This window comes from Aegilops tauschii, chromosome 5, assembly GCF_002575655.3.
Source record: "Aegilops tauschii subsp. strangulata cultivar AL8/78 chromosome 5, Aet v6.0, whole genome shotgun sequence".
NCBI lineage: Eukaryota > Viridiplantae > Streptophyta > Magnoliopsida > Poales > Poaceae > Aegilops > Aegilops tauschii.
The window spans coordinates 218531903-218603991 of record NC_053039.3 but is presented as its reverse complement, the minus strand read 5'-3'; the positions used below and the strand labels follow the sequence as shown (position 1 = coordinate 218603991).

The 72089-nt window shown below is 47.8% G+C and overlaps 2 protein-coding genes, 1 long non-coding RNA gene and 1 pseudogene across 4 annotated transcripts; 3 read left to right on the top strand and 1 right to left on the bottom strand.

Moving 5' to 3' along the window:
• The first annotated feature begins 14683 nt into the window (after positions 1 to 14683).
• LOC109737356 (V-type proton ATPase 16 kDa proteolipid subunit) lies at positions 14684 to 17012 on the top strand. The gene is made up of 3 exons (XM_020296502.4): positions 14684 to 15001; positions 15239 to 15524; positions 16598 to 17012. The coding sequence occupies exons 1-3, from the start codon at positions 14923 to 14925 to the stop codon at positions 16728 to 16730; spliced, it is 498 nt and encodes a 165-aa protein (XP_020152091.1). The 5' UTR covers positions 14684 to 14922; the 3' UTR covers positions 16731 to 17012.
• A 2757-nt stretch (positions 17013 to 19769) lies between these two features.
• LOC141023355 (uncharacterized) lies at positions 19770 to 33925 on the top strand. The gene is made up of 3 exons (XR_012184504.1): positions 19770 to 19995; positions 33433 to 33554; positions 33652 to 33925. It is a non-coding gene; the product is annotated as an uncharacterized lncRNA (long non-coding RNA).
• LOC109737355 (uncharacterized) lies at positions 22534 to 24586 on the bottom strand. Of its 2 annotated transcripts, none has more exons than XM_020296499.4 (2): positions 24305 to 24586; positions 22534 to 24208 (listed from the first exon to the last, which is right to left on the bottom strand). In XM_020296499.4, exons 1-2 carry the CDS (start codon positions 24341 to 24343, stop codon positions 22802 to 22804), a joined length of 1446 nt encoding a protein of 481 aa, XP_020152088.1. In that variant the 5' UTR covers positions 24344 to 24586; the 3' UTR covers positions 22534 to 22801. The 2 variants fall into 2 exon arrangements, with proteins under 2 accessions (XP_020152088.1, XP_020152090.1); XM_020296501.4 differs by having other exon boundaries at positions 24311 to 24532.
• On the top strand, positions 25311 to 27629 carry LOC109737357 (uncharacterized; annotated as a pseudogene).
• Positions 33926 to 72089: the final 38164 nt, after the last annotated feature.

Genomic DNA, 72089 nt, shown 5'->3' with positions numbered 1-72089 from the left:
GCATCTTTCTTTTCCATAAGATATTTAATAGCAGCATGATCAGTGTGAATATTTACTTTAGAATCAACAATATAAGGTCTGAACTTATCACAAGCAAATACAACTGCTAAGAATTCTTTTTCAGTAGTAGCATAATTTCTCTGGGCATTGTCTAGAGTTTTACTAGCATATTGGATAACATTTAATTTCTTATCAACTCTTTGCCCTAGAACAGCACCTACAGCATAATCACTAGCATCGCACATAATTTCAAAGGGTAAATTCCAATCAGGTGGCTGAACAATAGGTGCAGAAATTAATGCTTTCTTAAGTATTTCAAATGCTTCTACACAATCATCATCAAAGACAAATGGTATATCTTTTTGTAATAGATTAGTCAGAGGCCGAGAAATTTTTGAGAAGTCTTTAATGAACCTCCTATAAAAACCGGCATGACCAAGGAAACTTCTTATACCTTTGATGTCCTTGGGACATGGCATCTTTTCAATAGCATCAACCTTGGCTTTATCAACTTCAATACCTCTTTCAGAAATTTTATGCCCCAAGACAATACCTTCATTAACCATAAAGTGGCACTTCTCCCAATTCAAGACAAGATTAGTTTCTTCACATCTCTGCAAAACTCGATCAAGGTTGCTTAAGCAATCATCAAAAGAGGATCCATAAACGGAGAAATCGTCCATGAAAACCTCACAAATCTTTTCACAAAAGTCAGAGAATATAGCCATCATGCATCTTTGAAAGGTAGCAGGTGCATTACATAAACCAAAAGGCATACGTCTATAAGCAAAAGTACCGAAAGGGCGAGTAAAAGTGGTCTTTGATTGATCATCGGCTGACACAGGTATTTGAGAGAAACCAGAATAACCATCTAGAAAGCAAAAATGTGTATGATTGGATAATCTTTCTAGCATTTAATCGATAAAAGGTAAGGGGTAATGATCTTTTTTAGTAGCCTTATTTAATTTGCGGAAATCAATTACCATCCTATAACCTGTAATAATTCTTTGTGGGATCAATTCATCTTTATCATTTGGAACGACGGTGATACCTCCCTTTTTAGGGACACAATGGACAGGACTTACCCATTGACTATCAGCAACTGGATAAATAATACCTGCCTCAAGGAGCTTTAGTATTTCCTTTCTTACCCCTTCTTTCATCTTAGGGTTCAGCCGTCGTTGGTGATCACGAACTGGTTTGGCATCTTTCTCCAAATTTATTTTGTGTTGGCATAGAGTGGGACTAATGCCCTTAAGATCATCAAGAGTATACCCAATAGCAGCACGGTGCTTCTTCGGAGTTTTCAATAATCTCTCTTCTTCATGCTCTGAAAGGTTAGCACTAATAATAACAGGATATATCTTTTTCTCATCAAGGTAAGCATATTTAAGAGTATCAGGTAACAGTTTAAGCTCAAATACGGGATCACCCTTGGGTGGAGGAGGATCCCCTAGGATTTCAACAGGCAAGTTGTGTTTCAGGGTGGGTTCCTGTTTAAAGAATACTTCATCTATTTCCCTTCTTTCATTCATAAACATATCATTTTCATGGTCTAGCAAATATTGTTCTAAAGGATCACTAGGAGGCACAACAACAGAAGCAAGACCAATAATTTCATCTTTACTAGGCAATTCCTCTTCACGGTGTTGTCTACGAAATTTAGAAAAGTTGAACTCATGAGACATATCACCTAGACCAATAGTAACAACATCCTTTTCGCAGTCTATCTTAGCATTAACTGTGTTCAAGAAGGGTCTACCAAAAATAATGGGACAAAAGCTATCTTGTGGGGAAGCAAGAACAAGAAAATCAGCAGGATATTTAGTTTTCCCACACAAGACTTCAACATCTCTAACAATTCCAATGGGTGATATGGTATCTCTATTGGCAAGCTTAATGGTAACATCAATATCTTCTATCTCAGCAGGTGCAATATCATGCATAATTTCTTTGTATAAGTCATGAGGTATAGCACTAGCACTAGCACCCATATCACATAAGCCATGATAACAATGATCTCCTATTTTAACAGAAATAACAGGCATGCCTACCACATGTATATGTCTATCTTTAGCACAAGGTTTGGCAATTCTAGCAGTTTCATTACAGAAATGAATAACATGCCCATCAATATTATCAGACAAGAGATCTTTAACAATAGCAATATTAGGTTCAACTTTAACTTGCTCAGGAGGTGTATAGGTTCTAATATTGCTTTTACGAACCACAGTTGAAGCTTTAGCATGATCTTTTATCCTAACAGGAAAAGGTGGTTTCTCAACATAAGCAGTAGGAACAATAGGATCATTATAAGTGATAGTCTTTTCTTCAACTTTAATAGGTGCAGCTACTTTTACTTCTATGGGAGGATGCTATTTAAACCACTTCTCCTTAGGGAGATCAACATGAGTAGCAAAAGATTCACAGAAAGAAGCTACTATCTCAGAGTCAAGTCCATATTTAGTGCTAAATTTACGGAAAACATCGGTATGCATAAAAGATTTAACACAATCAAACTTATGTGTCATACCTAACTCCTTACCTTCGTCGAGATCCCAATCTTCAGAGTTGCGTTTAATTCTTTCCAATAAATCCCATTTGAATTCAATAGTCTTCATCATAAAAGAGCCAGCACAAGAAGTATCGAGCATGGTGCGATTGTTATCAGAAAGCCGAACATAATTTTTTTGAATAATTATCTCTCTTGGGAGCTCATGATTGGGGCATGAATATAACATTGATTTAATCCTCCCCCAATCTTGAGCGATGCTTTCTCCTTCGCGAGGCCAAAAATTATATATATAATTGCGATCACGATGAACAAGATGCATAGGATAAAACTTCTGATGAAATTCCAATTTCAATCGTTTGTAGTTCCATGATCCCATACCATCACATAGCCTATACCATGTCAATGCATCTCCCTTCAAAGATAAAGGGAAGACCTTCTTCTTAATAACATCATCGGGCACACCTGCAAGCTTAAATAATCCACAAACTTCATCCACATAGATTAGATGCTCATCAGGATGCATTGTTCCGTCTCCTGCAAAAGGATTAGCTAGCAGTTTTTCTATCATACCCGAAGGAATCTCAAAGTAGACATTTTCATCTTCAGTAGGTTCAGTAGGTTGAGGAGCAACTCTTTGCTCTACTGGTCGGGGTGAAGATACCCCGAACAAGCCCCTCAGAGGATTACTTTCCATAGTAACAAGTGACAGTAAATTTCAGCACACTATATAAATTTTTCCTTACCAAATTCCACCTACCAAAGGCGCTTCACTCCCCGGCAACGGCGCCAGAAAAGAGTCTTGATGACCCACAAGTATAGCGGATCTATCGTAGTCCTTTTGATAAGTAAGAGTGTCAAACCCAACGAGGAGCAGAAGGAAATGATAAGCGGTTTTCAGCAAGGTATTCTCAGCAAGCACTGAAATTGTAGGTAACAGATAGTTTTGTGCTAAGATAATTTGTAACGAGCAACAAGTAACAAAAGTAAATAAAGTGCAGCAAGGTGGCCCAATCCTTTTTGTAGCAAAGGACAAGCCTGGACAAACTCTTATATAGAGAAAAGCGCTCCTGAGGATACATGGGAATTATCGTCAAGCTAGTTTTCATCACGTTCATATGATTCGCGTTCGGTACTTTGATAATTTGATATGTGGGTGGACCGGTGCTTGGGTGCTGTCCTTACTTGGACAAGCATCCCACTTATGATTAACCCCTATTGCAAGCATCCGCAACTACAAAAGAAGTATTAAGGTAAACCTAACCATAGCATGAAACAAGTGGATCCAAATCAGCCCCTTATGAAGCAACGCATAAACTAGGGTTTAAGCTTCTGTCACTCTAGCAACCCATCATCTATTTATTACTTCCCAATGCCTTCCTCTAGGCCCAAATAATGGTGAAGTGTCATGTAGTCGACGTTCACATAACACCACTAGAGGAGAGACAACATACATCTCATCAAAATATCGAATGAATACCAAATTCACATGACTACTAATAGCAAGACTTCTCCCATGTCCTCAGGAACAAACGTAACTACTCACAAAGCATATTCATGTTCATAATCAGAGGAGTATTAATATGCATATAGGATCTGAACATATGATCTTCCACCAAATAAACCAACTAGCATCAACTACAAGGAGTAATCAACACTACTAGCAACCTACAGGTACCAATCCCAGACTTAAAGACAAGAATTGGATACAAGAGATGAACTAGGGTTTGAGAGGAGATGGTGCTGGTGAAGATGTTGATGGAGATTGGACCCCTCCCGATGAGAGGATCGTTGGTGATGACGATGGCGATGATTTCCCCCTCCCGGAGGGAAGTGTCCCTGGTAGAACAGCTCTACCGGAGCCCTAGATTGGTTCCGCCAAGGTTCCGCCTCATGGCGGCGGAGTCTCGTCCCGAAAGCTTGCTTATGATTTTTCTTCGGATGAAAGACTTCATATAGCAGAAGATGGGCACCGAAGGGCCAACAGGGGGCCCACGAGGTAGGGGGCGCGCCCAGGGGGTAGGGCGCGCCCCCCACCCTCGTGGCCAGGGTGTGGGCCCCCTCTGGTATTTCTTCCACTCAGTATTTTTTATTATTTCCAAAAATAACTTTCGTGGAGTTTCGGGACTTTTGGAGTTGTGCAGAATAGGTCTCTAATATTTGCTCCTTTTCCAGCCCAGAATTCCAGCTGCCGGCATTCTCCCTCCTTATGTAAACCTAGTAAAATAAGAGAGAATAGGCATAAGTATTGTGACATAATGTGTAATAATAGCCCATAAAGCAATAAATATCAATATAAAAGCATGATGCAAAATGGACGTATCAACAGGCCTTTAACAGGCCCAAAGTCACGTTGGGCTGAACAGTTGCCACCTTTATCACGGGCCGTTAGAGGGCTGGATGTCGCATCGGACCATATATGGCCCATGGGCAGCACGAGCCATTCCTAGGCTGAAAGACACACCAGGCTGAAATGGGCCCATGTCTACATCGGGCCTCTAACAAACCGAAATGTCACTGGGCCGTAATTGGGCCCAAATATTCGGCAAACAATTAATGGGCCAGATTTGGCTTCGGGCCGTAAATGGGTCATGTTTAAACAAGCCGTTATTGGGCTGGCCCGCTAGTACCTGAGTAAATACTACTGGCCTTTGACTGGGCCGGCCTTTTTAACCTATATGGGCCTCTGTTGGGCCCTGCCACATGTCGACGTATCATAGGCATGTCTCCTCCATTGGACAGACAACATCTGGCCCACCAAGGAGCCGACACGTGTTTCCTCTAGCCAATGATGATTTTACATGTGGAAAATACCCATTGGTCCGGGCTGTTAACGGGTTATCGGATCCAAACCGGAATCCGATAGCTTAACGGCGACCCGTTACGGTGGATGCCACGTGTCGGTTACCCTTGACGAAAGCACTTCCATGACGCGCCATTTATCGTCATGGAAGTGGACTCATCCGTGATGATAATTTTGGTATTGTCATGGAACACTTCTACGACAGCACAGGTATGACTATCTTGATTCTGTCATAAAATCGTCATGGATGTACATGTATGAAAAAAAGCGTGACCTACTGTGACAAACACGTATCATCACGGAAGTGTATTTTTTTGTAGTGCGTATAGAGGCAATTTCAATCCTAGGTCATTTCCTAGTAATTCCTCTAATAATTATGGTAATTCCTACAAAAATTCTTATGGAAATTATAATAAGATACCCTCTGGAATAATATTAAAGATTTTATAAACTCCCAAAAGATTTTCAAGGCTATGGTAGAAGAAAAATTGTTTAAAATTGATGATTTGGCTAGAAACGTCGATATAATTTCTCATGAGATCGATTCTTTTAAGATTAGATCTATGCCACCCAAGCTTGATAGTAATGAGTCTCTTAAAGCTATTCAGATTTCTATTAATGAGAGTAGGGAGAGAACCGCTAGGATGCGTGCTAAGAGAGAATTGCTAGAAAAAGTATGTTCTTCTAGTTTTTGCGATAATCTTGATGAAGATCCTAAAGTGATTGGTGTGACTCCTATTGAATCTTTGTTTGCTAATATAAAAATTGATAAATAAGGGACTGGAGATGAGTCAACTTTAGCTAGAAGGCATCCCAATAATTTGGAGGGTGAAGATCTTAATGAAAAAATTGATAAAAGTGGGATTGGCGAGGTAAAAACTTTAACTAGTGATGAGCCCACTCTTTTGGATTTCAAGGACTTTAATTATGATAATTGTTGTTCGATTGATTGTATTTCCTTGTTGCAATCTATGCTTAATCACCTCATGCTTATAATCAAAACAAGGCTTTTACTAAACATACTATTGATGCTATGATGGAATCTTTTAAAGAAAAACTTGAGTTGGAAGTTTCAATTCCTAGAAAGCTTTATGATGAATGGGAACCTACTATTAAGATTAAGATTAAAGATTATGAGTGCAATGCTTTGTGTGATTTGGGTGCTAGCGTTTCCACTATTCCAAAAACTTTATGTGATGTGCTAGGTTTCCACAAACTTGATGATTGTTCTTTAAATTTGCACTTAGCAGATTCCACTATTAAGAAACCCATGGGAAGAATTACTGATGTTCTTGTTGTTGCAAATAGGAATTGTGTGCCCATAGATTTTATTGTGCTTGATATAGATTGCAATCCTACATGCCCTATTATTCTTGGTAGACCTTTCCTTAGAACGATTGGTGCAACTATTGATATGAAAGAAGGAAACATTAGATTTCATTTCCCGTTAAGGAAGGGCATGGAACACTTTCCAAGAAAGAAAATTAAGTTGTCATATGAATCTATTAAGAGGGCTACATATGGATTGAATACCAAAGATGACAATACTTAGATCTATGCAATATGCCTAGCTAGGGGCGTAAAACAATAGCGCTTGTTGGGTGGTAACCCAATTTTATTTTATTTTTTATGTTTCGCTTCTGTTTTTCAATAAATATGCAATTATACTTCTATTATGATTCTGTTTTAGTGTTTTAGTTAGCGTTTGTGCCAAGTAAGACCTTTGGGATGATTTGGGTGATAGTTGATTTGATTATGTGAGAAAACAGAAACTTTTGCGCCCAGTAATAGAATTGATGTGATCTGTTGGAACCTGATAAATTCTTGATTTTTTTACACTTTATTGATATACAAATTGCATACGTTTTCCTAATTTTTTCAGAATTTTTGAATTTATATAAGTTTGGCTAAAGTCTAGATTACTTCAGACTGTTCTGTTTTTGACATATTCCGTTTCATTGCGTTGTTTGCTTATTTTTGATGAATCTATGGGTAGTATCGGGGGGTATGAACCATGGAGAAGTTAGAATACAGTACATATAACACAAATATAAAATTGGAATGAGTTTACAACAATACCTAAAAGTGGTTATTTGCTTCGTTTCACTAACAGATCTCATGAGTTTTTTGTTGAGTTTTGTGTTGTGAAGTTTTCAAGTTTGGGGTAAAGTTTCAATGGACTACGGAATAAGGAGTTGCAAGAGCCTAAGCTTGGGAATGCCCAAGGCACCCCAAGGTAATATTCAAGGACAACCAAGAATCTAAGCTTGGGGATGCCCCGGATGGCATCTCCTCTTTTGTCTTCAATCCATCAGTAAATTACTTGAGGTTTTTTTTTATTCACCACATGATATGTGTTTTGCTTGGAGCGTCTTGTATTATACGAGTCTTTGCTTTTTAGTTTGCCACAATCATCCTTGCCATACACACCTTTTGAGAGGGACACACATTAATCGTGAATTTATTAGAATACTCTATGTGCTTCACTTATATCTTTTGAGCTAGGTAGTTGCCCTAGTGCTTCACTTATATCTTCTGAGCTAGGTAGTTGCTCTAGTGCTTCACTTATATCTTTTTAGAGCACGGCGGTGGTTTTATTTTAAAGAAATTGATGAACTCTCATGCTTCACTTATATTATTTTGAGAGTCTCAGAAATAGTATGGAAATTTGCTTAGGTTATGAATTTAGTCCTAATATGATGGGTATTCAAGAGGGATATAATAAAAACTTTCATGAAGATCATTGAATATATGAGAAGTTTGATTCCTTGCAATTGTTTCGAGATATAAATATGGTGGTATTAGAGTCATGCTAGTGAGCAATTGTGGACTAGTAAGAATATTTCTGTTAAAGTTTGTGATTACCGAAGCATGCACGTATGGTCTCTTATTACGCGATGAAATTAGAGCATGATTTATTTTCAATTGTCTTCCTTATGAGTGGCGGCCGGGGACGAGCGATTCTTTTCCTACCAATCTATCCCCCTAGGAGCATGCGTATTAGTACTTTGTTTTGAGGGCTAATAAACTTTTGCAATAAGTATGTGAGTTCTTTATGACTAATGTTGAGTCCATGGATTATACGCACTCTCACCCTTCCACCATTGCTAGCATCTTCGGTATCATGCATTGCCCTTTCTCACCTTGAGAGTTGGTGCAAACTTCGCCGGTGCATCCAAACCCCGTGATATGATATGCTCTTTCACACATAAGCCACCTTATATCTTCCTCAAAACAGCCACCATACCTACCTATTATGGCATTTCCATAGCCATTCCGAGATATATTGCCATGCAACTTTCCACCGTTCCGTTTATTATGACATGCTCATCATTGTCATATTGCTTTGCATGATCATGTAGTTGACATCGTATTTGTGGCAAAGCCACCGTTCATAATTCTTTCATACATGTCACTCTTGATTCATTGCACATCCCGGTACACCGCCGGAGGCATTCAAAACAGCCACCATATACCTACCTATTATGGACATATTGCCATGCAACTTCCACTGTTCCTCTTTATTATGACACACACCATCATTTTCATATTGCCTTGCATAATCATGTGCATGAGGCATTCATATAGAGTCATATTCTTATTCTAGTATCAAGGTGTAATTCTTGAGATGTAAGTAAATAAAAGTGTGATGGTCATCATTATTAGAACATTGTCCTATGTGAGGAAAGGATGATGGAGACTATGATTCCCCCACAAGTCGGGATGAGACTCCAGACTTAAATAAATAAAAAAGGGGCCAAAGAGCCCAAATTTTTTTTAAAAAAAAACAAAAAACGAGAGAAAAAGAGAGACGCGACAATGTTACTATCCTTTTCCACACTTGTGCTTCAAAGTAGCACCATGTTCTTCATGATAGAGAGTCTCCTATTTTTTCACTTTCATATATTACTAGTGGGAATTTTTCATTATAGAACTTGGCTTGTATATTCCAATGATGGGCTTCCTCAAATTGCCCTAGGTCTTCGTGAGCAAGCAAGTTGGATGCACACCCACTTAGTTTTCTTTTTGAGCTTTCATACACTTATAGCTCTAGTGCATCCGTTGCATGGCAATCCCTACTCCTTGTATTGACATAAATTGATGGGCATCTCCATAGCCCGTTGATTAGCCTCGTCAATGTGAGACTTTCTCTTTTTTTGTCTTCTCCACACAACCTACGCCATCATATTCTATTCCACCTATAGTGCTATATCCATGGCTCATGCTCATGTATTGCGTGAGAGTTAAAAAATCTTAAGAACGTCAAAAGTATGAAACAATTGCTTGGCTTGCCATCGGGGTTGCGCATGATAAATACTTTGTGTGATGAAGATAGAGCATGACAAGATTGTATGATTTTGTAGGGAAAACATTCTCTAGCCATGATATTTTGAGAAGACATGATTGCTTTATTTAGTACTCCCTCCGTCCAGAAATAATTGTCATCAAAATGAATAAAAGGGGATGTATCTAGATGTATATTAGTTCTAGATACATCCCTTTTTATCCATTTTGATGACAAGTATTTTCGGACGGAGGGAGTATGCTTGAAGTATTATTGTTTTTATGTCAATATTAAACTTTTGTTTTGAATCTTATGGATCTGAATATTCATGCCGCATAAAGAAAGATTAAATTGATAAACATGTTAGGTAGCATTCCACATAAAAAAAATTGTTTTTACCGTTTACGTACTCAAGGACGATCAAGAATTAAGTTTGGGGATGCTTGATACGTCTCCAACGTATCTATAATTTTTTATTATTCCATGCTATTATATTACCCATCTTGGATGTTTTATATGCATTATAATGCTATTTTATATCAATTTTTGGGACTAACCTATTAACCTAGTGCCTAGTGCCACTTGCTGTTTTTCCTTGTTTTTATCTTTTACAGAAAATCAATACCAAACAGAGTCCAAATGGAATGAAACTTTTTGACGATTTTTCTAGGACCAGAAGACACCTAGGAAGCTTCGGGAGGAGGCCAGAAGAGCCACGAGAGGGCCACAAGCATGGAGGCCGCACCCTAGGGGCGCCCCCCAAGCTTGTGGGTCCCTCGTAGGTCTTCTAACCCTAATCTTTGGTCCATAAATACCCAAATATTCCCCGTATACTAGAGGGCATACCAAAAATACTTTTCCGCCGCCGTATGCTTCTGTCCTCGTGAGATCCCATCTTGGGGCCTTTTCCGGTACTCTGCCGGAGGGGGATTCGTTCACGGAGGGCTTCTACATCAACCTTGCTGCCCTTCCGATGATGTGTGAGTAGTTTACCATCGACCTATGGGTCCATAGCTAGTATCTATATGGCTTCTTCTCTCTCTCTCTGATCTTCAATACAATGTTCTCCTCGATGTTCTTGGAGATCTATTCGATGTAATCTTCTTTTGCGTGCGTTTGTTGAGATGCGATGAATTGTGGATTTATGATCAGATTATCTATGAATATTATTTGAGTCTTCTCTTAACTCTTTTATGCATGATTAAGATAGCTTTGTATTTCTCTCCGATCTATTGATTTGGTTTGGCCAACTAGATTGATTTTTCTTGCAATGGGAGAGGTGCTTTGTTTTGGGTTCAATCTCGCGGTGTCCTCACCCAGTTACAGAAGGGGCAGCTAGGCACATATTTGTATTGTTGCCATTAAGGATAAAAAGATGGGGTTTATACCATATTGATTGGATCTATCCCTCTTCATCATGTCATCTCGCTCAAGGCGTTACTCCGTTCTTGTTAACTTAATACACTAGATGCATGCTGGATAGCGGTGGATGTGTGGAGTAATAGTAGTAGATGCAGAATCGTTTCGGTCTACTTGTCATGAACGTGATGCCTACATTCATGATCATTGCCTTAGATATAACTTTGCGCTTCTCTATCAATTGCTCAACAGTAATTTGTTTACCCACCGTATGCGTCTTTCAAGAGAGAAGCCTCTAGTGAAAACTATGGCCCCCGGGTTTATTTTTATCATATTATTTTCAGATCTACAAAACCAAAAACCAAAAAAAATACCTTGCTGCAATTTATTTACCTTTACTTTGTTTTGCACTTTTATTTATCTTTATACCTATCTCTATCAGATCTCATCCTTGCTAGTAACCGTGAAGGGATTGACAAACCCTTTATCGCGTTCGGTGCAAGTATTTGTTTGTTTGTGTAGGTGCTATCATTGTAGACTTGTGTGTTCCTCCTACTGGATTGATACATTGGTTCTTAACTGGGGGAAATACTTATCTCTACTTTGCTGCATCACCCTTCCTTCTTCAAGGGAAAAACCAACGCAAGTTCAAGAAGTAGCAGATAGCACCACCTATCGGAACCATGCCAAAAATCTCCATGTCTCCATTGTGTTTGCCTTCTCCAAACCCTTCCCTTTACCTTAATATGCAATGTTTTACATTTCGATGCTATACTCTTAGAATTGCATGTGTAGGTTGATTGCTTGACTTGTGCTAATTGCTAAAATCTGCCCACAACTAAAATTGGGAAAATGATAGATTTTTATTTGGTCAAGTAGTCTAATCACCCCCTCTAGACATACTTTTGATCCTATAGAAACCGACAAGGCAACAGCTCCTGCCAAGTCAAAGAATAGCAAAAAAAGGCAAGCCATCCAGCGGGGCCTTCGGGAAGCGCGCCTCCTCGGAGTGCCGTGCACCCGTTGAGGATTTGCCGGAAAGCTCTGTTGGCAAGAGATCCAAGGCTATTCCACACGCGACAAAGAAGGTGCCAACAAGGGAGGAAGGCACTGGTGGTACTTTCACCATCAGTGCCACCTTAGACAGCAAATAGGAAAGCGCACTCATTGCCTTCCCGCGGGCGAATGTAGATGTGTTTGCATGGCAACCATCTGACATCCCCGGCGTTCCCAGGGAGGTAATTGAGCACCACTTTGCTATCTACCCTCACGCTCGGCCCGTCAAGCAGAAGGTCAGAAAGCAAGCCTTGGAACGACAACAATTTATAGCAGAAGAGATCAAGAAACTCGAGGCAGCTGGCCTAGTCAGAGGAGTGATACATCCAACCTGGTTGGCGAATCCGGTTGTCGTGCGCAAGGCAAATGGGAAATGGAGACTTTGTATTGATTACACTGACCTCAACAAATCATGCCCAAAAGATCCTTTCCCCTTGCAGCGCATCGACTAGATTGTAGACTCCACTGCCAGCTGTGATCTGCTCTCATTTCTTGACGCCTACTCCGGATATCACCAGATATTCATGTCCAAAGAAGATGAAGAGAAAACCACATTCATTACTTCATGTGACACGTACTGTTTTGTACGGATGCCTTTCGGATTATAGAGTGCGGGTTCGATGATCGCGAGGGCAGCTCAGATCGGTTTTGAGCCACATCTACACAGGAACATAGAAGCCTACATGGATGATATTGTGGTCAAGACCAAGGACAAGTCCACCCTGATTCAAGATTTGGAGGAAACCTTCTCCAACTCGCGTAAGATCAACATGAAGCTCAACCCCGAGAAGTGTGTGTTCGGTGTGGGTTCTTTGTATCTCAACATGTGATTGAAGCGAACCCCGACAAGATCAAGGCTATTGAGCAAATCCAAGCACTCAAGACCGTCAAGGATGTGCGACGCCTTGCCGGTTGTGTCGCAGCTCTGAGTAGGTTTATTTCATGGTCTGCCGAGCGCGCCTTGCCTTTTTTCAAGATACTGAAAAAGGTGGGTCTGGTAATGGACTCCGGAAGCAGAGCTGCGCTGCATGACCTGAAAAAAGTACATGTCTTCTGCGCCAACTCTAGTCGCGCCCAAACCACAAGAATCGTTGTTGCTATACTTGGCGGTGACGAATCAAGTGGTCAGTGTTGCACTAGTTGCGCAGAGGGATGCACACGTGTTCTCCGGCAAGGCTAGATGCCGGGAAGGAAAAAGTGGTGCCAGGGAAAACATCTGAGAAGCAGGTTACATCAAAGAAGAAAGTGGTGCAACGGCCAGTATACTTTGTTAGCTTCCTATTGCAGGGGGCTAGGTCAAGGTACTCGGGCGAGCAAAAGTTACTCTTTGGCCTACTCATGGCCTCAAGGAAGCTGCGCCACTATTTTCAGGCACATGAGATCACGGTGGTCACTCGCTTGGCGGCCCCACTTTTTATCCACGCGATAAGAAGTACATCAAAGAAACATAAGTCGAAAGTTTGTTTCATTTGTAATTTCCCGTCATTCTATATTACGCCTACGTATGAGGAACTTGCACGTGAGGAGACCTTGCCGCGCCTTTCATTTGTGGTCTTATCCTTGCCTCGAGTCTGCTCGACAGGATTAGTTGCAGCTGCATTTAAAGCCGGCAAGGGGAGGTGCACGTCCTCCGCTTCAAGTTGATGGAGTCCGACACGCTCTTCATCAAGATCTTCGGGCTTTCAGGTGCTTGTCTTGGGTGCTGCGTAGAAAGCTCGAGCGACGACGAAATCTTCTCGAGCGACAGCGACGAAGAGGACACCGATGGTGAAGATGGCGGCGGCGAGCATCCGGTCGTCAAGTCCGAAGACGACGACTCGGACTCCGACTGAACGCTGATAGCACCGTCATCACCAGCTAGGCGTCGGCAGCACCATCATCTGCAGATGGACCCCGGCAGAGCGATTTGCCGGGGGTGCTTCGCCTAGACGCCACCACCACCTCCAGCTGGACCCCGGCAGGCTCATGGACTCCGGCTTCGTCTTCCCTATCGGGAGCCGCCCTCCCGATCTTGTCGGGCTGCGTCCCTCTGGTCCTGGCGAGGGTGACCAGGGCATCGCCCAGGCGCTCCTTTTGCCCTCCTTGCACTCGATGTAAATGCAGCTGCAACTAATCCTGTCGAGCAGACTCGAGGCAAGGATAAGACCGCAAATGAAAGGCGTCGCAAGGTCTCGAGTCTGCTCGACAGGATGGTGCTGCCGACGCCTAGCTGGTGATGACGGTGCTATCAGCGTTCAGTCGGAGTCCGAGTCGTCGTCTTCGGACTTGACGACCGGATGCTCGCCGCCGCCATCTTCACCATCGGTGTCCTCTTCGTCGCTGTCGCTCGAGAAGATTTCGTCGTCGCTCGAGCTTTCTACGCAGCACCCAAGACAAGCACCTGAAAGCCCGAAGATCTTGATGAAGAGCGTGTCGGACTCCATCAACTTGAAGTGGAGGACGTGCACCTCCCCAAGATAATGAGCGCGAGCGAAGGTTTTCCACGGTACACGAACTTCACCCCTGCTTGCCAGAAATCGTCTTCCAGAGACGACTAGTAGATGAGTAGAGCACGACCCGTGGGTACGCGAAAGGCTGGAACAACGTCAACCACGCAACGCTCCTTCCACGTGGCCCACGAGCAGTGAGACACCAATTCTACAATCTCCACCCAGACAAGGGCACCGGTGCCCCTCCTGACCGGGCAACCACGGGTACACGGCTCCTACATCAAGAGGGCAAAACCGTCCAGTAAAAAACATTCCGCCCCACCCCGTCTTCTTCTTGCCCAATCTCCAACGCCCTCCTCCTCAGATCAGATCGTGGAAGCCCAAACCAAATCCCAAAGCGACAACAGAAAAGCTCGAGCTCTTGCTTGGGTGGACGAGCGAGCAGAGCGCCGATCGCAGCAGTAGCAGCAGGAGGAAGATGTCGTCGGTGTTCAGCGGCGATGAGACCGCCCCCTTCTTCGGCTTTCTCGGCGCCGCCGCGGCGCTCGTCTTCTCATGTACGCCCTCTTCCATCTCTTGTAAACTTGCCAGCCTTTGTGTAGCTTACATATGTTTGGGGGAACACGGTTGGAGCTCTGATCCGCCCGGATCGGCGGAGCGTTGTCCCTTCTAGCGTGCGCGTCTTTCGATTCCGTAGATTCGATTCGTTTAGCTGACGAGACGAAGCGCGCGCTTTGGTCTTGGGTTAGTCCCTGCGATCGTTGACGAGATCTCTCCGTGTCCCTGTCTTGCAGGTATGGGAGCGGCCTACGGGACGGCCAAGAGCGGCGTCGGCGTGGCGTCCATGGGAGTCATGCGCCCGGAGCTCGTCATGAAGTCCATCGTGCCCGTTGTCATGGCTGGAGTGCTCGGTATCTACGGGCTTATTATCGCCGTCATCATCAGTACCGGGATCAACCCCAAGGCCAAGCCCTACTACCTCTTCGACGGCTACGCCCACCTCTCGTCCGGCCTCGCCTGTGGCCTTGCAGGCCTTGCTGCTGGCATGGCCATCGGCATTGTTGGTGATGCTGGAGTCAGGTAAGCTCAATTTATCATCTCTTATTGTGTTATACGCACTGATTTTGCTGGTATGTTGGTTTGTTGATGACTAATTTGCATTGTTAATGCACATCCCTCACGCCTGTGCCTACATAGTACTAGTAGCTAGCAGGCGCATGTGTTGCATTTGAAGGGATGCATTTAGGTGGATGATTCTGACCCAATTTCATAGGCCTGATTCTGTTTGAGATTTGAATCTCTGTAGGCTCGCTGTTCAAGTTTCATTTATTTAGTTGTCTCAGTATACTCCAGTATAGCCTTAACAGAAGTAAATTTCAGTTACAGCATGGATTATTCTCTACACAAATCCTCTTAGATTGTTTATGACTAGACTAACAATTCATCAATAAGCTGAAATCTGAGGATGAACATATGCGAGCTCTTATTATTACTACACTTCTCTCTAGGCATGATATGCTTGTTGTACCAATTATCTTAGGAAACAATCTTGAGTTATAGAAAAATGACACTGGCTATTTCTTCCCTCACCTACGTACTATAGATGATGAGCCTTTGTTATGTCAATTACTTCTTTCACCATGAATTTTGTGTAAGTCGGTCTATTTATGGTGGATTTACTTTATATATGCTGCTCACCAGACAAAAACATTTTTCAGTGGAACCGCCTTTGTGGATTTATGATACTCTTTGAACTGTATACTTTGTATTTGTTCTGGTCTTTGTAGTTTATTAGTTAGTGTGATGTCCTATATGTTTAGTTAGTAGTATGATTCTCTCTGTTTGTTAAGTTTTGGCAATATGTATGCGTGCAACTATCTGTAAATGGAACTCCCAAACTTGGAACTAAGCTACGCTGGTTCTAATTCCTTATTAAGGGTTTAGCATTTGTCAATGTTATTAGTTAGCTCTTTCCTTTCTACTGGTTTGTTGCTTCCTGGGTAAGACTCTGATAATTGCTACGTACACGATTATGTAATTTAATTCTTTTTCCTTCTATATACTGTTGACTTGATATGCGTGCTTTACATCGGAGGATCAATTGGAACTTGCCGAAATTGTACCCCGTTCTGATCAAACGTCATTGTTTGCAGGGCAAATGCTCAACAGCCCAAGCTGTTTGTCGGCATGATCCTCATCCTCATCTTCGCAGAGGCGCTCGCTCTCTACGGTCTCATTGTCGGCATCATCCTGTCATCCCGAGCTGGCCAGTCTCGTGCTGATTAGGCATGTTCCATACACGCGGCCCTGTGTGCCCTCTTGTTTTATATTATTCAGACAGCAAACTGAGCTCTAGAGGTTATCATGTCTAGTTTTCATTCTTCTGTTTGGTGGAGAAAAAAACATCTGTAGCAAAGGGAGCTTTGCCCTTGATGTACCATTCTTTTTCCGTCTGGATGCTGGGTGGGGGTTGATGCTTATTTATGCACAGTTATTTACCTTTTGGGTCTGGCTGGACGGTGTAATCTGGTGAATAAGCGAGAACTTAATGCAATTGAGTTTTGTCCATTCATCCTCCAATTGAGTATTATCCTTTTTGCAAAGGAGAAATCCACATGGTTTGAAACTAGAATGGGACCCTTTGGTTCAAAAGTATCATTAAGAATAGTTTGATTTGTAGGATTAAATTCTATAGGATTTTTTGAATGATTTGTTTTTATACTATCCTACCGAGGAACCACTCAAACCTCTTGGAAAAATTCTTCATAAGGTAGTAATATCATAGGAATAGGAAACTTGTAAAATTAAGATTCCATGCATCCCAAATCCTATGAATAGAAAATGATATGTCCTTCCTAATGTTTATTTTTCTATGTAATGTGGAGATAGAGAATTCCTTCATAAGAATATGATTTGTATTCCTACAAACTAGAGAACAGTAAACGAAATTTTTCTATAGAAATTCTATCCTACAAAATTCCTCCAAAACCAAAGGAGGTCTGAATCCTTCGCCGTTGCGATGTACTAGACGGAATGGTGTGCTCCGCTGTGCTCAAATATAGTGGCGTTTGATACCCACATGGATCTTTGGCGTTTGATACCCACGCGGATCTTTGGGTGCCGATGCACCTGAACTGTAAAATAATTTAGAAAATTTTAAGAGTAAAAAATTCTGAATTATTTTGGAATCAAGAATCATCAGGTGTTACGCACGTGTGAAAAGTTTCGAGAATTACTTTTCGCACAAGTGTATGTTCATGTTTGATTCTTGAGAATTACTTTTCACACATGTAATACCTGATCATGTTCGATTATTAGTGATCTTTGGAAACCTAATTCTAAAGTTTGGGATGAAGGTAAGATTAGTACCTACTTTGATGATACTTTCAAAAATAATGTTTTAAATATTCCTATTATTAATGCTGATATTGATGATACTATATACTGGATTCACACTCCTAATGCTACTTGTACCAATAAAAGTGCTTATAAAACTTTTATCCAGGAGATCCAGGATAATACTATGAATCATGGATCTCTTGTGACCAATCAAGAGATAGACATTCTCAACCAGGTTTGGAAGAGCAGAACTTTGGCTCCTAGAGTTAAAACTTTTGCTTGGAGGCTTATTAGAAGGGCTATTGATTCAGCTTTAAGGGCCTCTGGATTTTCCAAACACATTAAAAAGGAGTGTTGTAGGTGCGGCTGTGTTGAATTTGATTTGCACCTTTTCTTCCTATGCACCTTTTCTAGATCTGTTTGGTTTAAATTAGGTTTTAAATCAGATATATTAGATCATAATTTATATCCTCCTGATGTCATCAACCTGATCTTGTCTATCAATCACCCAGATTTAAATTTAGAGTTCATCTTTACTACTTTGTGGAATATTTGAAGGCCAGATGTGACATTCTGTTTAAAAAGATAAATTGGAGTCCAATGCAGGTTATCTATGCTTCCAAAGCAATGCTTAATGCAGGTGCACTGGAGGATGAAAACGGAGATAGGAGACTTTCCAATAAGGAGTCAGCGCCGCTATATGTATGGATTTGAATTTTCAACATGCAGGTTGTCTAGCCTATGTCCATGGAGCGTACAATCCTGCAGATAGTCAGGATAAAGCTGGAGTGTTTTTAAGAGATCAATCAAGAAATCATTCTATTTTTATTCAAGCTTTCTACGAATGTTTGTTCAGTTTTGCAGGCTGAAGCACTAGGGCTTCTTTTAGCGACAGAAGTTGTCAAAACCTTGAATTGGAACTTTATCTGCTTTTTCTCTGATCACAGGACTTTGGTACAAGTGACGAAGGCGAACGACCTAATAAGACATCCAGGACATTGGAACTTACAGCCTACTCTTGCTGATTTCTTCAATCTTGTATCGGGTCTTAGTTCTTACAGGATCGAGCACATTCCAAGAATCAAGAATCTTATCGCGCATAATCTTGCAAAGAAAGCTTTCTTTAGTAGAATTTCCTCTAGTTGCAACTTTCTTTGCAGCAAAGGCTCCAGGTGTAACTCTAAAATGGCTCTCGTAGCCACCTCTTTTCCCAGAGGGAACTTGATCTCTATACACTGCCTCGGTTGCTAATACTCCTCTTTGAGGGTTGTTGTTTGCCAAAAAAATGTTTGATTTCAAAAAGCTTCAAGATTATTTTTACTTTTCTAAATTGATATACCAATATAAAATGATAAGGGACATATCCAATTGATCTCGGCTATCAAATCAGATTATTACAGTGACCTAGATTGCTCCAATGACGAATACTCAACGTGTTTAACATGCAATTAATATCATATCAAATATAACACACAAATATATCATACCTAATATTCACATGCAACTAATATACTGCCTAATATAAATATGCAATTGCACTTACACATTTACTAGTCTATAGCAACAACCAACAGTTAGCCGACTTATCACCATTCCAAAATCCTTCCCGACAATGAGAGGAGACTATGCATACATGGTACAACAACTCTTTTGAGGGTGTATTCCCATCAACTAGCAACTAGACTCATCATGAAAATGTTAAAACTTATGTCATGTTTGGTAGGCTGCATGAAGCCTAAACAGGCTCCCGGAACCAAATTTGTCTTGTTTGATTCCCTGCTTTTATTGTTAGGCCTGCATGACATGAAACTTAAAGCATCGATGGGCCTGGCTCTGGAGGAACAGCCGAATCACTCGTTTTCAGCGAGCCAGGCCCGCATAATGCAAGCGACTGCACGCGACTACAGATGGCTGGACGCGCAGGGTCACGCGAGAGACGTCGTGTTGTTTCCAGATGCGGCCATAAATCCTCTCACCGCCCACTACCCTCCCCCCTCTCTCCACTCTCTCACCGACGGCGATGGCGGCTAGACGTGCAGGGTAAGGTGAGAGACGCCGCGTTGTTTCCCGATGCGGCCATAAATCATCTCACCGCCCACTCCCCTCCCCCTCTCTCCACTCTCTCACCGACAGCAGTGACCATCGTAGGAGGCAAGATCTGGACGGCGAACACCGGCTTCATCACTTCTCCGCCACACCCGCGTCAATGGCAGTAAGCCATCTCTCCACACATTCGTAGGGATCGATGTAGGCATCGACATACCCATCGATTAAACTTCACGCATCAATTAAACAGAGAGAGATCAATTTAGGCATCGATTAAGCGGAGATAGATAGATTTAGGCATCGATTAAACAAAGAGAGATCGATTTAGTCATCGATTTAGGGCTTGTTCGATTAGTCCGTACAAGGGGTTGGGAAGAATTTTGACTAAAAGGGGGATTATATCAATAACAATCCCCTTAAATCCCTTGATTTTGACTAGCACCGGCTCCATCACCGATTCATTACCTCTCCGCCACGCCTTCGTCAATGGCGGTAAGCCATCTCTCCATGCCTTCACAGGGATCGATCTAGGCATCGATTTACCCATCGATTAAATGGAGAGAGATAGATGTGCATCGATTAAATGGAGAAAGATCGATTTATGCATCGATTAAACATAGCAAGATCGATTTAGTCATCGATTTAGGGCTTGTTCGATTAGTCCGCACAAGGCGATTGGGAAGGATTTTTGACTAAAAGAGGGTTACAATGACAAACCCCTTAAATCACTTGATTTTGACTAGCACCGGCTTCATCACCGATCTCTCTCCGCCACGCTTTCGTCAATGGTGGTAAGTCATCTCTCCATGCTTTCGCAGGGATCAGTGTAGGCATCTAATTACCCATCGATTAAATGGAGGAGCAATTTAGGCATTGACTAAATGAAGAAAGGTCAATTTAGGCATCGATTACACCGAGATAGATAGGTTTAGGCATCAATTAAACAAAGAGATATCGATCTAGTCATCGATTTAGGACTGGTTCGATTAGTCCGCACAAGGGGATCAAGCTAAAAGGGGGTTAAATCAGTGACGGGCCTGGAGGCACCTCGAGCGGTGGTAGCTTTGACGCTGGTAATCGTTGACATAGCGCCTTTGGCTCGGTCATGCATCAGCGTCTTCATCTCCATCGCCTGCAAGAGCACAACTTCTGCCTCCTTGATCATCTCATCCACGGTGTTGAAACAGGAGCACACACCCATCATCTTCACAAACTCTTGCACAACTTCTGCCTCCTTGATCATCTCATCCACGGTGTTGAAACGGAAGCACACACCCATCATCTTCACAAACTCCAGGCAGTCGCCGCGTGAGCACCCAAGGAGCATTGCCGTCTATCCATGGCCGGTGGATAAGGGGTTCATGGTGATAGAGCGGTGGTAAGAAAGAGAGAGGTAAGAGAGAGAGAGAGAGAGAGAGAGAGAGAGAGTTGTGAAAGAGGAGATGGTAGAAGAGAGAGAGAGATGGGTGGAAGATGAAGTGGAATGCGGTGGTAGATAAATGGGGGCTTTAGAAGTTGAAGTGGTAGTGAGAGAGGGGGGCCGGGAGTGATTGAGATAGGTGAGTGAGGATGAAAATAGGCTCTTGGTCTTTTTATCCGTTGATCTTGTTCACTTGTTTGATCTGCTAGCATGGTAGCTCCGTTAATCTTGTTCATTTGTGTTCAATGAAGTGCTCTGCCGAGAAGCTTATCCTCGGCAGTGCTGCTTCGGACAAGGAGGTAGCCTCAGCCAACTGCTCGAACGGCAAGGCGGTGGTTGACGGCAACGCCCCCAAGAGGCCCCGCAATTACGACCATTTCCATTACAACTCAGGCCCAAGTAACTTCTGCAAGGTCATTCTTGCACCTATGTTGGGAGTACAGATGCCCACTGACTTCATCAAGCACATGACCACCATCGCACCAGAACTCGTTCTGATGACAAACACGGGCTATGCCGAGAGAATCACGGTCCAGGTGGTCAACGGCAGGATCACCCTTGAAGGATGGCGCCCCCTCGTCGTAGCTCACCAGCTGAAGATCAGTACCTCGTCACCTACAAGGTGCTGAGTCCCGATAGCTTCAAGGTGATCGTCTTCGACATCAGAGGGGGTGGCCAAGTCCATTCTTTAATCCGCAGTGCATGAAACACCCAGTTCTGCAGCTCAAGAATCAAACCCATAATACGGCCTGATATAAAAAGAAAGCCACAATGCCACCCCAAAACACATTTGGCTGCTAGAAATTGGAAACCAAACAAACCCACGATGCCTTCACACACCTGTGGCCACGATAAACTTGAAAAACAAACAAATCCATAGACATTTTTGGCTGATGCAGATTCGGAATGACAGATTAAGCCAGATTAGATCCATCTCCACCTTGGGGGATTGCGCCAACACATTGTCACAGGAAATTCTCAGTCTACTGCAACTCTAATGCCCCCCCCCCCCCCCCCCCCCCCCCCCCCCCCCGATGTGCATCTGTGCCAAAAGAAAAACTCAGGGAGAGCAGCAGCTTGCAAATCTTAGGAAGCATGCAGAATGTAAAAGGCCGGTGACATGTTTGTGCCTTTGGTGTGTGTGGCCGGAAGCAGCATCAGAAAGCACAAGCATCATCTTGCCCAATCTGGAGCTCCAGAAATGGGAGGTTTGAGCAATCTAGGTTAACAAGCTACGCAGCCATCTTGCCAAATATCTGATGCGTCTGCCAAACTATGCACATCTGTCTTCTCAATGCACATTCCATAAACTGGTTCATGCCCACTAATTTTCCATTGGAGTCATCAAAAGAAAAAAGGAAAAAAATTACCAGAAACAGAACTCGAAAATCCTCCACCTAAATGGTTGAATTCACAGAACTGGTTTGATCACTGCAACGGCCTGTGCAGTGGCCTTCAGTGATTGAAAGCTTAAAATTTCCAAGCATCAGTGTCTGAACAAACGAAGTAAAAAGGATCAGTATCTCATCTCAGCTGAATTATTCTTCATAGGCTAGCTAATCGCAAAATCTTCACTCTCTACGATGAGCGGTGCCGACGGCCCGTCGAGCAGCAGCGAGTCCAGTGAGCTCGGCACGTTGATTGGGTTGTCGGTGTAGCCCGGTGCATCGGTCGGGTCCTCACTGGCGAGACCTGCCGTGCTGGTGGTCGGGAGCTCGTTGCGGATTGGGGGCAGGTTGGTGACGCTGTCGGCAGGCAACGGTGATGGATGCTCGTCGTTGCTTTGCCTGGTTCGATGCAACTGGAGCACCTTGCGGTGGGTATTGGCATGCTTTGTTGGCACAAATGTAGGGCTCGCCACGGGCCGGTACTCCGGCAGTAGCCTCCCCTGCCTGTACCGCACGCCACACGCGTTGCACAGCGTGGCTCGCCCCTTTGGCCCCTCCCTCCACTGTGGCGTCTCTGACGACCCACAGTGCTGGCACCTCTTCCCCTTATTTGCCGGCCATGGCGCCGAAGGGGCTTCGCTTCTAGGCCGCCGCCTCTTCTTCTTCTTTGAAGGCTTTCTTGGCAGGTGCACGGACGAAGGCACCTCAGGCTCCCAGATGGGACTCTCTGGCGGGGAGTTGATGACTGGGCTCTCCTGCCGGGAATCCGTTACTGAGCACTCTGCTGGACGGCACTCCGGCAGCAACCTCCCTTTCTTGTACCTCATGCCGCAGGCGGTGCAGACCTCCCTCCGCCCCATCGACCCTTCTATCCACAAAGGTGGCTCCGACGACCCGCAGTGCAAGCAGCTCGTCCCCGGCCGTGGCGCTGGCGCTGGCGCGGCTTCTGTCCTGGGAGGCATCCTCTCCGTGGCCGACTTTCTGACCAGGTAGATGGCCCCAGGCACCTCGGGCTCCCAGATCGGGTTCTCCAGCGGCGAATCGACGATTGGGCTTGCCACCGGACGGTGCTCCGGCAGCGTCCCGTTCTTACTGTACCATACTCCGCAGGCGTTGCAGAGGGTACCCCGCCCCATCGGCCCTGACCTCCGCTGCGGCGTCTCCACCGCCTTGCAGTGCAGGCACCTCTTCAGTCTCTTGGGCGGCTTATCGGCCGTGCCTGGATCGAGAGACGGAGCCACCTGCACGCGCTGGGGGCGGGGGAACCTTCTCCCCTCTTCTTCGTTTGCCGGGTCCCCAGCCGGCGGCAGCGGCTGGATGAAGGGGATCCTGAGTGACCACCAGGCCGACGGGACGTTGCGGGGGAGGTAGCTGCGCGCCTTCCGCGGGACGGCGGCCTCCAGGCGGGAGACGACGGCGGGGAGCGCCGTTGCGGGGAGAGCGAGGACGAACTGGAGCGGGGGCTCCGTGCCGCCATCCTCCTTCCCCCCAACGCCGCCGCCCCCGGCCATGTCGCGGGTCGCCTCAGATCGCCGGAATCTTGGACACCTCCCCCTCCCTAATCCTGGTGGCTGCTCAGCAAAAAAAAAAACTATCTTTAGCTCACCGTGTTAAAGATGTAGATCGACCCGCCCACCCACCAAAGGTAAAGAAAGATAAGCCGATACCTGTACCTCTCCTCCCTCGCCTTCCTCCGCCGTCGCCATGGACGGCGGCTGCGACCGTGCGGCGGCAGCAGATGACAGGATGAACAGACAAAAGACGATCTGCCCGGGGGCGTGACTGCCAGCTTCTGTGACCGGACAACCTAGTAGTGTCTAGAGTCGGATGCTCGGCCACGCTGCGACTGAATACTTCCCGACTGCAGCAAAAGACGCGCCTGCGCACGCACGCCGCAACCAACCATACATCCACCGCTATTTGCTTACCTGCACTGAAACGTGTCCACACTGTACATTTTTACTCCAAGGCAAGGCATACCACTTTGGGTATGTTGCAAAATAAACTCAGAAGATAGAGCTAACACAAAACTAGGAGTTCTAAGGGAGTGAAGCTACAAAGGCGAAAGGAAATGTTTACGAGCCTCTTTGATCCTTTGGGCAAGCAGAGTGAGATCTTCTTTAAATCTTGCAGCCCAGTAGTTGATATCCACATTGATTTTCGGAAACAGTATAAATCTAATATCAAATTTACAGTCTCCCAGTGTAACGCTTCGGCTACCGTCCGAACACGAATCTTAATGCAGGCAGTGTTGCCACGTCATACAATCTGCCCGTTCGCTAGGAAATATCCTCGGCGGGAACACAGCCCACTCATTACGCACGACCGGTTCGATTTCCCCTCTCCTTTCCTTATCCATTCCCTTCACCGATAGTGAGGAGAAATCTGTGGCGAGGAGCAACCCACCACCAACAATCGTCGACAGAAGTGCGGCTCGCCGGGAGGAGAAATCAGTGGCGAGGAGCAGCCCCACCACCACTAGTCAGAGGTGGGGATTGTGACTCGTGGAGGAGGAGATACTGGTGGCGAGGAGCAGCCCCACCACCAACAACCCTCGGCAAGGGGTGCGGCGAGGAGCATCCTTCGGCGCCGGGCGGCTGCTGGCGGCGGGTAGTGACGGAGTCAAATCCGGCAGATCTCGAGTAGGGCCCCCGAACTAACGCTCTTGAGGCGATGGTAACAAGGACACAAGTTTTCACCCAGGTTCGGGCTCTACGGAGAGATAAAACCTGCGTCCTGCTTGTGTTTTATTGCTTTTGGGTGGGTACAAAGTACATATGATCTACCTCGGGCGCGTTGTGCGTCCTTTGCGAGCCTTGCCCCTCGGTTTATATAGGTACCGGAGGGTCTAGGGTTACATCTAAGCTAGCTATGTACAAAGAGGATGAGTTGTAGACGACTTCTAACATCTTGGAGTACACGGCAAGCCTTCAGGAGCCTTCCCTTCGTACGCCATGGGTCATTTTCATCGTGGCCCATTGGTGGAACGACATAGGGGTCCTCGGCCCGGCCCAACAGATCAGGATATGGCGTGTTGAGAGAACCCCCAGCCAGGCACTGTCAGTAGGCCCTGAACTGGTCTTCAAGTCTAGATGCACTTCGGTCCATCTGAACTATTCTTCTTCTTGGGTCGTCAGTCTTGAAACAGGTTCAATGAATCTTCCTTTCGAAGGCAAGCATGGCTTATCAAATTAAATCTGAGGTGTCCAGGGCAATCTCAGCTCTCGACAAGTATCTTGCCTTACCCGTGTTGCACGCATGTCAGGAATATTCCCACGTAGTCATTCTTAGCCACAAAGAATTCCCATCTCGATTTAGGCTCACAGTCTGGCCTACCTCTGACATCACAACCCAATCCCATCCGCGAGTCCACTTGTTTGCAGGGCATCTCCGTTCCCCATAGTTAACATAACGTCTGGACGTGGGTTAGGGCCCCACCGTGCGGAAGAAGAGGGGAGAAGGTTCTCCCGCCTTAGCGTGTGCGGGTGGCCCCGTCTGTCGATCCAGGCATGACCGATAAGCCTCCTAAGAGGTTGAGGAGGTTCCTGCACTACAAGGCGGCAGAGATGCCGCAACAGAGGTCAGGGTCGATGTGGCGGGGTATCCTCTGCAACGCCTACTGGGCCTGGTACAGTAAGACCGGGACGGGACCGGAGCACCATCCGGTAGCAAGCCCAATCGTCAATTCGCTACTAGAGAGCCCGACGTGGGAGCCCAAGGTGCATATGGCTATTTACCTCGTCAGAAAAGTCAGCCACGAGGAGGCTTCCCAGGACAGAAGTCATGCTAGCGCCACTCCCGGGGACGAGTTGCTTGCACTGCGGGTCCTGGAGCCACCTTTGTGGATAGAAGGGTTGATGGGGCGGAGGGAGGTCTGCACCGCCTGTGGAATGTGGTACAAGAAGGGGGTGTTGCTATAGGAGTGCCGTCCAGCAGGGTGGTCAGTGACGGATTCCCGCGGAAGCGCCCAAGCATCAACTCCACACCGGAGAGTCCCATCTGGGAGCCCAAGGCACCTCCGTCTGTGCACCTACCTAGAAAGCCTTCGAAGAAGAGAGGAAGTGTCCAAGAAGCGAAGCCCCTTTAGCGCCATGGTCGACAAAATAATGGGAAGAGCTACTTGCATGGGTCGTTAGAGATGTTAGGGTGGGGGAGGTGCCAAAGGAGTGAGGCACACTGTGCAACGTGTGCGACGTGTAGTACAGGTAGGGGAGGCTGCTGCTAGAGTATCGGCCCATGGCGATCCCCACGTTTGTACGATCAAAGAATGCCAATTCCCATCATAATGTGCTCGAGTTGCACCGGAGCAGGCAAAGCAATGACGAGCATCCATCATCGCTGCCCGTCGACAGTGTCACCGCCCTACCCCCAATCTATGACGACCGCCCGACAAACATGGCAGGTCTCGCTAGTGAGGACCCGACCGACTCGCCGGGCTACACCGACAACCCAAACAACATGCCGACGTCACTGGAGTCGCTACTGCTCGACGGGCCATCGGCACTGCTCGTCGTAGAGAGTGATGATTTTGTGATTAGCTAGCCTATGAATAATTCAGTTGAGATGAGATACTGGTCCTTTTTTTACATCATTTCTCCATATACTGATCCTTTTTTACTTTGTTTCTTTAGATAATTATCCATGGTAATTCTAAGCTTTCAATCACTAAAGGCCACTGCACAGGCCCTAGCAGTGATCAAACCAGTTGTCGGTGCTAAAACCGGCGTATCTTGATAGGGGGTCCCAAGCTGGTGGTCTCAGTTAGATGGTAACAGGGGATAGAGAAAGACACGATGTTTACCCAGGTTTGGGCCCTCTCGAAGAGGTAAAACCCTACATCCTACTTGTATTGTATTGATTGTGGATGGGATACAAAGTACAAGATGATCTACCTCGAGATCGTATGAGTGAGTTCTAACCTGTTCTAGCGTGCCTCGACAGGCTAAACCCCTCGGTTTGTATAGGCACCGGGGGTATCTAGGGTTACAAGTATGTTGGCTACATCTAGGAATAAACATGCCAATCGTTTGAATACGTCTTGAATTATATGCCAAGTCTACGTAGTATTCCATCTTGAGTGTGCTGAGGGCCATGGCTTATGTGGCCCATCCTTTAGTTGTCGATGGGTCGTCGGCCCGGCGCATGAATGGTAGGCCGACATGATGAGCACCCCCTAATCCAGGACACTGTTAGTAGCCCCTGATGAAAGCACCTTGCTCCCTTGTTGGTTTTGGTAAGTAATGTCAACATACATATTGTTTTTTTGAAACCCCCCATATATTAATTAATTAAACAGAAGGTTATTACAATCAGTCATTACAACATATGCCACGCAGGGCGGAACAATATTGACGAGCAACCCGTCAGACCTACTATTAAAACTAAGCTTAGCAATCTCATGTGCCACCACATTGGCACGCCGATTTAATTTTGAAAAACTCACATTCTGTAACATCTTGACGATACTCAGGGCCTCTTTCTTCAGGTCAACCAGAGGGGATCTGTCAAGCTTGTCATTCGCAAGGAAAGAATGTACGAAAGCACAGTCAGTCTCCAAAATAATAGACTGGTGAAGGGTAATACCAATATAAAGACCTGCTAGGCAGGCACGGAGCTCGGCTTCATTGACACTAGTACACTGACCAATAAAATCCCACGAGGACAAGATAATTTCACCAGACGAATTCCTAGTGACAACCCCCACACTTGCAGCCTTAATACTCTCATGCTCTTCCACCGAGGCAAAATCCGCAATAACACCTCTCACCTTTTCCTTACCTTTGTCGCGAGAATCCAATTGTATAGCCTTGTGATTGGCCGAAAAGGAGGACCAATAAATTTGCACAAAATTTGCCGAGTTAGAAATGGATTCCTTTCTCTTTCCAAAAATTAAATCATTTCTCAGATGCCAAGCTCACCAGAAGAGGAATAAAATTTGCTCTCGCTGCCGTAGGCTCAACTGATCTAGCAAACTCAAAATCCAGTCTGGTCCGGAGCATTTGAAAAACTCTTTATCCGGAATATTCCAAGAATCTCTCAAGACCAACCGTAGAGCACGAGCTTTAGAACGCCTCACCAGAGCATGAAAAGTTCTTTCATCTTCCACCCCACAAATAGTGCACATACCTGAATTAGTCTGATGGTGTTTTAATCTATTCAATTGGACTGTCAAACTATTCGTAGCAGCACGCCACGCAAAAATTCTAATCTTATGAGGAATATTAGCCTTCCAGATTAACTGCCATATCCTCCTTTCCCCCTCTGGTTCGACACTAGATTGACCAAAGGTATCTTGACTCTCCTTCAATTTAATCGCAAAATTGTATGCACTTTTAACAGAAAATATACCATTGTTCTCGTAATTCCACGCAACAAAATCTCCCTCCCCATGGGCATGAATACAAATCTTTAGAATCTCATCAGCATCATGTGGATAGAAGATATGCTTCACCAAATTCTCATCCCAACATTTACTCGTGCTCATAAATAACTCAGATACCCACTTCAATCTTGTATTATGCCTTTTTGCAGAAATTTTTAGGCCGTTGTTTCTGGGAATCCAATTTCCCTCCAAATATTAATACTAGCCCATCACACACCCTCCAAATGACCCCTTTCTTAAGCAGTTCCAAGCCATGCATAATACCCTGCCAAGTAACTGATGAAGAACGCGGGAACACCGTATCCAAAATATGTCCCTGAGGATAATACTTTGCCTTCATCAACTTCGCACATAGAGTCCGGATATATCAATAAACGCCAAGCTTGTTTTGCCAAAAGAGCTTGATTAAAAAGTCTAAGATCACGAAAGCCCATACCGCCTTTACCTTTAGGTCTTGTCAATTTGTCCCATGCCACCCAATGTGTTTTCCTTCTATCTTCCTCATCTCCCTGTTGGGGAACGTAGTAATTTCAAAAATTTCCCTACGCACACGCAAGATCATGGTGATGCATAGCAACGAGAGGGGAGAGTGTCGTCCACGTACCCTCATAGACCATAAGTGTGACGCCCCCGATTTGATCGTACACTAATCATGCACGCAAATGTGTACGATCAAGATCAGGGACTCACGGGAAGATATCACAACACAACTCTACAACATAAATAAGTCATACAAGCATCATAATACAAGCCAGGGGCCTCGAGGGCTCGAATACAAGTGCTCGATCATAGACGAGTCAGCGGAAGCAACAATGTCTGAGTACAGATCTAAGTTAAACAAGTTTGCCTTAAGAAGGCTAGCACAAACTGGGATATAGATCGAACGAGGCGCAGGCCTCCTGCCTGGGATCCTCCTAACTACTCCTGGTCGTCGTCAGCGGCCTGCACGTAGTAGTAGGCACCTCCAGTATCGTAGGAGTCATCGTCGACGGTGGCGTCTGGCTCCTGGACTCCAGCATCTGGTTGCGACAACCAGATAGAAAGGAAAGGGGGAAAAGAGGGAGAGAAGCAACCGTGAGTACTCATCCAAAGTACTCGCAAGCAAGGAGCTACACTACATATGCATGGGAATATGTGTAAAGGGGCATATCAGTGGACTAAACTGTAGAATGCCAGAATAAAAGGGGGATAGCTAGTCCTGCCGAAGACTACGCTTCTGGCCATCTCCATCTTGCAGCATGTAGAAGAGAGTAGATTGAAGTCCTCCAAGTAGCATCGCATAGCATAATCCTACCCGGCGATCCCCTCCTCGTCGCCCTGTTAGAGAGCGATCACCGGGTTGTATCTGGCACTTGGAAGGGTGTATTTTATTCAGTATCCAGTTCTAGTTGTCATAAGGTCAAGGTACAACTCCGGGTCGTACTTTTACCGAGGGACACGGCTATTCGAATAGATAAACTTCCCTGCAGGGGTGCACCACATAACCCAACACGCTCGATCCCATTTGGCCGGACACACTTTTCTGGGTCATGCCCGGCCTCGTAAGATCAACGCGTCGCAGCCCTACCTAAGCACAACAGAGCGGTCAGCACGCCGGTCTAATCCTAAGCGCGCAGGGGTCTGGGCCCATCGCCCTATGCACACTTGCACGTTGCGAACGCGGCCGCGAGCAGACCTAGCAACCCACACGATCACGGCGGTTACGTCAAAGCGGTCCAACACGGCGCGCGCCACTCAGTCGCTGACGTCACGAAGGCTTCGGCTGATACCACGACGCCGGGATACCCATAACTACTCCCGCGTAGATGGTTAGTGCGTATAGACCAAATGGCCAGACTCAGATCAAATACCAAGATCTCGTTAAGCGTGTTAAGTATCCGCGAACGCCGACCAGGGCCAGGCCCACCTCTCACCTAGGCGGTCTCAACCTGCCCTGTCGCTCCGCCACAAAGATCCACTTGCGGGTACTCCTACGAGCCGACCTGACTTTAGTCATCACAAGTGTCATGTATATAGTATATAAGTATATACCCGTGATCGCCGCCCAGGTGATCACGGCCCGATAGTATAGCACAGCAGACGGACAAGAATGTAGGGCCACTGATGGAAAACTAGCATCCTATACTAAGCATGTAGGATTGCAGGTAAAGGTAACAACAGTAGAAGCAAGGGCAGGCTATGCATCAGTATAGGATTAACGGAAAGCAGTAACATGCTACACTACTCTAATGCAAGCAGTATAGAGAAGAATAGGCGATATCTGGTGATCAAGGGGGGGCTTGCCTGGTTGCTCTGGCAAGTAGGAGGGGTCGTCAACTTCGTAGTCGAACTGGGCAGCAGCAGTGTCGGTCTCGTAGTCTACCGGAGAGAAGAGGGGGGAAGAAACAGTAAATACAATGCAAACATAAGCATGACGATGCGGTGACATGACAATGAACAGTGCGAGGTGTGTCCTAACGCGACAATAGGTGGTACCGGCGAAGGGGGGGAACATCCGGGAAAGTATTCCCACTGTTTCGCGTTTTCGGACAGACGGACCGGAGGGGGGAAAGTTGCGAGTTCTATAGGTTAGGGAGGTGTGGTGGACGAACGGACTGCATATCCGGATTCGTCTCGTCGTTCTGAGCAACTTTCATGTAGAAAGTATTTTCATCTGAGTTACGGTTTAAAAGATATGATTTTCTAAAGATTTACTAATTTCTGGAATTTAATTAATCATTTAATTTAATTCAAAATTGGATTTATGACATCAGCATGATGTCATGCTGACATCAGCAGTCAACAGGGGTTGACAATGGACCCACCTGTCATTCTCTGTTTAGGTTAATTAGGGTTTATCTAGTTAATTACTGTTTAATTAAATTAACTAACTAATTAGATTAATTTAAGCAGGATTAATTAACTTAATTAATTTAGTTAATTAATTAATTAATTAATTAAATTTATTTTTATTTTTATTTTGTTATTTATTTATTTATTTTTATTAATTAATTTATTATTATTATTATTTATATATTTTTTAATTCTTTTTTTTGTTCTCAGGGGCGTGGGGCCCCCTAGTCAGTGGCTTAGGAGGAGCCATAGCGGGTGTGGGCTACGGGCACAGCCCGAACGGGCGAGGGGGATACGGGCGACGGGCACCAGCCCATCGGGGCCCTTGCCCAGGCCAGCAGCAGGGCGCCGGCGGCCAAGGGCGGCGCTAGGCGAGGCCGCGGCCGGTGCGAGGAGTAAGGCAGGCGCGGCGGTTGCCGAGGTCGGGCGCGGGTGGAGGTGGTCGCGGACGGCAGTGGCTGGGGCGCGCGCGGGGAAGGGCGCGTACGGCGAGTGGGCGGCGGCCCGGCGAAGTGCACAGGGGCGCGGCGACGCACGACGGTGGATGTGCGGGACGGCGGGGAAAGGGAAGCAGGGGGAATGGGGTTCTCACCCCCGTTGCAGGGGAGTTTGGCGGCGAGGCGCGATGGCGCCGACGGGGAGGAGGACGAGGCAGACGGCGGTGAGGTTCGGGGTCGGCCGGCGATGGAGAGGCGGGGCGGGGCAGTCCAGCGACCGACGAGGTGGGGCGTCGGGGTGGCGCCGGGGACGAGGAAGTCCGGCGTCGGGAGGGGCTCCGCGCGGCGACGTCGGCCTCAGGCCGCCGCGGGTGTCGGGGGCGAGGCGAGGCTCAGTGGAGCTCCGGGCGGCGAGGGACGGCGACGGGCCGTCGGGGGCGACGCGGCAGGCGCGGCGAGGGGCACCGCTGAGGGAGAGGGGACGGGAGCGCGAGGATGAGGGCGGGGGCCGGCGAGGTCCAGGCGGCGGCGCGGGCGGGGACGGGCGCGGGGGCGCCCAGATCGAGCGGGGGGAGGAGGGGGACGTGCGAGAGAGAGGGGATCCAGAGAGGAGTGGGGTAGTGGGGGGGCGACGGGGTGGATAGGGTTAGGGTTTCGGGAGTGGGAGGGACAAGGAGGCCCGACTGGGCCTGGTGGGCCGGCCGGTGCGGCGGCTGGCTGGGCCGTTCGGTCCAGCTTGGGGGGGTTGTTTTATTTCTTTTTTTGTTTCTTTTCTGTTTTCTTTTCTTTATCTATTTTATTTTCTATTTTATTCTTTCAATTTCTGTTTTATAAAATATAAATACAACTCCTAAATTAAAGTTATAATTTATTCTACTGCCCCAAAAAGTTTGACACCTAATTAAAATAGTTTGCATTACTATTATTTTTAAAAGGCACTTAATTAATTTTCATAGCTGCTGTTTTAATTACTTTAGAGCCTTTAAACATTTTATAAAATTGTGGTTTCTCCACAATAATTACCTATGCATTATTTGGCAACACCCCAACATTTTAGTTTTAATATTTGAAAATCTTTACCGTTTGACTTTATTTTAAGTTTGAATCTCGAATCGATTTTGAACTAACACGAGATTAACAACAGTAACCGAGGTGACGTGGCACCATTAGCAGAGGTTTACTGTAGCTTGATCATCCGGGCGTCACAATTCTCCTCCACTACAAGAAATCTCGTCCCGAGATTTAAGAGGGAAGTAAAGGGGGAAGGTTCGGGTTACGAAATTCTACGGAGTGTTCTTGGTCTTGTTTGTTCTTCTCGAAGAGGTTGATCCATTACGTTGATCTCTTCATTCTGCTGTTTCAGGTCATCATGATGAAGTTTTCGTCCTTTCTTCGGGAACTCCATCGTACTTACGACAGAGTAAGGGGGTATTCTGGAAGAACGGACTTCTGCAGGGTTTACTATCTGGTCAATATCATCGGGGAAGGTGGCGGAAAGTATCTCTCGAACTAAATCTTAAGAAAACCCGAGAGCAAGTAAGAAAGTACCATGAGAAGTTTCAAACGGGTAGGCAATCGTTCGAAGCCTGAAACAAAGTGTGAAAGGGGTTCAAAGCAATCGGAATAAGTATTATGTCTGATGCCAGTATAGATCAGTAGGACGGTGGTCCGTGAATTACATACGAGGCCACGCGCGATGAATAAATTTGGGAACAAGGGGTGCACAGGAGAGTCAGGTTTCGATCCTGTGGAACTGTGGGTTATGGGCCCACCATGTGGGTTAAAAGTAGGAAGGGCGGTGACATCTTGCACGATCATGATAGCAAGGCATGTCAGAGGGTAGCCTGTCAGTTATATGTCAGCAACATCGTCGGTACCAAGGGTGAGGAACGAAGAGAACCATTTTCCTGCTCGTTGAAACGAGGCGGACCATTAGGCAAAGTTCTCGTCCATCGATGGTTACCGAAATGTCACCAACAATAGTAACAGGGTCTTACTGACAGAGTTGTACACCGAGGTGTTTACATAAGCAGGAGAATATTACTGCTTGGATCATATAGATCACCAGAAAGGTTAAACCAAACAATGGAAAGGAAAATATGATTATCAGATTAAACAGAAGAATGGAAAGGAAAATGTGTTTAAACACATATTTCAATGGTATATCCTTCCCAAGGACAAGCAGAGCATGATATCCATGACATGATATAATGTAGAAAACTCTTTAGGTACGAGAGAGAAATTTCGTGCCATTACCCATACAGCGGTGTTTGGATAATTGCGCAGGAAACATTTAGTATTGTGCTTCAAATGTTCCTGTTGAAAATCGGAGTACCATAGACAGGCTTCGAGATAGCATTGACATGGTCAACAGGTGAAGATCAGACTTTGGAAACAAAAAGGATCCATCAGGAACAACTTATAGAGTAAGTCTTACAATTTCCTCATGGAAGAATAGCTAACCTTGCTAAAAAGGAAAACTTATAACAATAGGTCCTCCCGCTAGGTGTGCTGGGTATCATCACCTTATTGGGTCATAATAGACCAGTGTTATAACTCTTGGAAAAATGTTCCAACCATCATATATGACCGAGATTCAGATATGAACGGTGTTTGGATACCTCAGACTCAGGATGCCTGAGAAGAAAAGGTGCAAAACAAATTGACGAGACGACATTGTAAGATTCTCGGGAAATGAACTATGGAAGCGAGTTCTGAACAAGGGTCCATCATTAAATCAAGGGGAGGTGAGGAGGTGACTGATTAACTCAGCGACAATCCGTTGAGATCTCCAAAAGATGGATTTCCCCAACTATGTCAACAAGGAGATAACATAGCTAGATCGAATGACTTAATGACGTATGCTCGAGGAAAACATACACAGTTAAACATTGGTTGAAAGGTGCACCCGAAATATGGGCTAGGTAGCACGATCAATGTTCGAATGATGATTCATTAAGCCATAGACGTAGAATTAAACTATAGGCCAATAACTTCAAAGCATTAGGGTTGCTAGAAGTTTAGAATTTACACATCACAGACCATTTGTCGGTATTTTGTTTAGAAACAACACGGGGATCAGAAATAAATGGAGATGGCGAGAAGTATTACTATATCAAGAATTCTCAAGAGGTGGAGAAATTCTCACAATATCCTTGACATAAAAGATGTAATACTCCAAGGTAGAACATAACATAGGCGGGTTAGCAAGGAGCTCCATAACTTGATCAAGTTTGTGATGAAAGGAATGAAAGGTTGTTGTCGATGGTAACTCAAATTACCAAGGAACGAGGATGGCACTTATCATCAAGAATTCCATTGATATCCTGGAAGGAGTCAAAATGTTGATGATGTTCACAGCAAATTTTGTCAAGAGGCTCCACGAAGATGTAATCGATCGGCGATGACATCAAGTCAAAGGAATGATGAAGCGATAGGTTAATGGAACCAAGGGGAAGGCACAAACTTGAAATCAAGCTTGTTGTTCAAGGCGAACTAATATGACAAGGAAGATCGACGTAAGCTTAGCTCATCACCGAAAGTTGTGTTCCGGAAAGGACCGGGTAGCACAGTTAAAAGTTTGCACGATAATGATATAGCCGATAAGGCTAGGAATGACTTGAAGGATTATTACACTCGTAAGCAACAAGAATTACTTAGAGTTATTGAATCGGAGTGCGGAATCGATTCGCTTATCGATGTTCTCGAGTGACTAATAACTCAGAGCCCGTGGAAAATTGGGATCAGTGAGAATGTAGCACTTGACGAAAAACTCATAAGAAGTTATGCAGTTCCATGATAATCTCGAGATACCAGGGGGTAATACTCGACGACAGATCAAGGTAAAGGTTGGACTAGGGTATTGCCCTGCAGAAGACAAGTGCTCAAACTTGCACGAGAAACGGAATCAAGGAGAAACATGGTCGGAACCACGTCCACGGATACCAGATGAACTTATTACAAGGGGGTAATTATTATAAGAGAAGCTTGCATGATAGGATCTACATCGTGCCCATGGGCATGAACACAAAGGTGCAAGGTCGACTCCCACTTCTTCAATGCATAACCTTCCATTCGCCTCTCGTATTTTGATAATGACATTAATTGTCGAAAGTTTTACCTGGTGCAATACCAGATAAGTATGTCCCGCGAAATCTTTCGGGTTCACACAGATTAAGGGAGGCATAGGTTCAACCCATCGGGGCATCGTAGAAAGATATACTACAAACTTCAGGAGTAAATAACACAAGCTCAGAAGTAGAGCATGGTTGACAAAGCAGAGGATACAATTTACCAAAGGCATTATGTATCCGAGGAAAAGCTCACCAGCTTATTTAATATGGAGGACATTATCGGATAAAATCCGACAAAAGGGTCTGGTGGTCCACAAGGGATCTGATGTGAGCATCAGTACTCAACCAGAGGAAGAAAGAATGCAAGGAGATCAGACTATAGAAACAACTGACTAACTCACAAGCTCAAATGCAAAGGAATTATGAATTCCAAGACAAGGGATCAGAAGCAATGCTCTGATTAGGGATGGATAAGTTGAATAGCCTTAGGGGTACAATCGATGACGATTTGATTGGTCGAGATCCAGCTCATGTTAAAGATGTCTGAGCCGGAAGGATGAATTCTAGGATCTGATTGAGGAATGCGAGCATTCGCAACATATTGAATCAATGGACTCAAAAAGATAATGACAAAGGGTGCCAATAAGATTACGAGACTTAAGATTAATCATAATGCAAGTAAGCAAGAATTTCAAGAGCAAAAAGGCTCCTGAAGATTTTCGGAAGATCGAATGATATTTTGAACACTTTTGTGAAATACTTGAACCAACTGGGGATGACCGGATACTCGGTAAGTGCGAGAATTATCCGTAGGGGTATTCAGGTGACAAAGAACAGCAAGGCAGTAAGCTCAAAGGATTTTCGGAACAATAGAGAGAATTTCAGGGTATCTTGTAATAACAAGATCAACTGGGAAACATTGTATGAGTGGCGAGTATACGTGGTTATCCATAGGAGTTTATCGATGAAAGGGAATTGCAAAAGCGATGAACACACGTTCTCGGGTTATCAGCGGAGAGTATCTTCAGGGTCTTCACATGCAGCAGACGATCATCAGTAATAAGGGGCTCTCCGGGTGAAAGTGATAATGAGATCCTAATATTAGATTTAGCAAAATTCACATAACCCGAATAGGAGAGAGATCAGAGTCCCAGAGTATAGACAAGGAATAAAAGATCCTAATACCACCCAATGGCGATGTGGGCCCGTAAGACACACAACCATGTTAGTAAAAGTTTTTGCAATGTCTAGACTCGACTTCGGCCAAGGAGTTGGAAAGAGGGATTCCTACAGGCAGTCGGCTCTGATACCAACTTGTGACGCCCCCGATTTGACCGTACACTAATCATGCACGCAAATGTGTACGATCAAGATCAGGGACTCACGGGAAGATATCACAACACAACTCTACAACATAAATAAGTCATACAAGCATCATAATACAAGCCAGGGGCCTCGAGGGCTCGAATACAAGTGCTCGATCATAGACGAGTCAGCGAAAGCAACAATGTCTGAGTACAGATATAAGTTAAACAAGTTTGCCTTAAGAAGGCTAGCACAAACTGGGATACAGATCGAACGAGGCGCAGGCCTCCTGCCTGGGATCCTCCTAACTACTCCTGTTCGTCGTCAGCGGCCTGCACGTAGTAGTAGGCACCTCCAGTATCGTAGGAGTCGTCGTCGACGGTGGCGTCTGGCTCCTGGACTCCAGCATCTGGTTGCGACAACCAGATAGAAAGGAAAGGGGGAAAAGAGGGAGAGAAGCAACCGTGAGTACTCATCCAAAGTACTCGCAAGCAAGGAGCTACACTACATATGCATGGGAATATGTGTAAAGGGGCATATCCGTGGACTGAACTGCAGAATGCCAGAATAAAAGGGGGATAGCTAGTCCTGTCGAAGACTACGCTTCTGGCCATCTCCATCTTGCAGCATGTAGAAGAGAGTAGATTGAAGTCCTCCAAGTAGCATCGCATAGCATAATCCTACCCGGCGATCCCCTCCTCATCGCCCTGTTAGAGAGCGATCACCGGGTTGTATCTGGCACTTGGAAGGGTGTATTTTATTCAGTATCCAGTTCTAGTTGTCATAAGGTCAAGGTACAACTCCGGGTCGTCCTTTTACCGAGGGACACGGCTATTCGAATAGATAAACTTCCCTGCAGGGGTGCACCACATAACCCAACACGCTCGATCCCATTTGGCCGGACACACTTTTCTGGGTCATGCCCGGCCTTGTAAGATCAACGCGTCGCAGCCCTACCTAAGCACAACAGAGCGGTCAGCACGCCGGTCTAATCCTAAGCGCGCAGGGGTCTGGGCCCATCGCCCTATGCACACCTGCACGTTGCGAACGCGGCCGCGAGCAGACCTAGCAACCCACACGATCACGGCGGTTACGTCAAAGCGGTCCAACACGGCGCGCGCCACTCAGTCGCTGACGTCACGAAGGCTTCGGCTGATACCACGACGCCGGGATACCCATAACTACTCCCGCGTAGATGGTTAGTGCGTATAGACCAAATGGCCAGACTCAGATCAAATACCAAGATCTCGTTAAGCGTGTTAAGTATCCGCGAACGCCGACCAGGGCCAGGCCCACCTCTCACCTAGGCGGTCTCAACCTGCCCTGTCGCTCCGCCACAAAGATCCACTTGCGGGTACTCCTACGAGCCGACCCGACTTTAGTCATCACAAGTGTCATGTATATAGTATATAAGTATATACCCGTGATCACCGCCCAGGTGATCACGGCCCGATAGTATAGCACAGCAGACGGACAAGAATGTAGGGCCACTGATGGAAAACTAGCATCCTATACTAAGCATGTAGGATTGCAGGTAAAGGTAACAACAGTAGAAGCAAGGGCAGGCTATGCATCAGTATAGGATTAACGGAAAGCAGTAACATGCTACACTACTCTAATGCAAGCAGTATAGAGAAGAATAGGCGATATCTGGTGATCAAGGGGGGGCTTGCCTGGTTGCTCTGGCAAGTAGGAGGGGTCGTCAACTTCGTAGTCGAACTGGGCAGCAGCAGTGTCGGTCTCGTAATCTACCGGAGAGAAGAGGGGGGAAGAAACAGTAAATACAATGCAAACATAAGCATGACGATGCGGTGACATGACAATGAACAGTGCGAGGTGTGTCCTAACGCGACAGTAGGTGGTACCGGCGAAGGGGGGGAACATCCGGGAAAGTATTCCCACTGTTTCGCGTTTTCGGACAGACGGACCGGAGGGGGGGAAGTTGCGAGTTCGATAGGTTAGGGAGGTGTGGTGGACGAACGGACTGCGTATCCGGATTCCTCTCGTCGTTCTGAGCAACTTTCATGTAGAAAGTATTTTCATCTGAGCTACGGTTTAAAAGATATGATTTTCTAAAGATTTACTAATTTCTGGAATTTAATTAATCATTTAATTTAATTCGAAATTGGATTTATGACATCAGCATGATGTCATGCTGACATCAGCAGTCAACAGGGGTTGACAATGGACCCACATGTCATTCTCTGTTTAGGTTAATTAGGGTTTATCTAGTTAATTATTGTTTAATTAAATTAACTAACTAATTAGATTAATTTAAGCAGGATTAATTAACTTAATTAATTTAGTTAATTAATTAATTAATTAAATTTATTTTTATTTTTATTTTCTTATTTATTTATTTATTTTAATTAATTAATTAATTATTATTATTATTTATATATTTTTAATTCTTTTTTTTGTTCTCACGGGCGTGGGGCCCCCTAGTCAGTGGCTCAGGAGGAGCCATAGCGGGTGTGGGCTACGGGCACAGCCCGAACGGGCGAGGGGGATACGGGCGACGGGCGCTAGCCCATCGGGGCCCTTGCCCAGGCCAGCAGCAGGGCGCCGGCGGCCAAGGGCGGCGCTAGGCGAGGCCGCGGCCGGTGCGAGGAGTAAGGCAGGCGCGGCGGTTGCCGAGGTCGGGCGCGGGTGGAGGTGGCCGCGGACGGCAGTGGCTGGGGCGCGCGCGGGGAAGGGCGCGTACGGCGAGTGGACGGCGGCCCGGCGAAGTGCACAGGGGCGCGGCGACGCACGACGGTGGATGTGCGGGACGGCGGGGAAAGGGAAGCAGGGGGAATGGGGTTCTGACCCCCGTTGCAGGGGAGTTTGGCGGCAAGGCGCAATGGCGCCGACGGGGAGGAGGACGAGGCAGACGGCGGTGAGGTTCGGGGTCGGCCGGCGATGGAGAGGCGGGGCGGGGCAGTCCAGCGACCGACGAGGTGGGGCGTCGGGGTGGCGCCGGGGACGAGGAAGTCCGGCGTCGGGAGGGGCTCCGCGCGGCGACGTCGGCCTCAGGCCGCCGCGGGTGTCGGGGGCGAGGCGAGGCTTAGTGGAGCTCCGGGCGGCGAGGGACGGCGACGGGCCGTCGAGGGCGACGCGGCAGGCGCGGCGAGGGGCGCCGCTGAGGGAGAGCGGACGGGAGCGCGAGGATGAGGGCGGGGGCCGGCGAGGTCCAGGCGGCGGCGCGGGCGGGGACGGGCGCGGGGGCGCCCAGATCGAGCGGGGGGAGGAGGGGGACGTGCGAGAGAGAGGGGATCCAGAGAGGAGTGGGGTAGTGGGGGGCGACGGGGTGGATAGGGTTAGGGTTTCGGGAGTGGGAGGGATAAGGAGGCCCGACTGGGCCTGGTGGGCCAGCCGGTGCGGCGGCTAGCTGGGCCGTTCAGTCCAGCTTGGGGGGGGGGTTGTTTTATTTCTTTTTTTTTGTTTCTTTTCTGTTTTCTTTTCTTTATCTATTTTATTTTCTATTTTATTCTTTCAATTTCTGTTTTATAAAATATAAATACAACTCCTAAATTAATGTTATAATTTATTCTACTGCCCCAAAAAGTTTTACACCTAATTAAAATAGTTTGCATTACTATTATTTTTAAAAGGCACTTAATTAATTTTCATAGCTGCTGTTTTAATTACTTTAGAGCCTTTAAACATTTTATAAAATTGTGGTTTCTCCACAATAATTACCTATGCATTATTTGGCAACACCCCAACATTTTAGTTTTAATATTTGAAAATCTTTACCGTTTGACTTTATTTTTAGTTTGAATCTCGAATCGATTTTGAACTAACACGAGATTAACAACAGTAACCGAGGTGACGTGGCACCATTAGCAGAGGTTTACTGTAGCTTGATCATCCGGGCGTCACAATAAGCGGAAGCGTTATGACAAAGCGGTTGATGTAGTCGTACGTCTTCACGATCGACCGATCCTAGTACCGAACGTACGTCACCTCCACAATCTGCACACGTTCAGCTCGGTGATGTCCCACGAACTCACGATCCAGCAGAGCTTCAAGGGAGAGTTCTGTCAGCACGACAACGTGATGACGGTGATGATGATGCTACCGACGCAGGGCTTCGCCTAAGCACCGCTACGATATGACCGAGGTGGATTATGGTGGAGGGGGGCACCGCACACGGCTAAAATATCAATGATCAACTTGTGTGTCTATGGGGTGCCCCCCTCCCCCGTATATAAAGGAGTGGAGGAGGGGGAGGGCCGGCCCTCTATGGTGCGCCCTGGGGAGTCCTACTCCCATCGGGAGTAGGATTCCCCCCTTCCAAGTAGTAGGAGTAGGAGAAAAGGAAGGGGAAGAGAGAAGAGAAGGAAGGAGGGGGCGCCGCCCCTCCCCCTAGTCCAATTCGGACTAGGCCTTGGGGGGGCGCGCGGCCTGCCCTAGGCAGCCCCTCTCTCTCTCCCCTAAAGCCCAATAAGGCCCATATATTCCCCGGCGAATTCCCGTAACTCTCCGGTACTCCGATAAATACCCGAACCACTCAGAACCTTTCCGATGTCCGAATATAGCCTTCCAATATATCGATCTTTACGTCTCGAACATTTCAAGACTCATCATGTCCCTGATCTCATCCGGGACTCCGAACAACCTTCGGTACATCTACATAAACTCATAATACCGATCGTCACCGAACATTAAGCGTGCGGACCCTACGGGTTCGAGAACTATGTAGACATGACCGAGACTCATCTCCAGTCAATAACCAACAGCGGAACCTGGATGCTCATATTGGCTCCTACATATTCTACGAAGATCTTTATCGGTCAAACTGCATAACAACATACGTTGTTCCCTTTGTCATCGGTATGTTACTTGCCCGAGATTCGATCATCGGTATCTCAATACCTAGTTCAATCTCGGCACCGGCAAGTCTCTTTACTCGTTCCGTAATGCATCATCCCGCAACTAACTCATTACTTACATTGCTTGCAAGGCTTATAGTGATGTGCATTACCGAGAGGGCCCAGAGATACCTCTCCGACAATCGGAGTGACAAATCCTAATCTTGATCTATGCCAACTCAACAAGTACCATCGGAGACACCTGTAGAGCACCTTTATAATCACCCAGTTACGTTGTGACGTTTGGTAGCACACAAAGTGTTTCTCCGGTATTCGGGAGTTGCATAATCTCATAGTCATAGGAACATGTATAAGTCATGAAGAAAGCAATAGCAATATACTAAACGATCAAATGCTACGCTAACGGAATGGGTCAAGTCAATCACATCATTTTCTAATGATGTGATCCCGTTAATCAAATGACAACTCATGTCTATGGCTAGGAAACTCAACCATCTTTGATTCAACGAGCTATTCAAGTAGAGGCATACTAGTGACACTTTGTTTGCCTATGTATTCACACATGTACTAAGTTTCCGGTTAATACAATTCTAGCATGAATAATAAACATTTATCATGATATAAGGAAATATAAATAACAACTTTATTATTGCCTCTAGGGCATATTTCCTTCAGTCTCCCACTTGCACTAGAGTCAATAATATAGATCACATCGCCATGTGATTTAACATCAGTAGTTCACATCACCATGTGATTAACACCCATAGTTCACATCGTCATGTGACCAACACCCAAAGGGTTTACTAGAGTCAATAATCTAGTTCACATCGCTATGTGATTAACACTCAAAGAGTACTAAGGTGTGATCATGTTTTGCTTTTGAGAGAAGTTTAGTCAACGAGACTGCCACATTCAGATCCATATGTATTTTGCAAATTTCTATGTCTACAATGCTCTGCACGGAGCTACTCTAGCTAATGGCTCCCACTTTCAATATGTATCCAGAATGAGACTCAGAGTCATCCGGATCGGTGTAAAAGCTTGCATCGACGTAACTCTTTACGATGAACTCTTTATCACCTCCATAACCGAGAAATATATCCTTATTCCACTAAGGATTATTTTGACCGCTGTCCAGTGATCTACTCCTAGATCACTATTGTACCCTCTTGCCAAACTCATGGTGAGGTACACAATAGGTTTGGTACACAGCATAGCATACATTATAGAACCTATGACTGAGGCATAGGGAATGACTTTCATTCTCTCTCTATCTTCTGCCGTGGTCGGGCTTTGGGTCTTACTCAACTTCACACCTTGCAACACAGGCAAGAACTCTTTCTTTGACTGTTCCATTTTGAACTATTTCGAAAACTTGTCAAGGTATGTAATCATTGAAAAAACTTATCAAGCGTCTTGATCTATCTCTATAGATCTTGATGCTCAATATGAAGCAGTTTCACCGAGGTCTTTCTTTGAAAAACTCCTTTCATACACTCCTTTAAGCTTTCCAGAAAATTCTACATCATTTATGATCGACAATATGACATTCACATATACTTATCAGAAAGGTTGTAGTGCTCCCACTCACATTCTTGTAAATACAGGCTTCACCGCAAGTCTGTATGAAACTATATGCTTTGATCAACTTATCAAAGCGTATATTCCAACTCCGAGATGCTTGCACCAGTCCATAGATGGATCGCTGGAGCTTGCATATTTTGTTAGCACCTTTAGGATTAACAAAACCTTATGGTTGCATTATATACAACTCTTCTTTAATAAATCCATTAAGGAATGCAGTTTTGTTTATCCATTTGCCAGATTTCATAAAATGCGGCAATTGCTAACATGATTCGGACAGACTTAAGCATAGATACGAGTGAGAAACTCTCATCGTAGTCAACACCTTGAACTTGTCGAAAACATTTTGCGACAATTCTAGCTTTGTAGATAGTAATATTACTATCAGCGTATGTCTTCCTCTTGAAGATCCATTTAATCTCAATGGCTTGCTGATCATCGGGCAAGTCAATCAAAGTCCACACTTTGTTCTCATACATGGATCCCATCTCAGATTTCATGGCCTAAAGCCATTTCGCGGAATCTGGGCTCATCATCGCTTCCTCATAGTTCGTAGGTTCATCATGGTCAAGTAACATGACCTCCAGAACAGGATTACCGAACCACTCTGGTGCGGACCTTACTCTGGATGACCTACGAGGTTCGGTAGTAACTTGATCTGAAGTTACATGATCATCATCATTAGCTTCCTCACTAATTGGTGTAGGAGTCACATAAGCTGATTTCTGTGATGAACTACTTTCCAATAAGGGAGCAGGTACAGTTACCTCATCAAGTTCTACTTTCCTCCCACTCACTTCTTTCGAGAGAAACTCCTTCTCTAGAAAGAATCCATTCTTAGCAACAAAGATCTTTCCTTCGGATCCGTGATAGAAGGTGTACCCAACATTTTCTTTTGGGTATCCTATGAAGACGCAGTTCTCCGATTTGGGTTCGAGCTTATCAGGTTGAAACTTTTTCACATAAGCATCGCAACCCCAAACTTTAAGAAACGACAGCTTAGGTTTCTTGCTAAACCACAATACATAGGAGTCGTCTCAACGGATTTAGATGGTGCCCTTTTTTAACGTGAATGCAGCTGTCTCTAATGCATAACCCCAAAATGATAGTGGTAAATCAATAAGAAACATCATAGATCGCACCATATCTAGTAAAGTACGATTACGACGTTCGGACACACCATTACGCTGTGGTGTTCCAGGTGGCGTGAGTTGCGAAACTATTCTGCATTGTTTCAAATGAAGACCAAACTCGTAACTCAAATATTCTCCTCCACGATCAGATCGCAGAAACTTTATTTCTTGTTACGATGATTTTCCACTTCACTATGAAATTCTTTGAACTTTTCAAATGTTTCAGACTTATGTTTCATCAAGTAGATATACCCATATCTGCTCAAATCATCTGTGAAGGTGAGAAAATAACAATACCCACCGCGAGCCTCAACATTCATCGGACCACATACATCAGTATGTATGATTTCCAACAAATCTGTTGCTCGCTCCATTGTTCTGGAGAACGGCGTTTTAGTCATCTTGCCCATGAGGCATGGTTCGCAAGTACCAAGTGATTCATAATCAAGTGATTCCAAAAGTGCATCAGAATGGAGTTTCTTCATGCGCTTTACACCAATATGACCTAAACGGCAGTGCCACAAATAAGTTGCACTATCATTATCAACTCTGCATCTTTTGGCTTCAATATTATGAATATGTGTATCACTATGACCGAGATCCAACAAACCATTTTCATTGGGTGTATGACCATAGAAGGTTTTATTCATGTAAACAGAACAACAATTATTCTCTAACTTAAATGAATAACTGTATTGCAATAAACATGATCAAATCATATTCATGCTCAACGCAAACACCAAATAACACTTATTTAGGTTCAACACTAATCCTCAAAGTATAGGGAGTGTGCGATGATGATCATATCAATCTTGGAACTACTTCCAACACACATCGTCACCTCGCCCTTAACTAGTTTATGTTCATTCTGCAACTCCTGTTTCGAGTTACTACTCTTAGCAACTGAACCAGTATCAAATGCCGAGGGGTTGCTATAAACACTAGTAAAGTACACATCAATAACATGTATATCCAATATACCTTTGTTCACTTTGCCATCCTTCTTATCCGCCAAGTATCTAGGGCAGTTCCATTTCCAGTGACCATTTCTTTGCAGTAGAAGCACTCAGTTTCAGGCTTGGGTTTAGCTTTGGGCTTCTTCACGGGAGCAGCAACTTGCTTGCCATTCTTTTTGAAGTTCCCCTTCTTCCTTTTGCCCTTTTCTTGAAACTAGTGGTCTTGTTAACCATCAACACTTGATGCTTTTCTTGATATCTAGCTACCTTCGTCGATTTCAGTATCACGAAGAGCTTGGGAATCGTTTCTGTTATCCCTTGCATATTATAGTTCATCACGAAGTTCTAGTAACTTGGTGATTGTGACTAGAGAACTCTGTCAATCACTATCTTTATCTAGAAGATTAACTCCCACTTGATTCAAGTGATTGTAGTACTCAGACATTCTGAGCACATGCTCACTAGCTGAGCTATTCTCCTCCATCTTATAGGCAAAGTACTTGTCAAAGGTCTCATACCTTTCGACATGGGCATGAGTCTGAAATACTAATTTCAACTCTTGGAACATCTCATATGCCCCTGGTGTTTCAAAAATGTCTTTGAAGCCCCGATTCTAAGCCGTAAAGCATGGTGCACTAAACTATCAAGTAGTCATCATATCGAGCTTGCCAAACGTTCATAACGTCTGCATTTGCTCCTGCAAACGGTCCGTCACCTAGCGGTGCATAAAGGACATAATTCTACTGTGCAACAATGAGGATAATCCTTAGATCACGGGTCCAATCCGCATCATTGCTACTAACATCTTTCAACTTAGTTTTCTCTAGGAACATATAAAAATAAAACAGGGAAGCTAAACATGAGCTATTGATCTACAACATAGATATGCTAATACTACCAGGACTAAGTTCATGATAAATTAAAGTTCAATTAATCATATTACTTAAGAACTCCCACTTAGATAGACATCCCTCTAATCATCTAAGTGATCACGTGATCCATATCAACTAAACTATGTCCGATCATCACGTGAGATGGGGTAGTTTTCAATGGTGAACATCACTATGTTGATCATATCTTCTATATGATTCACGCTTGACCTTTCGGTCTCTAGTGTTCCGAGGCCATATCTGCATATGCTAGGCTCGTCATGTTTAACCCGAGTATTCTACGTGTGCAAAACTGGCTTGCAGCCGTTGTATGTGAACATAGAGCTTATCACACCCGATCATCACGTGGTGTCTCAGCACGAAGAACTATCGCAATGGTGCATACTCAGGGAGATCACTTGTACCTTGAAATTTAGTGAGAGATCATCTTATAATGCTACCGCCGATCTAAGCAAAATAAGATGCATAAAATATAAACATCACATGCAATCAATATAAGTGATATGATATGGCCATCATCATCTTGTGCCTTTGATCTCCATCTCCAAAGCACTGTCATGATCACCATCATCACCGGCGCGACACCTTGATCTCCATCGTAGCATCGTTGTTGTCTCGCCAACTATTGCTTCTACGACTATCGCTACCGCTTAGTGATAAAGTAAAGCAATTACATGGCGATTGCATTTCATACAATAAAGCGACAACCATATGGCTCCTGCCAGTTGCCGATAACTCAGTTACAAAACATGATCATCTCATAAAATAAAATTTAGCATCATGTCTTGACCATATCACATCACAGCATGCCCTGCAAAAACAAGTTAGACATCCTCTACTTTGTTGTTGCAAGTTTTACGTGGCTGCTATGGGCTGAGCAAGAACCATTCTTACCTACGCATCAAAACCACAATGATATTTCGTCAAGTATGTGTTGTTTTAACCTTCACAAGGACCGGGCGTAGCCACACTCGATTCAACTAAAGTTGGAGAAACTGACACCCGCCCGCCACCTATGTGCGAAGCACGTCGGCAGAACCAGTCTCGCGTAAGCGTACGCGTAATGTCGGTCTAGGCCGCTTCATCCAACAATACCGCCGAATCAAAGTATGACATGCTGGTAAGCAGTATGACTTGTATCGCCCACAACTCACTTGTGTTCTACTCGTGCATATAACATCTACGCATAAACCTGGCTCGGATGCCACTGTTGGGGAACGTAGTAATTTCAAAATTTCCCTACGCACACGCAAGATCATGGTGATGCATAGCAACGAGAGGGGAGAGTGTCGTCCACGTACCCTCGTAGACCGTAAGCTGAAGCGTTATGACAAGGCGGTTGATGTAATCGTACGTCTTCACGATCGACCGATCCTAGTACTGAACGTACGGCACCTCCGTGATCTGCACACGTTCAGCTCGATGACGTCCCACGAACTCATGATCCAGCAGAGCTTCGAGGGAGAGTTCCGTTAGCACGACGGCGTGATGACGGTGATGATGATGCTACTGACGCAGGGCTTCGCCTAAGCACCGCTACGATATGACTGAGGTGGATTATGGTGGAGGGGGGCACCGCACACGGCTAAAAGATCAATGATCAACTTGTGTGTCTATGGGGTGCCCCCTCCCCCGTATATAAAGGAGTGGAGGAGGGGGAGGGCCGGCCCTCTACTATGGTGCGCCCTAGGGAGTCCTACTCCCACCGGGAGTAGGATTCCCCCCTTCCAAGTAGTAGGAGTAGGAGAAAAGGAAGGGGAAGAGAGAAGAGAAGGAAGGAGGGGGCGCCGCCCCTCCCCCTAGTCCAATTTGGACTAGGCCTTGGGGGGTGCGCGGCCTGCCCTACGCAGCCCCTCTCTCTCTCCCCTAAAGCCCAATAAGGCCCATATACTCCCCGGCGAATTCCCGTAACTCTCCGGTACTCCGATAAATACCCGAACCACTCAGAACCTTTCCGATGTCCGAATATAGCCTTCCAATATATCGATCTTTACATCTCGAACATTTTGAGACTCCTCGTCATGTCCCCGATCTCATCCAGGACTCCGAACAACCTTCGGTACATCAAAACACATAAACTCATAATACCGGTCGTCACCGAACGTTAAGCGTGCGGACCCTACGGGTTCGAGAACTATGTAGACATGACCGAGACTCATCTCCAGTCAATAACCAACAGCGGAACCTGGATGCTCATATTGGCTCCTACATATTCTACGAAGATCTTTATCGGTCAAACCGCATAACAACATACGTTGTTCCCTTTGTCATTGGTATGTTACTTGCCCGAGATTCGATCGTTGGTATCTCAATACCTAGTTCAATCTCGTTACCGGCAAGTCTCTTTACTCGTTCCGTAATGCATCATCCCGCAACTAACTCATTAGTTACATTGCTTGCAAGGCTTATAGTGATGTGCATTACCGAGAGGGCCCAGAGATACCTCTCCGATAATCAAAGTGACAAATCCTAATCTTGACCTATGCCAACTCAACAAGTACCATCAGAGACACCTGTAGAGCACCTTTATAATCACCCAGTTACGTTGTGAAGTTTGGTAGCACACAAAGTGTTCCTTCAGTATTCGGGAGTTGCATAATCTCATAGTCATAGGAACATGTATAAGTCATGAAGAAAGCAATAGCAATATACTAAACGATCAAATGCTAAGCTAACAGAATGGGTCAAGTCAATCACATCATTCTCTAATGATGTGATCCCATTAACCAAATGACAACTCATGTCTATGGCTAGGAAACTCAACCATCTTTGATTCAACGAGCTATTCAAGTAGAGGCATACTAGTGACACTTTGTTTGTCTATGTATTCACACATGTAGTAAGTTTCTGGTTAATACAATTCTAGCATGAATAATAAACATTTATCATGATATAAGGAAATATAAATAACAACTTTATTATTGCCTCTAGGGCATATTTCCTTCACTCCCCACCAGAAGTTCCTTATAATCTAGGATATTTCCTCACAAAGAGAAGCTGGAAATTTAAAACTTCCCATGGCATACACCGGTAAGGCCTGGATTACTGATTTTATTAAGTCTTCCTTCGCCCGACAAGATGCATATTTTTCAATCCAGTTAGAAAGACTTTTCAGGAACTTGTCTTTAGTATACTGAAACTTACCAGCCTTCATTCTTCCCTCTGGGACAGGCAATCCAAGATATTTATCTTGAATCCCTTCCACTGTAATTCCTAAGATAACCATAGAAGCCACTTGATTTTCCATACTGCACTTTTCCCAAACATAATAGAACACTTATCAGGACTTAATAATTGTCCAGTTCCCTTCTTATACACCCTCAGAATATTCTTAATGGTTATTGCTTGGTCGATGGAGGCCTTGAAAAACAACATACTATAATCTGCAAATAATAAATGAGAAATACCCGGAGCTTTCCTATTCAAATGGAATTCCTTTAGAGCCCCCCTAGCACACGCATCATTAAGTAGCATAGAAAGCGCCTCAACAACGAACAAGAACAAGTACGCAGATAAAGGATCTCCCTGCCTTAGCCCTTGAGAAGGATAAAAGGGCTCCAACAATTGACCATTAAACCGCACCGCAAATTTGACTGTAGTAACACACGTCATGATCCATTTAACCCATTGCGGCACAAAACCCAGAGCCCCCATCATACACTGCAAAAATTGCCAATCCAGACGATCATAGGCTTTGGCAAGGTCCAACTTATAAGCACTCTTGAATCTCTCAGAGTACTCAATGAGTGCATACATTCGAAAGCTATAAGAGCATTGTCCGAGATTAACCTTCCCAGGATAAACGCACTTTGAGTAGGGGATATCATACCATCGAGTAGTGGTCGCAGCCTGTTGACAAGACACTTCGAGATAATCTTGTAGATAACATTGCACAAACTGATCGGCCTGAAATCTTTAATTGATTGGGGGTTCTTAATCTTGGGGACGAGAATAATAATTGTATTATTAATCCCCTTCGGCATAATTCTAGAAATAAAAAACTGTTCCACAGCCTTGACAATATCATCTTTGATCAAACCCCAATTTCTCTAAAAAAATCTCGCAGGAAAACCATCCGGACCCGGGGCTTTTAAAGGCCCCATTTGAAAAAGAGCATCACTTATTTCTTGTTCCGAAAAAGGTTTGCACGGATTCTCATTCATATTATCAGTCACAAGGGGTTTAACAAGCGAGATAATGTGAGACGGATCAACCGAAGCATCAGAAGAATGAAGTTGTTTAAAGAACAAATTTGTGATACCTTTCATCTCCTCCAAATTTTCCGTGAGACAACCATCATTCTTCCTAAGAGTAGAAATATAATTTTTCTTTGCCCTCCAAGTAGCCTTCTGCTGAAAATATTTGCTATTACAGTCCCCCGCTTTCATCTTGTCCAGACGAGATCTCTGCTTCCATAAAATTTCTTCCTTGATCAGTAGCTCATCCATGTCCTCTAGAATTTTCTTCCTTTCCAACAAAGAATAATGATCCTTTCTATTAAACAAAATGTTTAATATTTTGCGAGCCCAGTCAAGTTTGTTAGGTAGATACCCAATATGCACTCGACTCAATCCATGAAGGGATTTCATAAGCTTGTTTAAATTATTGGCAACATCTTCCAGGTCCTTAATAATTGACCCTCTTTTCCAACAAGCATTAACCTGCTCATCCAAAACCGCACCTTCCCTCTCCCAAAAGGATTCATATTTTAACTGTTTAACAAGCCTGCCACCCCTTCTCTCACCCAATAAATCAACAAGAATGGGGCAATGATCAGACCTGGAACTCATAATATGGGAGACCTTGCACCACAGGAAAATAGAGGACCAAAGTGGGCAAGCCACCGCCCGGTCAAGGCGTACCCTGACATTCTTGTTGCCATGCTGCTTATTATTATACGTCCACAGAACACCTTCAAATCCCAAATCAAATCAATTGCAATCCGACAGAACATCACGAAAATTAGCCATGATTCTAGAAGACCGCTTATGACGAGAAAAGTGTTCATTTTGCCACATAGCTTCATTAAAATCCCCAACCATAAACCAAGGTCCAGAACCAAGGGGTATTATCCATCTCAAGAGATCCCACATGACGTACCTTTGTCTCACCTTAGGTTCACCATAAATAAAAGTGCACCTCCACTTTGTGCCATCCCCCTTGTAGATTGACATATCACTAAAGTGTTCACCAAATTTGTTCAACTCACAAGAATATGCTTTATCCCAAAACGTAGCGAGCCCTCCACCTTTACCATGGCTAGAAACAGTAAACACATTATTCATACCTAACCTATAACGCAAAGACTCAACATACTCTTTATTTTTCCTAGTTTCCAAAAGAAAGATAATATCGGGACGATGTGTCTTAGACACACACACACAAGCTCTTGGATTGTACAATGTTGTCCCAACCTGTCGGATTACGGGTTCCGGCAAAACCCTTGAGGTTCGAACTCTGGGGTGCGCATGAAGATCTCTCTCGCCCTAGCTCGCACTCTCGCAACGATCCCAAAGCCTAGTTCGCCGAACCCGAGGAACAAGGGACACAAGAGTTTATACTGGTTCGGGCCACCGATGTGGTGTAATACCCTACTCCAGTGTGGTGTGGTGGATTGCCTTGCAGGCTGAGGATGAACAAGTACAAGGTAAGAACAACCTCCTGAGGAGAGGTGCTCTTAAGCTCGGTGAGCTGGTGTGTGTGAGGATGGAATGGATCCGATCCCAGATGAGTTGCCTCCTACAGTGGTGGCTAGTCCTATTTATAGAGGCCCTGATCCTCTTCCCAAATGTTTAGGCGGGAAGGGATCCCACAACGGCCAATTTGAAGGGGGGCAACTAGTACAAGCTATCCTGACAAAAGGTGGTCTTCGCGTGCCAAAGGCTCTGGTGGTGACGACGTCGTGGGCTCCGTGGTGACCTCCGTCCTACCGTCCTGCTGGTCTTGGTCTCGTTGCACCGATATGGAAACCTTTGCCTGAGGCCTCGGGACTCCTCGCCTGCGCCTGCTTCTTTAGCACCAAAGAGGAAACTGGTACTCTGCGCCCGCTGGCACCCGCCTAGCCTTGGTCGTCATGGCTCACGTCACGGGAACCTCACGAGGTGCCCCACGCCTTGATCTCTCCGTTCCTCGCGAGCCAGCCTAGTGAGGCTGCCCCTAAGGAGGTCTTGTGTTGTCCGCCTCGCGAGGCTTGGCCCCTGGCGAGGGTCTTGAGTGTTTGCTGGTGAAGATGGGCTGTACCAGGCCGTTAGCAGAGCCACGCCGTGGGCCGCAGGTAGGAAAGTCTGGGGACCCCCGTTCCCAGGACACCGACAGTAGCCCCCGGGCCCAAGGCACGCTCGGACTTGGCTTCGAGGCGAAGCCAAGGGGTAAGTGCGGAGCACCGCGGGCCCCAACCGCCTGCGGACTTGATTGACGCATGGAGATTGACGGGACGTGGGCGTCTCTGCTTCCCCACGCCGCCTCGGCAACTTCCCGACTTGATGAGTCCCTGGTGCATGCAGAGAATCCATCATTACCTATGATCGTGGGGGTCGTCGGTTGGCCTCCTCCTGCTATAAATGGGGAGGGGGGCAGAGCCCCCGTCGCCCATCTCTTTCTCTTGCTTCTTGTTCCTTGCTAGATCTTCTGCCTTGCTGCGCCACCCATGGCGCCGATTCGAAGATTCTCCGCCGCTGAGAAGGGAAAAACCCCCCGCAAGGAGCTAGGGCCACTCCCACCGAAGAAAAGGCCGGCCCGCTCCCGAGATGCAGCCGCGGGCGAGAGGTGACGAGGCCCTGGTACGAGCGGCCTCCTCCCGGTTATCCTCTGCCCTTGTACGCCCAGGCGCAAGGCCCCGAAGAAGGGGGCAGCGGCTTGCGCCGCTCGCGCCATGGCCGCTGAGACCACACCGTGGCGGTGTGCGCCGCCGCCCCATGAACCCACGCCGTGGGCTCTTCGCGTGAACTCGTGGTGTGGGCGGCGATGCCACCGCGCACGTGGATCCGATTCCCTCCGTTCTTCGCTGCAGAGATGCCGCCGAGGGGGCCACTCGAGCTGTGGTTACAGCACACTGAGTGCGACACCCCGGCGACGGGGGCAGAGGTTGAGGTCGTCTCCTCGGGCAAGATCTTCATGACCCATGGATGGGGCGAGGTCGCCCGCGTCTGCCGCGCGGAGGGCGCCCTCGCCATCCATTTCGAGTACGACGGCGCCTCCACACTATTCTTCAAGGTCTTCGATGGAGAAGGCCGCCGGATGGAGTGCTGCTCAGGAGGGAGCCTCCAGGGGGCGCGGCGCCTGGCGCCAGCCCCGCCAACAGCTCCTCCAGCAGCAGGGATGGGACCTGGGCGTCCAGCGGTTCTCCCGAGCCTGACGAGACTCTAGAGACGAGCAACGATAGCTACGTGCCCCCAAGCTCCCGCTGCGCCCGGAGCGCAGCAGCGGCGTTCGCTCGTCGCCGCCGCTAATCTGGATGGGGTTGGCGTCGGTCTCGGATGGCCCACTGTTGATGATGGCATCGGCGGCGACGCCCGTAGATATAGCTTCTGATTGTCTTCTCCTTTTGTTCCCTGCGAGGAATCGAGACGAACCCCATGGGTGTGTGTAAAGAATCTGTAGTGTCCTTTGTGTCAATATCATCCTCATTATGAAAGTTCATGTACGCGTGTCTTGCTTCGGCTCGGTTCCCCCCTTTCCGACCTTGCGGTAGCCTGGCGCTCTACGCTGACAGGCCCCAGTCCCCAGGCAGGCTTCAGCCGTCGCTGGTATGCCAGGTCACGATGCTGTGGTCAAGGCCAGGAGGTGAGCGGCCCGAGGTCCGGTAAGAGCCCCCGAGGTGTGATGCTCAGGAGGTCCCCCTTAGCGTGCAAGCAACTCCCAGAAGGCAGGAAAGGTAGGTGGCGTCGCCGTAGCAAGGCTGCATGAGCTAGGAATTCTGTGTTATGGTGCTGAGCTAACTCGAATACGTGAATTATCTTTAGCGATCCTGGGTTGATTCCTTAGGCTGCGCCCGACCTGCGCGTTGGCGGTCGTGGTACTGTCAGGTCAGGCCTGCGTCAGGTCCTTGCCCCTCTCATGCTCTCCTGAGTGCTCTGCGTTCTCGGGTCCCGACCCTCGAGCAAGGCTCAGCCGCCGCTGGTATGCCAGGTCGCGATGCGGTGGTCAAGGCCAGGGGGTGAGGGCTGGAGAGTCAGTAAGAGCTTCTGAGGCGCGATGCTCAGGAGCCCCCTTTTCACGCACAAGCGAATCGCACGAGAGGATGAACGAGCTAATGGGACCACCCGTAGCTAGTGCTCCGGAGGTTCCTGCAAGTTAGCTGAAGAGGGAACATAGCCCATAATCGCGCCAGCTACCCAGAGGTAGATCGTCCCGCAAGGAGACGAAGGCACCGAGGATCTGGTGAGGTGACGTGCGCGGAGCGGGCCGCGAGCCAGAGCTCGATCTCTCAGATTTATCAGCATTGCAGGGACGGACCCGAGCACAAGCGCCATGCTGACGTGTGGAGCTCTCGCCGTGTGGCAGATAGGAGATTGGTTAGCAATGCGGGATGCCGCGAGGTGCGATCGGGCAAGTGATAAACGTAGGGAAACCACGCAAGGAGATAAGCTATTTTAAATAGATGCAAGAATGATACATGCCACTGGGACGGACCCGAGCGGCCTGGGGATGATGCAGCCCGAGGGGCGTCCCCGGCAGGGTAAGCTAAAGATGCAAAAAGATACATGCCGCAGGGACAGGCCCGTGCGACCTGGGAATGGTGTAGCCCGAGGGGCGCTCCCAGCTGAGTAAACTTGGAAAATCTCACCTGGTGCCGTTGTCGAAGGGGCGTCGAGGTAGCTGAGGGTACGCGGTGAAGGAGTCGCTCCTCACGAGCCACCAGGGCCCTGAGCCTCAGGAGGCTCCGGGGGCTCGGGTGGTTCCTTGAGAACCGTCGCCATCTCCGTCCGGACCGTGTGATGCTTGGCCTCCTGAGCCACCAAGATGCTCCGCAAGCAGCGCTGACAGGTGACAGCCGCATTCGGCAGGCCAAATGGCATGCGAACGTAGCTGTGAGGTGGACCCTCGCACCGCCCAATGCTCGAAGGCCAAAAGCGCTCCTGAGACGCGGCCCTGTTGAGCCCTGGAATGTTGGCGCAGACGCGCAGCCCACCATCCTCGCCAGGATGGGGAGCTGCGCCGGGTGGTGGGTGGCGGTCGCAGCGTATGGTCCTTGCCTCATGAAGCTCCTGGGTCGCCTTGACGATAAACTCCTGAGCACCGGGCGCTCCTCGCCCAGTGCCCTCCCGAGGGAAACGTGCGGCAAAGCACGCCTCCACATGGTGCCCGAGCGCCTCCCTCGTGACATTGGCTAGGTCGGAGGCCCTCCAAAAGAGAGCCCCCGAGCCTTGCCCGAGGAGGGCGCCGGGCGCGCCTTCCTATGCGAAAGAGGGAGGCGCCCTAGCTGCGGGCGCGGATCTCAAGGGGAGCCACTAGAGACGCCGCTCTCCTGAGGCCCTGGGCGGAGCAGCTGCTTCTTCTTCTTGGGGATGGCCTTAGGAGGGTACAGGGTGCCTGCGTTGTCGGGGTCTTCGATCGTTGCGGCTTGGAAGGCGCGCTCAAGGGAGCACACCACATCTCTTTCTTCGCAGGGGACTATGATGACTCCGCCGCTCCCTGGCATCTTGAGGACGTTGTAGCCGTGGTGGGTCACTGCCATAAACTTGGCCAATGCAGGATACCCAAGGATGGCATTGTATGGCAGGCAAATGTGGGCGACGTCAAAGTCAATGATCTCGGTGCGGTAGTTGTTACGCTGTCCGAAAGTGACAGGGAGGCGGACCTGCCCTATCGGGGTGGTGGAGCCGTCGGTCACTCCCGAGAAAGGCTTGGTAGGCTGTAGCTGATCGTATGGCACTTGGAGGCTATCGAATGTCTCGACGGATAGGACATTGAGCCCTGCGCCGCCGTCGATGAGGGTCTTGGTGACTTGTACGTTGCTGATGACGGGTGAGCAGAGCATTGGGAGAGCACCGGCGGTAGCCGCGCACTTGAGCTGGTCCGACGAGCTGAAAGTGATGGCGCACTTGGACCACATGAGCGGGCGCGTGGCCTCGAGCCTGGGAAGGGCCGCGTTCACCTTGCGAGCAAACTGCTTGAAGATGCGCTGGGAAGCTGGGGCCTGAGCACCACCCAAGATGCAGGCGATAGCGCGCGGCTCCTAGAAGCCCCCAGCCCCCTCGTCTTGATGGTGGTCATTGTTCCTTCTTGGCGGTGGCGGCAACGGCGGGAGGCCAGCATTGCCCTGAGGATGGTCCTCGCGCGGCTGGTCCCGCCAGGCGCCCCCACGAGGCTAGTCCTGCCAGCGGTCCTCGCGAGGCCGGTCGTGCCACTCCTGGCGGGGGCCGCAGTCGTCCCAGCATCCTCCACTTCGTCCTCCCCCTCGGCCGTAGCCCCGATCATTACGCTCAGGGTGTCGACCGAAGCATCCATCTCGGATGGCCCTGAGCTCTTGACAGTCGTTGGTGTTGTGGTTGTGTACGTTGTCGAAGGCGCAGAACGAACGGCTGCTCTTGGACGACTCGGGGTGGTCTCGGCCGCGCTTCGTGTCCGGCTCCGCCGCGTGAACGGCTACTCCCTTGCGCTTCACATCCTTGGCCTTGGCTTTCTTCACTTCTGGGTCGACTGCAGGGAGCTCGAGGAGGGAGAGGCGCCCCTCCTCAGCTCTTGCACACTTGGTCGCCATGTTGAACATCTCTAGAGCCGTGCACAACTCCTCATGGATGGCGAGCTCCTCCTTCATCTTGACATCACGGACGCCATCAGAAAACGCTGATTTGATGGCCTCGTCCGTCACCTTGGGGATCTTGAGGCGAACACTATTGAAGCGCTGGATGTACTTTTGTAGGGTCTCTCCTGGCTACTGCTTGATGCGGCGCAGGTCACCCGCAGTTGGCGGGCGGTCGCGAGTGCCCTGGAAGTTGGCGACAAAGCGGTCGCGCATCTCACCCCAGGAGGAGATCGATCCCGGGGGCAAGTTCAGGAGCCACGAGCGAGCACCATCCTTGGGAGCCATGGGAAACCAGTTCACCATGACTTTCTCATCGCCGTTGGCCGCCTCGATGCTCAGCTCGTAGAGCTACAAGAACTCTGCAGGGTCGGGGGTGCCGTCGTAGCGCGGGGGCAGGTCCGGCTTGAACTTGCCTGGCCAGACGACGCTACGCAGCTCCGGGGTGAAGGTGCGGCAGCTTGCTGTGGCCACCAGGGCCCTTTGCAGTGGCGGAGCTTGATCTTGGTGCCCGCATACCGCTGCCGCAGGCGGCACGCAGTCTTGACGTGGTGGCGCCGGAAGTGCAGGAGCATTTTCTCGCGGCCGGGGAACTTCTTGGCAGCTTCCTTCTTCATGTGCGGGCACCCGGCGCGGCAGGTCGCACCGAGGGACCGCGTCTTGGTGCCAGGGCGCCGTCTTGGTGCGGAGGTGGCAGAGGCGCTCCATGGGCTACGTCACCCGCTACTGGAGGAGGGCGAGGCAGCGAGAGAGATGGTACGGGGGAGCCCCCAGTGGCGCTTATGAGCTCGGCGACGCGGTCCAGCCACTCCTCGTAGAGGTCGTCGACCGGGCGGTAGCGTAGGAGCTCGTGTGCCATGAGCAGCGCGGCCTACGCGTCCGTGGGCGTGCGACGAGCGTGGGACGATGAGCCGGCCGAAGTCAAGAACGGGGTGGCGGTGCGGCCGTCCCGCCGCACAGAGGGGTGCAGCGATGATGCTTGCTGCTCGTTTCCCGTCGGGCCGGTGGCGGCATTGGCGGCGGGTGATGGAGAACGACGGGGAGGCCCACCGATAGGAGCTGTCTGAGCGGCCAGGGCGGCCCGGCGCTCGGCACGGGCTCGACGTGCGTCCGCCATGGCGCGGTGGAGCAGTGGAGCGCGGATCGATGAAAGAAAGGCTTCGGCGCCCCCCTACCTGGCGCGCCAAATGTCGGATTACGGGTTCCGGCAAAACCCTTGAGGTTCGAACTCTGGGGTGCGCACGAAGATCTCTCTCCCCCTAGCTCGCACTCTCGCAACGATCCCAAAGCCTAGCTCGCCGAACCCGAGGAACAAGGGACACAAGAGTTTATACTGGTTCGGGCCACCGATGTGGTGTAATACCCTACTCTAGTGTGGTGTGGTGGAATGCCTTGCAGGCTGAGGATGAACAAGTACAAGGGAAGAACAGCCTCCTGGGGAGAGGGCTCTTAAGCTCGGTGAGCTGGTGTGTGTGAGGATGGAATGGATCCGATCCCAGATGAGTTGCCTCCTACGGTGGTGGCTAGTCCTATTTATAGAGGCCCTGGTCCTCTTCCCAAATGTTTAGGCGGGAAGGGATCTCACAACGGCCAATTTGAAGGGGGACAACTAGTACAAGCTATCCTGACAAAAGGTGGTCTTCGCCTGCCAAAGGCTCTGGTGGTGACGATGTCGTGGGCTCTGTCGGTGTCAAAACCGGCGGATCTCGGGTAGGGGGTCCCAAACTATGTGTCTAAGGCCGATGGTAACAGGAGACATGGGACATGATGTTTACCCAGGTTCGGGCCCTCTCTATGGAGGTAATACCCTACTTCCTGCTTGATTGATCTTGATGAATGTGAGTATTACAAGAGTTGATCTACCACGAGATCGTAATGACTAAACCCCAGAAGTCTAGCCTGTATGATTATGATTGCCTCTACGGACTAAACCCTCCGGTTTATATAGACACTGGAGGGGACTAGGGTTGTACAAAGTCGGTTACAGAGAAAGGAATCTACATATCCAAATGCCAAGCCTGCCATCCACGCAAAGGAGAGTCCCATCCGGACACGGGAGAGAGTCTTTGGTCTTGTATCTTCATAGCCCATCAGTTCGGCCCACGTCACATGGGCCGGACGCCCGAGGACCCCTTCATCCAGGACTCCCTCAGTAGCCCCCGAACCAGGCTTTCAATGAGGATGTGTCCGGCGCGCAGGTTGTCTTCGGCATTGCAAGGCGGGTTCCTCCTCCGATTACTTCAAAGCACCTGACTTAGAGAGCTGTATTCGGCCTTCCATTTAATATCGCACCCATCGGCTTCTGTGCCTCCATGGCTTCTGCTTCCACGTGTCGAGCGAATACGAGAGGTGAGGGTATTTTTGCACATAACACCCCGGCCATGTAAGAAAGGCGTCTATTTAAAGGGATTGGATCTCAGATCCATTCCACACCAAGCGGAAAATCCTCAGAGCTTGCTAGGAGAAACCATTCCAACATGGCTAGCATTCCCAGTTCTTCCTCCCGCCCTCACGGCTCCGAAAAAGGCGATTGGGAGAGATGTTCTGTATACCATGAGCAGTTGGTTATGCTCCAAACACAGGGATTCCTTCCCCCCGCGGATCTGGTCCCTGTTCGAGCAGGATTGACCTCCTTCCCAGGCGAAGTTCTGGCCGAAAATTTCCCCAATCCAACCAAGGGGGAACGGGTGTGCTTTGTATCCTACCTGTTGAGAGGCGTCGGGTTTGCAATCCACCCTTTCCTCCGAGGACTCCTGGAGTATTATGGCATCCAACTGCACAACCTTACGCCGGCCTCTATCCTACACATCGCGGGTTTTGTTGCCCTTTGCGAGCTTTTCCTGGGCTGTGAAGCCCACTTTGATTTGTGGAGGAAGCTATTCTGCCTCGTCCCTTGCACCCAAGAGGGATCCGCATTCGAGGTGGGCGGTGCCGAGGTATGGCGCATAGCCGGGACCAGATTCTGGCGCACCGAAGAAGGCATCCGAAGAGTGGCCCTTGGAGTGGTTCTATATTGAGGACGTCGCTCTCCCCGACCCAATCCGAATGGGTCTTCCCGAATTCTCCAGTGCTCCATTAAAGAAACGCCACAGCTGGCGCCCTTGGAGCCTTGAGGAGGAAGATAGCACGGAAGTCCGTCAATTCATGGGCAAAATAAGGACATTCGCCCAGTCCGGATTATCAATAATAGAGGTAATGGTGACTTCCATAGTGCGGGGTGTCCAGCCGCTCCAATACGGAGGGCTTCCCATGTGGCACTATAATGGGGAAGATGATGCCTCACGCTGCGGTCAGAAGGGTCCGGACACCCTCGCCGCTTTGGCCAAAATATTGGCCGAACTATACAAAGGGGAGAAAGAGGAGTTCACTCATCTTAAACGTCGAGATGGATTCTCCATGTACAGTCCTCCCAGCTGGGTGAGTTTTAATCCCATCATTTTACTCAATCCTTTCCCCGGGTCACGTTTAATCAATATTAACCCATCCGCTTGTACAGGAATGGAGGAAGGTTACTGCGGGGAACCATAGCCCCACTCCACAGCCAGAGGATCATAACCGGGACCTCGACCCCGGATTCGAAGAAGATCCGGACATATTTGTAGAGCTTGAGGATGGGGTATTCTATCAGGCGAGCTATGACGGCACAGAAGTTGCCATCATAGTTGACTATCCCGGCCTCCTTCCTGCCTCGCATGTAAGTAATCAGGAGACACCTTCTTCGAAAGAGCTTCCTCATTACACCTCACCCACCGCACTATTTCATGTTCCAAAAGGGGAGGCGCTCGACGCCCCATGCTGCACCAGAGGCATATCCTAAGAGAGCGGTGCCCGCGCCGAGCAAATCTTCGAAGAGAAAGGCGAGTGACAGCACGGCAGAGCCTTCATCAAAGAGGTATGGCTTTTTAAACATGCCCCCTGGCAGTCACATCAAACTGTGACATTGTCCGCTGTGTCTTATTAGGAAAAGCGTTTGCCGGACTATGTATAGGGATCCTGCTGGCCGCGCCTCCACAAGTCAGGTTCTAGACCCTGCCTTAAAGACGAGGGCTGATACGAGAGTCACGCCGGATTGTCCTTCGACAGAGGATTCAAATGATGTATCCATCACAAACTCTGAAGTGGAAAGCGCCATGAATCATCAGCGCCGGCGGGCCGCTCTTCGCGACCCCGACTTTACAAAAGAGGCGTTCAATGCCTTCAGCTCGGCTGATGCATACATCCGAGTTGCTCGAGACGGGCTTACCAGAGCCATAGACCAGCATTTGAAAGATATGCGGGTAAGTACACATTTGTACAAATCTGATAATTATATACCAGTAGCCCTCGAGACTTGAAGCAGTTGATACAACTGATTTAAGGATCATTGTATAACCAGGTGCTCACAGAGAAGAACAACCTATTGTCTCAAGAGCTGGAAAAGTGTCGGACCCAGCTAGCTGCTGCTACCGCCGAATGGGAGAAATCCAAGAAGGCATCGCTTGGTAATGTTCCCCTCCATCGAGAAAATATAATCATATACCAGCAATATTGATAATTTTGTATTCCCCATGGCAGGATCGTCAGATCAACTGAAGGAGGCACTGAAAGTCACGCAAGCGGGTGAACAAGAGGCCAAAAGGCAACTGGCCGCATGCGAACGTGTGCTGACACAGGCCAGGGATGATAAAAATAAGCTGCAAGATTCCAACACCCTACTGGGCGAAGAACTAAAAGATGTGCGAGCCCAGCTGGCTGACTCCATGAAGGAGAATAAGAGGCTACGAGGCGGCATATTCAATATGCTTTTCGAACTTGCCTCCGTATAATTCGGCGAGGAAAGGAACTAACAGATTTATGTCTGCAGGTATGCTGACTGGCCGTCCCGAAGAGGAAATGTCCGGATCTCAAGGCGGTCTGCTACAGGAGCTATCCCAAGTGCACGAGCGAGCTCGGCAAGCAATGCGGAGTGTTGCCAAGGCCTTATGGCCATCCGCTTCTCCTCCAGGAAGTATGGAGGAGCTTGTGAATCTATTCAAGGGAGCTCTGCGGCGTATTCGATTATGGAAGATATCAGCCTGCCAAGAAGGTGCACGAGAGGCCTGGGCCATGGTGAAGACACGGTACACCAAGCTTGATCCCAATCATATGACCCGGGTCGGACCTAAGGGGTCAGATGGAAAAGAAATTCCAGTTAGTTTGGTATATGACCAAGTAAAGGTAGCCGCCAAATATTCCCAACAGGATTGTAAGCTACACAGCCTGTTAGACGGCATAGAGGAAGAAGTTTTTGAGTCCAAGTGACTATGTACTTCAATTGACATAATTGTCCCTAGCCGGATTGTAAAACAATTGTCATGGCAGACCTTTTCGCATCGACCTCCGGACCCGAAGGTGCGGAATGTTTCCGAATACCAGAGCGGCAATATAGACCGGGGTATGCATGGAAACCAGGCATAGGGGTCATAGTTGCTTGAACAGACAAGTTGTATCCGGCTAGCTATGTTATATTACATTGTGAATGTAAGAAACATCTTCCAGGGAGAATAGTTCCGTTAAGGGTTCCTTTCCCTGGGTGAACATGTGTTAGTGTGCATGCCCGAACTGTGATTGAAAAATCGCAGTATACGTGACATCTGGGGGTTCATAGTGTAATGAGTGTAAAACGTCTTTAGTCCGCCGACCGAATATTCCCTTAAGAACGCTAGCTTTTGGCTTCATCCAGTCTGAGGTACACGTCCGGATGACCCGGCAGTAACAATTGCAGAGGTGCTCCCTTTATGCCCTAGCCGAACAAATGGGAACGTAGGGCATAAGCACAGGAGCCAGGCAACCCATCTTGGCCAAAACTTAAGTCATAGCGATGCATATAATGGCGAAAAAGGTACATATGAGGAAAAGAGACATATGTGGTGAGCTTGATGCTCGAAAAATAATGATAAGCTTCTGTACAAGAAGCCCCCAGGTATTATGGGCGTACATATTTAAGGATGTGTACGTCATAGGTGTGCGATTTAGCCGCACAAGAGCTCAAAGCTAGAAGAAAAGTTAAAGAGAGGAAAAATTAATGGAAACAAAGGGAGAAGAAGACGAACAAAGAGTCCGTCTCTAGGCGTAGAATCTTCGGAGTCTGGCGGCATTCCACGGGTTCGGCTCTAAGCGGTTGTCCGATGCATCACGCAGGCGGTACGCTCCTCCAGTGAGAACTTCATCTACGATGAAGGGACCCTCCCACTTGGGCTTGAGTTTGTCCTTTTTCTTCTCTGGCAAGCGTAGAACGAGTTCGCCAACGTTATAAGTCTTGGCCTGCACTTCTCTGCTTTGATATCTGCAAGCCTGCTGTTGATAAAATGCGGAACGGGCTTTTGCGACGTCGCGCTCCTCCTCCAGGGCATCTAAGCTGTCCTGTCGATCAAGCTCGGCCTCTCTCTCTCTTCATACATGCGCACTCGAGGTGAGTCATGAATAATGTCGCAGGGCAACACAGCCTCTGCGCCGTACACCATGAAGAAAGGTGTGTATCCGGTAGTGCGATTGGGCGTGGTCCGCAGCCCCCAGAGTACGGAGTCTAGCTCCTCAACCCAGTGCTTGTCTTATTCTTTCAAAGACCGCACTAGTCTAGGCTTAATGCCACTCATAATAAGACCATTAGCTCGTTCGACTTGACCGTTTGTTTGTGGATGATAGATGGAGGCGTAATCGAGCTTAATGCCCAGGTTAGCACACTAGGCTTTCACCTCATCGGCTGTAAAATTGGAGCCGTTATCGGTGATGATGCTGTGTGGGACGCCATAACGGTGCACAACACCGGATATGAAGTCTATCACTGGTGCGGCTTTGGCCGTTTTAACTGGTTTGGCCTCTGTCCACTTGGTGAATTTATCTACCATGACCAGCAGATATTTTTTCTTATGGATTCCTCCTTTAAGGGGTCCGACCATATCAAGCCCCCAGACCGCAAAAGGCCAAGTAATGGGGATTGTTTATAGAGTGGTGGGTGGCATATCGCTTTGATTGGCGAAAAGCTGGCATCCGACACAACGTTGGACAAGGTCCTGTGCATCTGCTCGGGCCGTCGGCCAATAGAAACCTGTACGGAAGGACTTACTTACAAGGGCCCGAGCCACGGCGTGGTGACCACTAAGACCGGCATGAATTTCAGCCAAGAGCGGCCGTCCGTCTTCTTCGGAGATACATCTTTGAAGTACTCCGGTAGCGCTTTTCTTGTAGAGCTCTCCGCCATGGACCTTGTAGGCTTTCGAGCGCCGGAAAATGCAGCGAGCCTCATTCTGATCCTCAGGGAGCTCTCGCCTATTAAGGTAGGCCAAGAAGGGTTCGGTCCATGGGGCAATTACTGCCATGATAAGATGGGCCGATGGTGTTATTTCGGTGGCTGAGCCCTCGATGATATCGGTATTGTGCTTGGAATCTGGGGGTATAATTGGATCTGGACTGGTGTTGCCGCTCTCCTCTTGCCACACCACGGATGGCTTGAAGAGCCTTTCCAGGAATATGTTAGGCGGGATGCGGTCACGCTTGGTGCCGATGCGGGCAAGGACATCCGCGGCTTGATTACTTTCTCGAGCCACATGATGAAACTCGAGCCCCTCGAACTGAGCTGACATTTTGAGAACGGCGTTACGATATGCCGCCATGTTTGGATCTTTGGCGTCGAAATCTCCATTTATTTGGGATATTGCGAGGTTTGAATCCCCGCGCACCTCTAGGCGTTGTATGCCCATGGAGACAGCCATCCGAAGACCATGCAATAAGGCCTCGTATTCGGCTGCATTGTTGGAGTATGTGTATAATATTTGGAGTACGTACTGAACTGTGTCTCCAGTGGGGGACGTTAAGACAACGCCCGCTCCTAAGCCCGCCAGCATTTTGGTACCATCGAAGTGCATGACCCAGTTGGAATATGTGTCGTACTCTTTAGGGAATTCGGCCTCTGTCCATTCGGCGACGAAGTCCGCCAGTACTTGGGATTTAATGGCTCGGTGCGGTTTGTATGTTATGTCGAATGGAAGGAGCTCAATGGCCCACTTGGCAATCCGGCCTGTGGCATCGCGGTTGTTTATTATGTCATTGAGTGGTACTTTGGAAGTTATCGTGATCGAGCACTCTTGAAAGTAGTGCCGTAGCTTCCGGGATGCCATGAAGACCGCGTATGCTATCTTTTGGTAATGAGGGTACCGGGATTTGCATGGTGTGAGGACAGTGGATACGTAGTATACCGGTTTCTGAAGTGGGAATTTGTGTCCGTCCTCCTCTCGCTCGACGACGAGCCCCGCGCTCACCACCTGGTGTGTTGTCGAGATGTATAATAACATGGGTTCACCGACGTTCGGCGCAGCCAGGATTGGGTTGCTCGCTAAAAGATCCTTTATCTCTTCTAGTCCGCCCGTTGCCGCATCTGTGCACTCGAAGTGGTCGGTGCGTCGGAGAAGGCGATAAAGTGGCAATGCTTTTTCTCCTAGTCTGGAGATAAAGCGGCTTAAAGCTGCCACACATCCGGCTAGTTTTTGGACCTGTTTAAGGTCTGTTGGTGTAGCCAATTGTGACAAAGCTCGGATTTTGGCTGGATTTGCCTCAATTCCTCTATTGGAGACGATGAAGCCCAGCAGTTTTCCAGCGGGAACGCCGAAAACACACTTTTCCGGATTGATCTTGATGTCATATGTACGGAGGTTGTCGAATGTGAGACACAGATCATCTATCAATGACTCAACATGCCTAGTTTTGATGACGACGTCATCCACATATGCTCTAACTGTCTTGCCGATCTGTTTCTCCAGGCATGTTTGAATCATGCGTTGGTAGGTGGCGCCAGCGTTTTTAAGTCCGAAGGGCATAGTGTTGAAGCAGAATGGCCCATATGGGGTAATGAATGCCGTTGTGGCTTGGTCGGACTCCTTCATTTTGATTTGATGGTATCTGGAGTATGCGTCGAGGAAACACAGTGAGTCGTGTCATGCAGTTTAATCTGATCGATGTGAGGGAGGGGAAGGGATCCTTAGGGCAGGCCTTGTTGAGGTCTTTGAAATCGACGCATAGGCGCCAGGATTTATCCTTCTTTGGCACCATCACCAGGTTTGCTAGCCAGTCTGGGTGTTTTATTTCTCTGATGAATCCGGCCTTGATTAACTTGGCTAGCTCCTTCCCCATAGCGTGTCGTTTGGGTTCGGAAAAGCGCCGCAGTGTTTGCTTGACCGGTTTATATCCCTTCAATATATTGAGGATGTGTTCGGCCAACCTGCGTGGAATTCCTGGCATATCAGAAAGGTGCCAGGTGAATATGTCCCAGTTGTCGTGCAGGAACTCTCGTAGCGCGGCGTCAACCGCTTGGTCCAGCTGTGCCCCGATGGAGGCTGTCTTCTTGGGGTCCGTCAGGTGGACTTGAAATTTGACTATTTCATCTGCTGGTTTAAAGGAGGTGGATTTGGGTCGCTTGTCCAGGATTACGTCGTCCCTATCGACCGTGGAGCGTAGTGCGGTTAACTATTCGACCGCGAGGGCTTCAGACAGTGCCTCGAGGCCAGGGATGCGGTTTTGTTTTCGGCACGGAGTGCTATGTCCGGATCACTGGCAAGAGTGATAATACCATTGGGCCCGGGCATCTTGAGCTTCATGTACCCATAATGAGGTATAGCTTGGAAGCGTGTAAATGCATCTCGCCCCAATAGGGCGTGATATCCACTGTTGAAAGGGGCCACTTGGAAGGTTATCTCTTCGGACCGATAATTCTCCGGCGTGCCGAATACCACGTCGAGTGTGATTTTTCCCGCGCATCGCACCTCCCGACTGGGAATGATTCCTCGGAAGGTCGTGCTACTTTGCTCGATGAGGCTCCTGTCTATTTCCATTTTGTTGAGTGTGTCCTCGTAGATGAGGTTTAGTCCGCTGCCACCATCCATGAGCACTTTGGTGAGCCGAAAGCCGTCCACAATTGGATTGAGGACCAAGGCGGCTGGTGCCCGGACTGTCCTGAATTTTGGTTCGTCACTGGCATTAAAAGTTATGGCCGTGTTGTTCCAGGGGTTTATTGTTGTGACTTGGCAGACTTCGGCGAGGTCGCCGAGGGCCCTTTTGCGCCGATTGTTTGAAGCGAAAGTCTCAAATACCATCAATACTCTGAGGTCGTCATCTTTCGGGGGGTGTTGCTCGGAGGTATTTTTGGTGAGGATATATATCCTCGCCGCTCTTGGCCACTTGCCGGAGTATCCAACATGTTCTAAGGTTGTGGGTTGGTATGGTATCCGGTGTTGTGTGTATTTTGCATGGCCTATCGAGCCATCCCTCCAGAACGGTTCCACGCCCCGTGATGGGCTTAGATTTCTTTACTATTGGGTCGGGTGCCCCGCGAGGGTGCATCATTTTTGCCCGGACGAGGGGTTGAGTGGGAACCGGTGGTTCCCAGCGAGCTGCCTGAGTTTTCCAGGCGCTTTCCATTACGCGGTACTTCTGTGCTATGGTTGCCAAGTCAGCGAAGTGTAATATGCGATGGCGGTTGACGGCGTTGAGGATTCCTTCGTCCGTGCAATTATTGCAGAATACTGAGATCGCGTCTTTGTCGCGGCAATCTTTAATCTTGTCTTTGACAAGGAGGAATCTGGCCCAAAAGTGATGGACTATTTCCTGAGACTACTGTCGTATGTACATGATATCGCGTATATCTGGGTGGGTGGGTGGCTTTAAATCCGAACCCTGACCCAATTTGGGATCCGGAGTTTGAGAAACTTCCGAGCTTAATAGTTCGGGCTCCGGGATATCAACTGATTTTTCAGGCCCACCGTCCGATTCTAGGTTCGGAGGACAGGGCGTGTCGTTCTGCAGACAGGTATCCGACTCTTCGAGCTCAGAAATCCAAACATAGTTCGTCCTCAACATAGAGGAAGAGTTGCTGTTTTGCTCCTCTACTACCGCTAACTGATGGGTGATCGGCGGAGATTTGATTTCTCTCTGATCGGGTTTAAGCCCAATCCGATCGTAGTCTGTAGCGACCCCCAAGGCGGCGATGCGATCCAAGAGTTCGTTTAAAGACGACAACTCTGTCGGATCCATCCGTTTGGAGTATTCGGAGTCAACACGGAGGCGATTTATGATGACCCGAGAAGTCATCGTCGGCTTAACGGCCGGACGGGCGGTCATGGTAAAGCCTCCGAGTCGGACGGTTTGGCCTGAGGCCAGGGCTCCTCCGGAGGTGATACTGTCCTTGATAACAAGGCGAGCCATCAATGCTATCTTCGACGTCATAGCGGAACTCTCAATGAAAGCACCAATGTCGGTGTCAAAACTGGCGGATCTCGGGTAGGGGGTCCCGAACTGTGCGTCTAAGGCCGATGGTAATAGGAGACAGGGGACACGATGTTTACCTGGGTTCGGTCCCTCTCTATGGAGGTAATACCCTACTTCCTGCTTGATTGATCTTGATGAATATGAGTATTACAAGAGTTGATGTACCATGAGATCATAATGACTAAACCCCAGAAGTCTAGCCTGTATGATTATGATTGCCTCTACGGACTAAACCCTCCGATTTATATAGACATCGGAGGGGACTAGGGTTGTACAAAGTTGGTTACAGAGAAAGGAATCTACATATCCGAACACCAAGCCTGCCATCCACGCAAAGGAGAGTCCCATCCGGACACGGGAGAGAGTCTTCGGTCTTGTATCTTCATAGACCATCAGTTCGGCCCACGTCACATGGGACGGACACCCGAGGACCCCTTCATCCAGGACTCCCTCAGGCTCCATGGTGACCTCCGTCTTGCTGGTCTTGGTCTCGTTGCACCGATATGGAAACCTTTGCCTGAGGCCTCGGGACTCCTCGCCTGCGCCTGCTCCTTTAGCACCAAAGAGGAAACCAGTACTCTGCGCCCGCTGGCGCCCGCCTGGCCTTGGTCTTCATGGCTCACGTCACGGGAACCTCACGAGGTGCCCCACGGCTTGATCTCTCCGCTCCTCGCGAGCCAGCCTAGTGAGGCTGCCCCTGAGGAGGTCTTGTGTCGTCCGCCTCACGAGGCTTGGCCCATCGCGGGGGTCTTGAGTGTTTGCTGGTGAAGATGGGCCGTACCAGGCCGTTAGTGGAGCCACTCCATGGGCCACATGCAGGCAAGTCTGGGGACCCCCGTTCCCAGGACGCCGACACAACCCTCGACAGTTCCAACTCAGAATTTTCATGGCTTCTGACGGGCATCATCAATCGTGCAAGTCAGTTGACCAGCAGCCCCAGGGCCGGTAGCTTCCTTTGTTGTTCCACCTTCCTCCTTTTCCTCTCCTACAGACTCTCGCCTCCTATCCTCAAGTTCATCCACTCCCCCATCCATCTCCCATGTTACATGAACAACACCCCCATCTACACCTACTACAGTCTCAACTCTCTCACCACACACTCTTTTACAAGTAACAGAAAAATAATTAGCACTCTTATACTCTAAACTCTCAGAGCTACTGCTATTCATGGTGAAAACTAAGCCTTGGTCATCAGAGCAACGCCTCTTGCTTGCCGCCGTACTCTCCAGAATAGCAGCATAGGCAACCTTGCGACTAGATAAATCGTTGTCGTTGTTCGGGGAGTGGGTACCCCAAACTTGACATGCTTGGCGCACACACCATGTACAGCAATACGCTCCACTTGCTCTTCCTTGTACAATCTTGTCCATCGGCCCCATTTTGACTCAGCACCCGAATCATCAACATCCAGCCGGACAGGACGCACGACCAGACCACCCGCTGAGCCCCCATCTGTCAGTGTCACCTTTGGTCTAGCCAGGAGCAAGCCGCCCAGCCCAGGCTCCCTAGCTGCATGTGCAGTACCAGATGCTTGCACCACATCAGTACATTGGCTAGCTATGGGTGCAGCCTATGAGTGCACCAAAACAACACCATCAGGTTGGTGTAGAGAGCAGCCCCAAGGATCCCATCAGCAGCTCCTTTTGTACTGAAGTCAGCACCTGCCTCTGCCTCCATGTGAACATCACCAGCGCCAGCTGAAAGGGGGTCGGGAGCGCCCAAGTTGGTTTAGGAAGCGCCCCCTTGGACCCCTCCAGCCTCCGTGTCCTGCCGGCCTTGGTCTGCGATGCCGTCAATCAGTGTGAGGCTCCCCTCCTGGGAACCACCTGACCCCAGAATTGCATCATCACAGCTATCCTCAAACGGCGGCGTCGCCGCAATCGTCAGGTTCTTGACAGCCGTCGTCACCGCCTTGACCGCCTTTTCTGGCAGCTTGGCCTTGTACGCCATGTTCGGCAGCTCTCCATAGTTGAGGAGCCGTCGGGCTGAGGATCCTGATGCGTAGTCCTCCTTCCAGGGAGCCGGCACCTTGATGTCGATGGAGAAGGTTTTGTTCCGTTGTTCGCTAGGAACACCACAGAACTTTGCCGTGGTATGCCCAATGCCGCAACAGAAGCAGAAATTAGGGAGTTTTTCATATTTAACATAAAAAGGATCTTGTTAGTGTTGCCGACGGGAGTCGTGTCAATGTACTTCGTCAAAGGCTCATCCACCTTGTGCCCGACTTGGATGCGGAGGTGCTTGTCAACGATCTTATTGTTCTTATGTGACACCGCAGCGACGGTGCCAAGATTCGCTCCCAGGGTCCACCGCATTTCTTTAGTCTTGATCGAAATCGGCAAGTCGCGAATTTGCACCCCAAATTTTGAAGGAACTAGGGGCACATCCGCGGGGTTACCTGATAACCCACAAGTATAGGGGATCACAACAGTTTTCGAGGGTAGAGTATTCAACCCAAATTTATTGATTCGACACAAGGGGAGCCAAAGAATATTCTCAAGTATTAGCAGTTGAGTTGTCAATTCAACCACACCAGAAAGACTTAATATCTGCAGCAAAGTATTTAGTAGCAAAGTAGTATGGAAGTAATGGTAACGGTAACAAAAGTAACATTAGCAGTTTTTGTAGTAATCGTAACAGTGGCAACGGAAAAGTAACTAAGCAAAGCTCAATATGTGAAAAGCTCGTAGGAAATGGATCAATGATGGATAATTATGTCGGATGCGATTCCTCATGCAATAGTTATAACATAGGGTGACACAGAACTAGCTCCAGTTCATCAATGTAATGTAGGCATGTATTCCGAATATAGTCATACGTGCTTATGGAAAAGAACCTGCATGACATCTTTTGTCCTACACTCCCGTGGCAGCGGGGTCCTATTGGAAACTAAGGGATATTAAGGCCTCCTTTTAATAGAGTACCGGACCAAAGCATTAACACTTAGTGAATACATGAACTCAAACTACGGTCATCACCGGGAGTGGTCCCGATTATTGTCACTTCGGGGTTGCCGGATCATAAC

Coding starts and splice junctions, on each gene's coding strand:
- LOC109737356 (XM_020296502.4), top strand. CDS start 14,923: ATGTCGTCGGTGTTCAGCGGCGATGAGACCGCCCCCTTCTTCGGCTTT. Junction 15,002..15,238: donor CGCGGCGCTCGTCTTCTCAT/GTACGCCCTCTT, acceptor CCTGTCTTGCAG/GTATGGGAGCGGCCTACGGG. Junction 15,525..16,597: donor GTTGGTGATGCTGGAGTCAG/GTAAGCTCAATT, acceptor CATTGTTTGCAG/GGCAAATGCTCAACAGCCCA.
- LOC109737355 (XM_020296499.4), bottom strand. CDS start 24,343: ATGGCGACGGCGGAGGAAGGCGAGGGAGGAGAGGTACAG. Junction 24,209..24,304: donor GCGAGGGAGGAGAGGTACAG/GTATCGGCTTAT, acceptor TTTGCTGAGCAG/CCACCAGGATTAGGGAGGGG.